The sequence below is a fragment of the Stegodyphus dumicola genome, chromosome 3 (genome assembly GCF_044657685.1).
Source record: "Stegodyphus dumicola isolate Sdum_Otavi_A_Nest chromosome 3, ASM4465768v1".
In the NCBI taxonomy this organism is placed as follows: Eukaryota; Metazoa; Arthropoda; class Arachnida; order Araneae; family Eresidae; genus Stegodyphus; species Stegodyphus dumicola.
Window position 1 is genome coordinate 66,030,874 of NC_140770.1, and position 72,089 is coordinate 66,102,962.

The 72,089-nt window shown below is 32.5% G+C and overlaps 2 protein-coding genes across 2 annotated transcripts; one reads left to right on the forward strand and one right to left on the reverse strand.

Moving 5' to 3' along the window:
• Positions 1-7,966: 7,966 nt before the first annotated feature.
• ND-13A (NADH dehydrogenase (ubiquinone) 13 kDa A subunit) lies at positions 7,967-16,370 on the reverse strand. The gene is made up of 4 exons (XM_035368216.2): positions 16,212-16,370; positions 16,003-16,056; positions 13,113-13,235; positions 7,967-8,123 (listed from the first exon to the last, which is right to left on the reverse strand). Exons 1-4 carry the CDS (start codon positions 16,341-16,343, stop codon positions 8,061-8,063), a joined length of 372 nt encoding a protein of 123 aa, XP_035224107.1. The 5' UTR covers positions 16,344-16,370; the 3' UTR covers positions 7,967-8,060.
• Positions 16,371-16,648: 278 nt separating this feature from the next.
• On the forward strand, positions 16,649-50,868 carry pit (probable ATP-dependent RNA helicase pitchoune). Its single transcript, XM_035368346.1, has 9 exons — positions 16,649-16,803; positions 20,984-21,133; positions 26,720-27,020; positions 31,913-32,027; positions 35,118-35,257; positions 37,360-37,521; positions 42,446-42,598; positions 45,670-45,840; positions 50,664-50,868. Exons 2-9 carry the CDS (start codon positions 20,994-20,996, stop codon positions 50,841-50,843), a joined length of 1,362 nt encoding a protein of 453 aa, XP_035224237.1. The 5' UTR covers positions 16,649-16,803; positions 20,984-20,993; the 3' UTR covers positions 50,844-50,868.
• Positions 50,869-72,089: the final 21,221 nt, after the last annotated feature.

Below are 72,089 nucleotides of genomic sequence, written 5' to 3' on the forward strand. Positions count from 1 at the left end.
GTGTGGTCCGAATTGAGTCCTTTTGATTGCCACTAAGTCACCAACTTTGTACGGCTGTGCTTGTCTTCTTTTGGCCACAATTCACGTCTTGACACTTGACATCCAGTATTATTAAAATTAATTCCACAGTCTTTAATAGAGCCCCACACTATTTACTCACTATTACGCAGTTTCAGTTCAGGTAAACCAGCATACATTCCTAGGAGTTTGATGAGGTTTTTGTTCGAAACATAGTTGATTATACATCGTAAAATAGTCCAGCACAGCAACAGTTATTCTTCAAAACCGGTAGTAATCCAGGAAAGCAGGTAAAACTACAGTTCATTTGAGTGCTGAAGTGCTATCCCACTTCTGAGAAAATTTTTGTGGGGATTTTAAACGATGAACAAATTAATTAACGAAAGACATTTTAATTAGACAAACGATTATTACATAAATTTAACATGTAAGAGAATTAAACAAGTAATGATTCGTCAAAGTTCTTTTTGAACAGAAGCAGCGTCTCTGCTCCCACGTCAATCGTCTATCATCTCAAAACGGTAATTCCCCTAATTTTTGCTTGGCGCCTTCGAAGCTCGTAGAGAGAATGACGTCACGGCATCTGGTTTTCATCACAGCTCCAAGCGATTGGCACTACATATATGTCATAGAAATATATATATATATCATAGAAAGTTCCTTTTTTGAAAATTCCTAAACCTCTTTTTTTGTCTTCTGGTTCTCAAAATCCAAAATCTTTTCTACAGTAAATATTGCTTTTATAAGTAGCATCTTAAATATAAGTTTAATCTTTAAGAAAAGAACAAACACAGAAATATAAATTAAATTTCTCAGTTTTTTATTATTACAGTTTTAGTTTCCAAAAAAGGAACTTTGAAATTCAGCAAAGTATTGAATATTCAGAAAAAAAAAAATTTTTTTTTTTTATTCGTATTATTATAATGTTATAATAATATTATAATGGCTAATGGCAGGAGGAAACAAATAGAGACTATTGAACCGCTTCCGACATGTTTTCTCTCAAAACTAGGAAGGAAGCTTACCAGTTATCCAAGGTCCGACTATACCTAATATATGCCATTTCCTACTGCAAATTTTAATGCTAAACCTTCAGCTTCTAACAAAGTTTTAAAGCTATTTGTAAGAAATCTATTCCAACTCTGATATTATCATTATCTCAAATGGAAAATTATCTAATTTCTTAATTCCTAACGTAATCATTTTAATAACATATGATAATTAACAATTGAGAAAAATATTTATATAACTGTTTTATATGCCAATAAGGCCTGTCATAACAAATTCTCACGTCTAAAAGAAAAAGAATGTTATAACGGGTGGCCATTATAACAAAAATTGTTTTAATACGCAATTGGAGGCTTTTGTACCGACCACTGTCGTTATAACGAGTGCCGACTGCACTGATATTTGCATCTCTTCCAAAATTAGGGAAAACGTTAAACATAAAAATTCAACTATTTAGACTGATACTGTACAACTGTTAAGTAAAGGTTTCTAGTTTGCAAGTTTCCCTAGAAAAGGAAAAGATCTAATAAGATGCTTTTCAAAAATCGAATATTCATGTTCACAAAATATTTGAATAGCTTTAAAAGCTTTCCATACGTAGTACAGCTTAGAAGAAATAAGCATAATGTCTTTAGCTTGGGTAATTTTCGTTAATATTTTGAAAATTTCATTTAATAATTAATTTGCTGCATGGTTAATGTTTGTCAAATCAAAAGTACCAAATTTGATTTGAGCTTAACATTAAACCATGCAGCGAATTAATGAAATTAATAAATGAAAATTTATTAATTTAATAAAATAATTTAATTAATGAAAAATTATATTACAGATTTTCTTAGAAAGAAATTTAAGTTCCATAAACAAATTGGAAACTTATGGAAATTTAAGTTCCATAAACAAATTGGAAAAAATAGTTAACTATTTTTTCCATAAATTATAATCCTAATACTCTTCTGAAATGTTAAGGCTTCTCGAGAATTTTCTTTAGTAAAATTCAATCACTATCCAGATTCTTAAATTAAAAGCATTTCCAAACAGCAAAATAACTTTCCCATTTTAAATACTCCATTTCAGAATTTATGCAAGTATTCTAAGAATTTCATGTTAAATCAAAATCAGGTAGCTATTTTTATGCCTTACAGTTTCTTTAATTAGTTTTTATGACGAGATAGTGTGATGCATTTTTAGAATTTAAAAAAGCTTTCACACATAATACAGTCAAAAGTCGTTAATTCGGACATCCATAATTCGGAATGATCTATAATCCGGACCTAAAAGCTAAAAACTTTCTGCGCATGCGCCGCGTTGACACATGCGCATAGGCGTTTACGCGTGCGCGTAAGACCTCTTACTACTGCGCATTTGCGTGTGCGCAAGCGCAGAATACGTTTTCGTGTGCGCGTTTTATGTGTAACGGACAGTGTAAGCTAAAATTATCTAATTATCTAATGTTGATGATTGCGTTGTTCCTTAATTTTCGAATTGGATCCGGCTTATTATTTTTTGCAGACTGTAAGAGCAATACTATAAAAGTAAACTTGAACTTTCGATTATGTCAAATAGAATTTTTGATTCTGGAGCTCCCAAAGGATCGTACAAAACGAAAGTATGTTTCGATGTCCATCAAACAAAAAGTGGAATTGCTGCAAAAAATGGATAAAGACATGAAGAATGTGACAGAGAGGTTAGTGAAAACGAAAAAATTTCGATTGACAAGTTAGTCAGTATTCTCGGCACAGCAATTAACAGGACTTGAAAAGCGGAACTTTGAAAGTGAACAAAAAATTATGTCTGTTTATAGAATTAAAGAGAAAGTATTATCACATAAAACGAAGCAACTTAAACAACTTGCATTTAAAGAAATGTTTAATAAAGTAAACAAATAAATATTAAGCTTTTTTTGTAAATTTTGATACCCTTTAGATCATAATTGTTCTTTATTTCATAAATTACGGTTTCATATTTTTAATTTTAGAATTTCTGCATGTCATCTTACGCGATTTAAACTGATGATCTATAATCCGGAAAAATCGATAATCCGGAATCGCCGAAGTCCCGAGAGTCCGGATTAACGACTTTTGACTGTAGCATTTTACTGAAGCATATCTAGGAAGACTGCCTATTTCACAAGTTAATTCAAATCCTTATGCGTATTCATTTTTTACGACACTGGGTTTTTAGATATTAAATGATAAACTACGTCTTTGTGAAGATAATATAAATTTTAAAGAAATCATATGAATACTATGGCCAAAATTCTTATCCTAACTAGAACTGTATTTAATTTAAAATCGCAAAAAATGACTACGTTCATACCTCATTCAAAATTTTACATTTTTTAATATTAATCAGATAAAGCATTGTTATTCTCTCATGATATAATTTTGACGTAGGAATTTTCCTGGAACAAGAAAAGTAGGGAGATGAGCAGTTGGTGTAATCTTTTAAAGCCTAAATGCATTTTAGGAAACGGGAACAATAAGTGGCTATTGTAATTTGAACTAAAAGATTTAGAACGCCATAAACATATACATGTAATAGAAAGCCTGGAAATGTTTTAAATGAAACAGCCCACAGGAGTAGAACTGCATTTGATAAACAGCGCTTAGTGAAAGGCGGAAAAGTTTATCGGTTGTGATATTGCTATTGAATTGAATTGAATTTTATGGTTTAAGTGGGAAAAACATAATAGTTAAGAAATAAAAGTAACACACAAAACGTTAAAAAAGTCCCCTTGGGGCGTAGATTCTTTTCTTTTTTTTTTTTTTTTCATAGGGGCCCATAAGCTCTACTTATGCCACTGAGTCTATGTTGGCTGATTTAGCCGAACCATGCATCCTCGAACTTGACTTTCTAAAGAAGTATGGTTTCTGTTTAGATGTCAAGAATAATGAATTGCGCACCTCTAATGAAGAAATACCGATATTGAGTAGATGAAGATAAAATACGCTGCTATAGGATAATCGCTCATGGATAATATTAATATCTCTCCCAGAACAGAATGCATAATCAGTAGTGCAGTAAAGACTTACGAGATTTTGCGTAGCGGGATTACTGATTTCCCGAAGGAAACTACAAGTTCGAAAGGACTCTTAATTGCAGCTGCCATCGTAGGGTTAGCAAAAGAAAATGTGCCTGCCAGAATTTTTAGTATATGTGTCAGACCTATTACTTTTATGAAAGGAAAGGAAACTGCTTCATGTCTTCCTGGGAAAAGTATCATGGGAAGTTCTGTCAAATGGAAGCAGAGTCCACTTGAATTAAAGGATTTAATTGAAAGTGCAGAATTGAATGCTGAACAAATTCAAGCTGCTAGTCATTTAATAGAAGAATTCAAATAAATATATCTTCTCGACCATGCCTAGTGATACTAGTCGCACAAATGCGGCATAAGGACGGATCGACACTGGAAGACATTCACCTATTAAGTAACATCCTCGGCGGCTTCCACTCGCAAAACAAGACAAAATTGGGAAGCTTCTGTAGGAGATGCAAGACAGTGATATTCTCCAGCCATCGTCTTAGTTTGGAAGACAGATTGGTCCACGCGATTTTGTGATATTAGAACTAAATGATATTAGAAGAACGAACAGACGACTAAATGATATTAGAAGAAAAACAGTTACTCTTTGCTTCAAGTTGACTACATGCTCTTCGAGTTGATGACACGCTAGCAGGGAGCAAATGATTTCCGCTTTGGATTTGAAGAGCTGCTACTGGGAAGTTGAAATGGACCTTTAATATCTTGAGAGTATTGCATTTACTACAATGACTTTGACAGTTTAAAGTAATGCCTTTTGGGCGGTGCAACACTCCAGTGACATTTAAACGTCTAATGGCGACAGTTCTGAAAGGATTCTCATACGAAGCATGCCTTGTATATCTCGAAGCGCTTAATTATTGTTGGACGCACTTTTGTAGAACATTTGAAAACATCCGAAAAGTACTACAGAAGCTCAGAAAACTTCAAAATGTTAACTATTTCGTAGAGAAGTTAGCTATCTTAGTCATACTATATCTGCCAAAAGTGTGGGCACAGTTCAGAGAAAATCACAGCTACTCGTGACTAGTGTCACCCTCAAGACGCTTATCAGCTAAGAAGCTTCCTCGGCCTCTCCACTTACTAAAGAAGCTATGTCAAAGGTTTCACTCAAATCACAAAGCTTTTGCACGCCATAACAGAAACAAAGCAGGCATTTTTACGGATTTCTGACCGTGAAGAGGCATTTCAAATCCTGAAGAATGCTTTGACTTCCTCTCCTGTGTTGGCTTATCCCCAATAGGAATGCAACTTTATTCTCGATACAGAAGCCAGTAATGAAGGAATTCAAGCTGTTCTTTGACAAGAAATTAATGGTCAGAAGTACGTCATTGTCTATTTTAGTAAAGTCTCTCTAAACCAGAAAAAAATTACTGTGTCACAGGAAAGAACTAGCCATCGCGAAGGCAGTAGAACATTTCCACTACTATCTCTAAGGCTGTTAATACCTGTTGCTTACAGCTCATGTGTCATTAAGCTGTCTACTTAAAAAAATTCTGAGGGTCAAGCGGCTAGATGTATACAGCGTCTGCAGGAATATAACATGGCAATTCGGCATTCCAAAGGAACTTCACACGGGAATCCTGACACGCTTTCAAGAAGCCTTTGTGCAGAAAAGTGCAAACATTGAAAGACGAATTAAAGTATGGTTTTGAAGTTTCAGTTGTCAGACCAATTAATACAGGCTTTTTAACATCAAAGACTAAGCCATGGTGTATGGAAGAACTGAAAAAAGTCCAAACGGAAGATGCTGAATTGAGGCCATTAATGGAAAAAAAGGAATGAGAAACTCAGCTTGCAAGAAATGGCACCCTTTATTCCGGCGACGAAAAGGTACTGGTATCTGTGAAATTTCCTCCACCTATGGGATGGAATTCTTCCGCAAATGAGAAGCTAACAAAGGAAAGAATTTCAAATGGCAACTTATTTAACCGAGATATCAAGTGCATAATAGTCCGTCAGAACTTCATAGCAGCCTTAGTGGAGGTAATTTTGGTGCAACGATGACATTCCACAAAGTTCATGAACGTTTCTTCCGGAACAAAGCCAAAGCAGATGTAGAAAAGTTGTGCAAGTCATCTGATGCATATGGAGTTCGAAAAGGCCCCCAAGCATGTACATGAGAAGATTACAACTCTACAGTGTGGAAGCATCATCAAAGAGGATTGCTTAAGGACTTTTACCTCGATCACAAGTACAACCTAGTTGTTATGGACTATTTTAGCAAATGGCACAAATAAAATAATGATACTTACATATAATCCTATAAACTGTGAAATTTGGCTACCATAGAACCATGAATGCTGGCAAAAATTCCTTTAAAGGTGTGCTTGTTGTTCCTGCAGAATTATAACAATCTTTATTTAATAAACAATCAGTATCTGATCCACTTTTTTTCATGCTTTGTAAAAATGCTTTTGTGGATTTCTATTACTTAGTTAGGTCTTCCAATTTTTAGCAGAAGGTTTATTTAAGAGAACAAACTTCCCAAAGGTTCTATTCCAGGATATTATTGTTTTGGTGCTCATATTAAAAACGTACATATTATGTTTTTTACTTAGTGTGCATATGATGGAACCATGTACATGAACACTCAGAAGTAACAACCATATCCACAACAGCTATATATGTAAAATGAACCAGAGTAATTTATGTGTGTGCATATTTATATATATGTATCATTTTAAATCTGGTCTGTAATTAAGAGTAAAATCAGTGCAACATGTTTAACTATTAATGTAAAATGTTTATGTATGTGCAACAATGTATGCATGTGTAAAACAAACATTATTGTAACGATATACTCTGTGTCTAAACCTAGGTGCACATAAAATGCACACGGTAATGTTTAATTATTAGTGCATAATATTCATGTAAAATCTACAGTGTGTGCATCAGTATACAATTATTGTATAACGTAAAATGTTTAACTATCAGTGTGCAGCATCCGAAAAATTTTCTATTAAGCTCTTGCTGCCGTACTTCGAGCATCAAAGAGTTTTCATGTTATACAACTGCAGATTCCGGACGATACCCGAATAGTCCTTAGTAAGACACCTGGGTGTTCACACCTGCTCTCATCTGTCACCTGCCTATAGTCAGCTAACCACACTGCATTTATTAATACACACTTTTCTTCTTGGAAGGATCACATAACTTTGAAAATAATCCACTGTTTGTGTTCTGTAGAAGATAGTTCCAAATTTTAATCATTTCTTTCAAAATGAAAGGAAAAACTATATCCTTATTCATAAAAAAACAAAAGATAGTTTATCGGAGAAGTGATCAAGTTCACATTAAACAAAAGCATAGATGTTATGAGTATGCTGTGACATCACGCTCATCCATAACTGGCACTAAATCATGTTGCTCGGCAAGTTTTATTTTTGCAGGGATAATATGTAAGTACCATAATAATAAGCACAAATTTACACTGAAGGTGCTTTTGTTTGTGTATATTAAATAAATTGTATACTAAGGTTTTAAATGAAACGTTTGTGTATACGGGTAGTCACCTGTTTTTCACTAAGGCTCTCATAACGTAAAAGCATCAAAAGATACATAGATTCAAAAATTTTTGGTCCTTGGATTTCATATCAGTCACTCCCAAAATCAATACAGTTTTACATAAATCTGCTGGTTGAGAGTTTTGGAACTATACTTGACTCGCTTTTCTACCTCACAAGCTATTTATAACTACGGAAAATCCTATAAAAAGAATTCAGTGTTAAAAATAATACTGTACTGATTTTAAAACTGATCACTTTTGATTAATTCCACAAGTAAATCTTTCAAATAAACTTTTGTATTTTAAAGTATTTCAGTCGCTAATTTTAACACATAATTGTTTAATGCTTCATGCATGTTTAGTGTTGTAAAATATACAAATATTAAAAACACTTCTGTAACTTCTAATAATATTATTTAATAATATAAGTTTTAATAATTATGCTTCCTACAATGTATAGTTCCTAGTTTTTGTATAATACACAGGTTAATGATGATGATCCAATTTAAATCTCAAGCCACAATAACCACAAGCTTGTGGTCCCTGATCCTGAAAAATAAATAACATTCAGTAAATCAAAGATAATACATTTTGTGCTTATTACAATGTCTTCATATTAAAATTGCATGTCACATATGTTCTAAAATGTACATGTATTTTAATGACCTGAATGATTTTAAATAACTGGATAAGCTTTGACACACAATTCAATGGCAACTTTTAGTAGCATGTTTGGCAACAAAAGTTAAAATATTGCTAAGTCAAAAAATAATAATTGAGAAAAAAAGCAATTATTTCCAATATATTACATGCACTGAATATGAATTAATAACAGGAAAGAATAATTATTTCTTCTGACAAGCTATTAATTTATATTCTATATCTGCGAGTGTTATATGCTCACTTTTTGGCTTAAGAGTTATTAGAAAAACATTTTAAATCCTATATCAAGGGAGAGATAAAGACTATAAGAAAACTTCTAAAAAAGTAAAGTAAAGCAGTCAATGTAGTTAAATGACATTATGTATCACCATAACCACCTTAGTAAAAATTGCCAAATTTTCAGTGTGCTCAATTCTGGCAACTATGTGCTTAAACATCCTTTAGTCAAACAGCATCATCATTTTTGGGTGAATGCTTTTCGTTGTATTCTAAGTTCTAAAGTTATGAAGTGATTCTGAAGTAAAATATATTAATATTTAATCAGCTATTCTAAGGTAATGTTCTTGAACTAATTTATTTTATAATATTTTTACACTTTCGTACTGAAAAATTCTTGAACAGGGAAGGAAGCTTCTATTTGTCAAAGTATACTTAATACAATGAAAATAAAACTGGTATTAATTCAGAAGTCAAAAAACAAAAATAAGCATTATATTTGCAAATATTTTCAAATTTTTCATGACAAGTTTCTATGGTTTTACCGAGCCATCAAGCTCAGCTGTCAAAGTGCAAATGAATAATATAAGATATAGTGATAAGATAAGAATGACTGGACAGGAGTTAAGCTGCTGGCACCATCTATTGAGGAAACAAGAAAACTAAAACAGAATTTCCTTAAAAGCTGAAAGTAAAGATGGATTGGAATTAGGGTCATTAACTAGAACAGAAAAAATTTTTTTAATGTGAAACACCTCTAGAAAATCTAATTCACCAATGGAAGATGTTTTTTGAATACCATATTTGATGGCATATAAGACGCACCCTTATTTAGAAGGCCACACACATGTAGATATAGAAAATGTTATGTGTGTCTAGACCTTTATCCGGGCTAAAAATAGCATTCAGTATTGAAAGTTAACCTGTGTCCTTCACGTATAAGATGCAGGTAACTTTTTTGAGACCAAATTTAGGAAAAAAAGTGCATCTTATATGCCGTCAAATACGGTAATTTTGGCTGCAGAAAAATTGAAAGTGCGATTTTCAAACCAACGATGCTCGGCAACAGAGGACTTTTGTGTTTCCTTTTTCCTAACATATGCCACATTTTCCTTAACACGAAATTTTAAGACTCTCTTAGTTTGACCAATGTCAATTAAACCACACTAGCAAGAAATCCTGTAAATACCTTACGAATTCATCATATCTGGAATGGGATCCTTGAGTATGGAACTCGAAATTTTATTGATAGGAGAATAAACGACCCAAAAGTTAAATTTCTGTAAAATATGTGCAATTTTAAGCTAACTGATGGAAAGAAAGGAACGGCAACAGAATTCTTATAATCTCCTAAACCAAGAGCGTGCATTTTGGTGTATTGAGATGAGAATTTTTTAATTGCCTGATTAATAAGGTTGGGTGAAAAGCCCCTGTCAATAGCTACTGCTTTTAAATAGTTTAGTTCTTGATCAAGAGCCAATTTAGAGGAGCAAACTTGAAGTTCACAGAAAACAAAATGAATAAAATGAAGCTAACTTTTGCTTAATCAGATGACATGATTTGAAGTGTGGTGGAAGGCAAACCGATGAAGGTGTATGGTAAACTGACATATCAGCCATGAGAAACCGTCTTAGTCCCATCTTGGCTGATAATCTATGTGCATTATTATGAATCAAAGTTATTTGAAACTTTAAATTCCCAGTATGATTCTGCTACATAGACAATACTTTGTTTGATGGTAATAAAGATGATTTAAATAAAGTTTTTTTAATAATGAATTCTATTGTTCCTGCTATTCAGTTCACTTTTGAACTTCAGATATACAATTCTCTTCCATTTCTCGGCATTTTAGTCACATGTAACACACCCAACTTCAGTACTACAGTTTACCATACACCTTCAACGGTTTGCCTTCCACACTTCAAATTATGTCATGTGACTAAACAAAAGTTAGCTTCATTTTATTCCTTTGTCTTCTATGCACTTCAGGTTTGCTTCCCAAATTGGCTCTTGATCAAGAACTAAATTATTTAAAAGCAGTAGCTATTGACAGGGGCTTTTCACCCAACACTAAAAGACAAACTCTTATTTTAGGAGATTACAAGAATTCTACTGTTATGCCTTCCTTCCCATCAATAAGTTTTAAAATAGCACGTATTTTACAGAAATTTAACTTTTGGGTCGTTTATTCTCCTATCAATAATATTCTGAGTTCCATACTCAAGGACCACATTCCGGATATGAATCCTGGGGTATTTACAGGAATTCTTGTCAGTGTGGATAAATTTACATTTGTCAAACTAAGAGAGCCTTAAAATTTCACATTAATGAACATGAGGCATATGTTAGGCAAAAGGAAACACAGAAGTTCGTTGTTGCCCAGCATTGTTGGTCAAAAATCACACTTTCCATTTTTCCACAGTCAAAATTATTCAAAAAACATCATCCATTGGTGAATTAGATTTTCTAGAAGCATTTCACGTTAAAAAAAATCTTTCTGTACTAGTTAACGACCCTAATTACAATCCATCTTTACCTTCAGCCTTTAAAGAAATTATGTTTTAATTTTCTTGTTTCATCAATAGATGGCACCAGTAGCTTAACTCCTGTCTAGCCATTCTTATCTTATTACCATACTTTATTTAATTCATTTGCACTTTGACAGCTGAGGGTGATAGTTTGTTAAAACCATCAAAACTAGTTCTGTAAAAATTTGCAAATATAAACGTTTATTTTTTGTTTGACTTCTAAATTACCATATATGCTCAGGTAATGTCTGCACTTTTTTACTAAAATTACACCACTAAAATGGAGGTACAGACATTACACGAGTCATTCAAATGTCACGCTTTTTCTCATGTGTAATTTTGGGTGTAAATTTCATTTCAAACAGCCAAGTTAAATTGTAAGTGGGGGAAAAAAAAAAGGCATAAGTAATAAAAGTATTAAATTTAAATTTGTTTAATAGCAACCTAAAATTTACAAACTTACTTTTTCCCATCCACAAACACAATACAAATTACCCCGTTTACGTTATCAACACTTGGCACGTATTAGTTCATACAGAAGCACAATATAGAGGCAGAAATTAACATTTGCAATTTTAATATTTACTTTTACACAAATTAAATAAAGCGTGTTCTTTTACTATCTTGCACACATTATTTTTTTAAAAAATTCTGTACTGACACACTGTATGAAAATCCATTCCGTTTCATCATTCTCCGTAACCAGCCTTCACTTACCTTAAATTGCAATGTAGGAATGTCTTCTTCTTGTGCCGCAGCAAGCGCTCTTATTTGGCACATTCGAACATAACGCAACTACATTTTTTTTTTTTTTTTAAAGTTCAGAAACTTACATTTCGAATTACGAAACGCACGTCTTGTTTTTTCGCTGCCGCCAGTTGATCATGCTGTGTGCTCCATATGCGCACACACTTTTCGTCCACCTTATATACTCTTGCTGCTGCTCTTTTTCCATTTTCCTGCACAAAATCTACGACTTTCAGTTTAAAAGCTGTATTTTCCCATTTCAAGCACGCTACTTGTTAACTACCACAAATTCCAAATGATACTATGAATGAAAAGAGAATATGCAAATGCTCCAAGATGGAAGGAGGGAAAAGTAATTTCATTACAAAACAGTATTTCCTGGAATCCAGCATGGTGAAAACCTGCTTGAACTGCCTTCATTTATTATCACGTCTGCCAAGTGGTTTGCTGGCGCCGATGTTATGACAATAACAGCAGCACCAAAATGCAAGTCTCTGTTTTCCATCCTGGCACCAACCAAAGGCAAAACAAATGCATATTCTTTCTTTAAAGATGTTTATTGACTAAAAGGAAAAAGGCAATGTTAAAAAATCTGTAAAGTTGGGGTGCGGACATTACATGAGTGCAGACATTACACGATCGTATATGGTAATATTTTTTTAGCATGTTATTTTATCTTAATTCTAAAATTTATAGTTAATGTATGTACTATTGTATGGATAAACTTAGTAATATATCAATTATTGATACAAAAATTAAACTACTAAACACTGGTTGAATCTTCATAAAATCCTGGAAATGTCACTGAAAGATGAGACAATTAAGATCAAATAAAATTTAACAAGAAAAATATGCTGGAAACTATTAGGGGTGGGAGAATGAAATTCACAAAATTTAAGCATCATTAAATTAATAAACTTCATTTATTGCTGAGAAACATTTTCCTAAATAAAAATTAAAATATTGGATATTCACTAATCTACCAGAAGTCGCTATAGTTCATGCATACAGAAGGGCAATAATATTATTGCATAAGTAAAGGCTTTTAACCAAGCATCTTTAATGCTTTTTGGAAAGACTGCAACATTAAGTGAACACCTGAGGAAATTCTATTCCTTACTGATTAAATTAATGTCTCTCTTTTTTTTAACATTTGCTTAATTAATTTATATGTACTGCTAGATTTTTAATGTTTAAAATCCTGATTATGTATTAATTAATTGCACTTTATTATGGTCTATCTCAATGACAAATTTTACACTTAATTTTAGGAGCTGAACCTTTCAAACATAATTGAAGTCTCAGTTTTTCGTGAAAAAGGCACATAAATACGAACATAAATTCAAAAATATTTTAAAAGAGATTTAAAAAACAGTGCTTTTACCAAATTTATATAAACTTTAGGATGTCCAAGAGCTCCTCCACCACCATCGCACCATACAATTCGCTCTTTTACAGGCTTTGGAGGAATGGAATTGATCAAATCAATGGCAAAATGAGGATTAACCTATCAAAAAAATTACTGCATAAGTAAAGAGCATAAGTATTTCATTTAATCATATTATACAGTACAGTACAGAGTCTGAAATTCACTATCTGGACCTCTAGACTGCCCATAAGGAATTATATTCCAAAAGTATAATTTTTCTTTAGTATCTGCTTAATGCATAAGCAGTAGACACTTCTTCATAACAAAGTATATAAAGGGTCCTGATTCTTAATTTCAAATCAACTCTACACAAAACATCTCCATGTTGGAGAAACACAATCATTAATTAGCTTAAAAATACACAAAAATAATTTGTTAGCTCTGTAGCCACGTTTTTGCTTTACATACATCTCAGACTGAAACATTTACCAAAGTTCATCACTAATTTTATACCTACAGAATAACTTGCACTCTAACGCAAATCTGGTAATCATTTTTTCTTACTTTTTGCTTTCATCACTACGTAACTATAAATTTATGGCTGCTTGAGAATGACTTACGCAGCGATATCCAACTTTTTTTTAGTATTAGTAACTGAATACCAGGCAACACGATAACCTTTTATGTTGACACTAAACTTGCGAACAATTACAGACTTCAGCCAACTATACTGTGAATTAGAGTTGACAATTAGAACTGTGAATTGGGTTGAGAGGAGAAATTTAACAGAAATTTCTTTCCATATGTAAAAGATTATATTTAGTAATATCTGAATCAAGAATAACTGATTAATTATTTAGATAAGCCTTAAACAAAGGCACAAAATAATGGTAATTATAATAACTAATATAATTCAAGCTTACGTTCTGCAGCATGTGATAGATGCAAGACAAAACTTAGCAGAACAACATGTTTAGTCATCAATCTTATGTTACCTTGTCTAGACATTAATCTTACGTTATTATATAATGAAGGCTAGCAATGCACACTGCTTAAAATCTGTAGTATAATTTTAAATGCAAAAATATCACTATCAGTTATGAAAAAAATTATAAAAAGGTTGCTCAGGATGACACGATTTGAAATGACAATTTAAGTGGGAATTCTCAACTCAGCAATTACAGAACTTGAACAATAAAATTTTGTAACTGAACAAGAAATTATGTGAAGTAACTTGCAAAAAATGGTTAATCAAGAAAAAGATAAATAATAGCCCCCCCTTTTTTTTTTGTAAATTTGGTTCCCTTATGATCATAAATACTTCATTTTTCCCCCTAAACAACTATTTCGTATTTTCTAATTTCTATGTATCATCTTACTGGATTTAAACCGATGATCTAAAATCCAGAATTGCCGAAGTCTCAATGAGTCTGAATCTCAGATTTTGTTCTGTACTCATTAGAGTAGATAATGCCAGATAATAGTGATAATAATAGTGATGACACTATTATCAGTGTTATAGTGTTGATAGTAATAATGATAATTGTGTAGACAATGATAATAGCGTAGACAACCTACTATATGTTTATTTAAAAGTGTCACAAAAGCAATTTTTCAGCCCTATTTGAACTCAGTTTGGCTAATCTTTGGAATATGGTATAATTTATGAGATAAAAGTTTACGGCTAATCTTTGGAATATGGTAACAGGTAGTTTGGCGACATTTTGGTAAGGCGATAAAGGTTACTACTTAGGACTTTAGCAGTGTACATGGATAAAGTCAAGAGTGTGCGCAATGCCATTTTTGTGCAATTCTGGGATTTTTTTTAAGTGAAAATAGGTCGACGTGTAGATGGATGATACCGACACCTTGTATGTGCAATTCTTAAAAACTTGGCAAGCAGTTTGCGATTCTGCACTTTCTCCCAATTTCGCACCTAATGTTCGTCATGGTTAAGCACTTTTGTTCCATAAAAGTTCTAGCATAAACGTAATTCAGACTGTTGGAAAAAAATGTTGAGTAAAAGAAAAAAAAAAACATGCCTTTACTTCGTAAAAACAAAATGGCGTCCAAACAAAAACTAGCAGGTTGCTGTAGCAGGGTTGGTCGCCAAATTTTCGCCAAGTTACCATAATCCAAAGATTAACCAAGTTTACAATTGGGTGCCCCTTGTTTATTGGAGATTCTTTTTTGACAATAAGATCGGCGCCAGAAAGTCACAATTTCAAGATGGCCGCTACACAAAACCAAAATAAGAAATCGAAGAATTGCATAAGATCTGTGTCCATGTACACATCGATCTGTTTTTAGTTAAAAAAACATCCTAGAATTGCACAAACTAGGCATTGTGCACTGCCTTAAATATGTCCATGTACACATCAATCTATTTTCATTTAAATAAAATCGGGAAGCTAAAACAAAGTTAAAACTATCGTGGTAACCAGAAGTGAGGTTTCATCGCCAAAATTTTTAAAAAAATGTCACCAATCGAAGGGGCACCCAATTCTACACTAAAGCCCATATGATTACCTTGTAAGATCATATTTATAGATTTTACCAGAAATGGAGTTAAAAGATCGTTTATCACAAAATAATAGGAGAGCCAGGAAACAGCAATGCCCAGTTCAAAATGATACTTATGCATTTTATGGTCAATCTAGTTATAAGTACATTGCTTCGATGGGTAAAAAAATTACTTTCACGAATTCTTCAAGAAAAACGTATTAAATAATATATACACCATGAAAAAAATTACTTAATTCATAATAAAATAAAAAAATAGACATATTTTAATTATTTAAAGAGATAAATAAATTCTTTCCTAAGCTCAAATTTTCCTACACTCGTGCAGAAATATTCTGGTTTATAATAAATAAAGGACATGCAGCAAATACAAGGAAGTTACCTGTTTCTCTCTATCAAGGAAACGGACCATTCTTATATCCTCTTCATCAAATTTCTGTAAAGTAAAATTTGAAAATGTATTCAGAAAAGTTTAAAGTTAAACATGTACCATGAACTTTAAAATTTCAGCAATAAAATGATATATTGCGAATATCGAGATCAGTAGTAAAATATATATATATATATAATTTCTCAAAATTCGACAAATACCTGTCCAGTGTGAGTAATTTTATCATCTTTTGGCTTCGATATTACAAGTTTATTTGAAAGAGGATGAGAAAAACATTTAAAATTTGGTAAAGGTCGTAGCAAAACAAAACCTTTCGACAAGGACGTCGCCATGTTTTTTGTTTACATGCTACGGTTATCATCAGCCGGAAATTTACAGATTCCCTCAAGACACTTCAAATGCACCACATTAATTGATCTTATTACTTTACAAACTCTTAAAAAACTATACCTTTATAAAATTTAAATTACTTCTAATTTAAAATTATATTTAATGTAATTTAATAATATTGGTTAATTTATTAACTATAACTGACCCCAAGAAAAAGTAAAAATTTGTCTGTCTGTCTGTAACTTCTTTTATTTCCATACAAACCACTTTTTGATCTGAATTTTAATAATGATATGAAATTATTTTTCCTCTGGAACCGAACTGTCCTTTTGTCTTGATTTTTCGCCCAGCCAGCAGAAAAACTTAGTGGATGCAAAACGACAATTACCTCACCGTCTTCAACGTGGTGTTTGTGTTGTTTGTGGTGTATTGGAATACTTTTTTTTACTGAAAGGTTTTCTAGTAAGTAAATAATACATTTAAAAGGTCTTCATCATGAAACAATCATGTATTTATTTCATGTGTGTTTTGTTAATAATAGGTAAAAAATGTATGTGCAGTTAATTATAATAATATGCACTCCCTTGTCAAAACAGAATGCTTAAACAGAAGTATAAAAATGTGTGAGCGTTTATTTTTGCTGTTTCATTATCCAAGTATCAAATGGGAAAATTCTAAACGGTTTCTAAACCATTAGTTTCTTGTTAAATTTCACTTAATATTATAAATATCTGCTTTATAGTTAATTTTAGTTTTTTTAGTAATGAGGCACTGAAGTATTCAGATTCTGGAAGTGTGCCTAAATGAATTTTGAAGGAATATAAACATGCCGAGGATATTTTGAAAATTTTTCTTAAGGAGAAAAATGAATAAATAATTACTGCCTAATGAAATAATTTTATAAATCTTATATTGTAACAAGTTCATAATCCTACTAATAGAATTCCATATCTTTAGTAATTCATCCATATCATTATTCAGGAATTCTCAGCCTGCACATTTTTAATAATGGTGGTAATTCATTTTCATAGGATGCAACTGTATTATTAAATAATGAGTACATAAAATTTTCAAAAGTCAATTAAATATAGTTCAACACATTTTTATTGTATTTGCATATTTGAATTTATTTCTATTTTTGAGCTTTCTGTTTGAAAACATTTTAAATAATAAGAACATAAATACTTTGGATAAGTAAATAGGTCATATATTAATTTAATAAAACTATGAAAAAAATTCATAATATGTACAACAAACAACATGGACCATTTAACGAATTTAAAACCTCTGAAAAGTTAATTTTTTACAATATTCTTGCATTAAATCATTATAGTTTTAAAGCCTTTTTCTGCTTTAAATTAAAATACACTGATAATATAATCGAGACTACAGTGTAAAACTATTTATGTTTTATTCCTTATGAAGTAAAATTTGAATGAATTAGTTACAAGTAGACTTCAAATAATATACGTCTTGATTATTAAATGAAAAATTGACTTACAATAAACACTTCTGAGAATTATGTGCAATAGGCAATTTGTTTTTTTTTTTTTTTTTTTCCCATCCTGGTTGATTTTGTATAAAATATACGAATTATGATTCTTTTATGTGACCTTTTATTTCAGTGACATTGTATTGGGTCATATAAAAAGTCTCTGTGGTTTTTTGCCACTAGATGATGTTGATGCCTATGTATCCGGCAACACCCTCCCCATTGTCTCAAACAAACGTGCTTAAAAGGTGACATTCATCTTCTATTGTATGTGAAAATAGTTTTCTAATTAATTGCTCGTGTAAAACATATTGATTTGATAATGAGTGAAATATCTGAAGAAGTATGCTATGTGATGCTTTTTCACTATAAAAAAGGTAAGAACGCTGCAAAAACATGCCAAAAAATTTGTGATGTCTACGGTGAGAATGCTGTGAGTGAATGAAGGACCCAGGAGTGGTTTGCTTGATTCCGTTCAGGAAATTTTGCTCTCAAAGATGCACCTCGCTCTGTTCAACTAGTCACTGCAAAAGTTGCTGAAATTTTTGCAATTGGTGGAGCAAGACCAGCACGCAAGCTGTCAGAAACAGCAGAGGCACTAAACATCAACCACATGACAGTTTGGAATCATTTGAAACGAACGATGAGGCTACAAAAAGAAGCTTGATGTTTGCGTGCCGCATGAATTAATGCAAAAAAAATTATTGAATGACTTACCATCAGTGAAATGCTCCTGAAACACAATAAAATCGAACCATTTTTTAAGCGAATTATTACAGGCAATGAAAAAGGGCACAATACGAGAATATGAAATTCAAGCGATCATGGTCAAAGGCTGGTGACCCCCTTCCCCCACACACAAACAATTTCAAAGCCTGGATTGTCGCCAAATCAGGTTATACAGTCAAAAGTCATTAATTCGGACACCCATAATTCGGAATGATCTATAATCCGGATCTCAAAGCTAAAAACTTTCTGCGCATGCGCCGCGTTGACACATGCGCATAGGCGTTTACGCGTGCGCATAAGACCTAATACGACTGCACATATGAGTGTGCGCAAGCGCAGAATACATTTTCGCGTGCGCGTTTTATGTATAACGACGGTATAAGCTAAAATTATCTAATTATCGATTTCAGTTAATGTTGATGATTGCATTGTTCCTTAATTTTCGAATTGGATCCGGCTTATTATTTTTTGCAGACTGTAAGAGCAATACTATAAAAGTAAACTTGAACTTTCGATTATGTCAAATAGAATTTCCGATTCTGGAGCTCCCAAAGGATCGTACAAAACGAAAGTATGTTTCGATGTTCATCAAACAAAAAGTGGAATTGCTGCAAAAAAATAGATAAAGACATGAAGAATGTGACAAAGAGGTTAGTGAAAACGAAAAAATTTCGGTTGACAAGTTAGTAGGTATTCTCGGCACAGCAATTAACGGGACTTGAACAGCGGAACTTTGTAACTGAACAAGAAATTATGTCTGTTTATAGAATTAAAGAGAAAGTATTATCACATAAAACGAAGCAACTTACATTGAAAGAAATGTTTAATAAAATAAACAAATAAATATTAAGCTTTTTTTTTTTTTTTGTAAATTTTGATACCCTTTAGATAATAATTGTTCTGTATTTCATAAATTACGGTTTCATATTTTTAATTTTAGAATTTCTGCATGCCATCTTACGAGATTTAAACTGATGATCTATAATTCGGAAAAATCGATAATCCGGAATCGCCGAAGTCCCGACGAGTCCGGATTAACGACTTTTGACTGTATTGATTTTGGTGGTATTGGAAAGGAAATTTTCATTATGAGCTGCTACAACCTGGCAAAATCATCAGTTCGGCCCTATACTGTGCACAACTTGACCATCTGAACAAAGCAATCCAGAAAGAGTAACCAGAATTAGCCAACAGAGTTGTGTTCTATCATGGCAATGCGCGGTCACCCACATCTTTGATGACTCAGAACAAATTCATGGAACTTGGTTGGGTAGTTTTGATGCATCCACCATATAGCCTGGACCTTACTCTAACTACCACTTGTCTCTGCAAAACTCTCTTGATGGTAAAAAAAATTAGCCGACTAAAGCACTGCTAAAAATCACTTGGCCAAGCTTTTTGGCGATAAACTACAGAAGTTCTATACTGATGAAATTATGAAGCTATCCGGAAAATGGCAAAATTTCATAGATGATATGGTCAATATGTACTTGATTAAAATTGATTTTCAATAAAGAAAATTTGGTACTTTTCCGTTTTGCCGGCGCAGGCAATAAAGTCGCCAATAATGGTATAACCGATGCCAAACGGAATATCCTCGCTGGTAATCTTTTACGTCTCAATGTCAAAACAAGTCGTAGCCATTTCTTATCAAATTTATTGTTTCTTTCAATACTGTCATACAATTACGTAGAATATTTACAAAGATAATTAAATTTTATGCCCTTCGCGGTAGTTAAGTCAAATAGAATACAATCACACTGCTCACCCGAAGGCAAAAATATAGAAAAGGCAAAGGCTTAAATTCATCCATTCTAATGAGAATACACTAGCATAGTAAAGCACTACGGTTTTACATAATTTCTGAGTAAGCTATTGTTACGAATTGAAATAATTCTTGCATTTAAACTTGAATTCCAAATTAAGATTTAACTTTAAATTAATGTAGATGATTAGATTTTTGTAGCGTAGTTACGTAAGATGAGATCACTCGGAGTCACGTGATATCAACCGACAAATCAGGATGTTGAACCATGAAAGCATATTAAATTCTTAAATTAATGTCTTTTACAAATTTATTGTCTTTATTTATTGGCTTTTCACAAAATTTAAAACAATAATAAAATGTTTGGGTCTTCAAAACAAAAAAAAATTCTTAGAACTAACATTTTTAACGTGTATACTGTGTGTTGTCGCCAATAAAGCCTGCTTGGCGAGATTTGTGCCGGCGAAACGGAAAAGTACCAAAAATTTTTGTTCAAAAATGTACCAAAAACCACAGAGACTTTTTATATGGTCCAATATAATAAATTTTTTGCATTAGTTTTCTTTATAATATTTTAATACTTTGTTTCTACTTTAACTGATTAATTATGTACTAATGTTATGTAAATTTTTAAAAACATTGTGTGTTCGTTAAAGGTGGTAAGTCATGGAAAGTTTGAGTGACACATCATTTAGTTCACTTCAAGAGAAAGTGTCGGAGCATACTCTAAAAGCAGTTGCTGACATGGGGTTTGATAAAATGACAGAAATTCAAGCTAGAACCATTCCACAGCTTTTAGATGGAAGGTAATATATAAATTAAAAGTTATCAAGATTAATTTTATTCATTTTAAAATAGATGCATGCAGTATTGATATATTTATAAAAATATGAATGATGAAAAATTATATAGGCAGCCTTGGTTGATATGTTGATGATCCTTTGGGTGGAGTAACTTTGTATGTTGTTGTAGACACAGAAGATAAAAGCTTTTAAATAGGGGAGGAATCCTTGTTTTTTCCCCCTTAAAAATAATAGCATCATTTCATATTCAGTGCTTCTGTGACAATGTATATTACGTTTTGATTAAACTGAAAAACCACTAGTAGAAAATTAGACAAGCTACTTACATGCATAGATCTCCATTACAAAGTTGCTTTATAACTTGCTGTATCTGATGCAAAATACTAATGTTGCTTAATTTCTATTGTGTAAGAGTTTTTGAAGTAAATTTTTTACAACAGCTGCCAGTATTATATACTAAACTGAAACTGAACGATTTATGAAAAATCCTCTTTGAAAGATTGCACCAATGTTGTTTGCAGTTGTGAAGCAAGAATATTTCCCACAAATTGTACTTCGTAAATCTATATTTAAAATCTGTAATTGTTAAGAATAAAGGCGTCACAAAATTTTAGGTACTTGCATATCATAATCGACCTTGAAATTTGGGGTATTGTTCTGTAGTCAGAACCAAATTCAGAAATGTGCATATATGCGTGTATGTATGGATGTATATATTCATGTATGCATGCATATATGTAAGTATGTATGTGTGTATACATACATTTCCGAATCCGGTCTCGATAACAGAAGAGTACTGAGTTAGCTACCATTGAATCATGAAATTTGAGAAAATCTCACTAGTGTTTCGTACAGAAACCTGAGCAGCGCTTCTATCTTCAGTTCTCACAATAAAACAATTGTCATTCTCTCTGCACAATCCACCAAGCTGCTGTGGAAATATTTGATCTCCTTCATATCTGTACTTTGTAAAAAAGCTTTCATTGGTTTCTACTATTTTGTTAAGCCGTCCGATTTTGTCAGAACATCTATTTAGAATATTATGAGTGTGAACTTTCCACTGGTAATTTCCCAATTTGTTACTGTTTTGTTGGTCTCATCCAGTTGTTCTTTTCCCCATTCATTGGGTGTTAATTTCTTGAGCAGCTGTAATCAGCTAGGCTTAAACAATGGAAGTTTGTTATTGAATAAGAAATTATGTCGATCTATAAACTTCTTCAGTATTAGGTATTAGAAAGTGTTAGCACAAAAATTACCACTACACAAAGCCAAAATAACAAGTCGAAGAATTGCATGTACTCGGTATTCATGTACACATTGAGCTATTTTCACTTAAGGAAAATCAGAGAATTGCACAAACGTTGCATTGTTTACTCCCTTGACTTTGTTCATATACTCATCGATTTATTTTCACTTAAAAAGTCAAAGGAGCAGCCAATTCTGCATTAAAACCAAACAAAAAATATATAATCTCAATAAACTACATTTTAAATCAAATAATGAAATAACACAAAAAAGGAAATTCATCTCAGCAATACACAAAGGAAATATTCACTTACCTTATTTAAAAATTTCTGTGTCTTCAGTCAAACAAAATTCTTTAACAGCATCCAAAAACTTTCTAAAATTATGTGAACTATAATCTGTATCCTGGCGTCGCCACATAAATTCACAAAAATATCCTCCGTAGTGCAGGTATCCTCCGACTATACGCATTTCCTTCGTACAAACAGGATACTTATAATGGCTACTAAGTAAATTTTGATGTACACACGAGTCAATTAATGCTTTATTCCCTTTCGTCTCAAATCGTACCAAAATTCAAATTAATTGGATACATTCAGCCATTTTAAAGTGTAAACCTCAAAGTAATCAACATACTTCCTAATCAACATCTAACATACAAACACGCTTGCAATTCTTTTTCCATCATTTAAATTCACTGCAATTGCACAACAAATTACGTCATAATAGTGTTTCCATAGCATTCAACTACTACTCGGGTTACGATAAATGAAACAGCAACTTCTCGATAATCCAAGGGGCGCCCTTAAATATACTCTAACCAGCTTTTTTTGTAAATTTTGATACCCTTAATAAATGCTTCATCATTATATATTCTTCATTTTTATAATTTATATATCTCATCTGACTGGATTTAAATGTATATAAAATCTAGAATCACCAAAGTCTCGATGAGTTTGAATCTAAGACTTTGTACTGTAATAATTAAAACAGAATACTTTTTATTTATAAAATTTGGTACATAGCATTTTTACCCAGTTGTAAAAGTCAGCTCCGTTGAGTCATGACAGCTGGCAGTAATCCTGCTCCAGCTGTGCCAACCATTCCTGTGTATTTAATAAACAATCACTATTAAACCCACATTGTTTTTGCACTTCGTTAAAAGGCAGTCATCAATTTCTATTATTTTGTTAAGCATTCTGATTTTATCAGATCTGCTTAGAGTGCTGTGAGACAAACTTCAGGTAACTGTTCCAGTTTATTATTATTTCATCAGCCAATCTTCTGTTTGATGTTCTTTAGAAGGCACACCCCAAATTTTAGTATTTAAAAAAAAATACAGCCATAACAGTTGATTTATATATTTTTTCGTAAATTTCGTTTATTGAGAATCAATCTATATTGTATCAAATGAAAGGACAGATGATATGAATGTGTTGTTACATCACACTTATACAGGGTGAAAAAGTGAATCTGAAAGAGTGGGCAGAATTTTATGGGATAATTGAATGTAGCTATACAAGCAATATTCGTCATAAAAAGTTTGGGCGAAACACAAATAATGAACCACCAGGTAGCATTGTAAATGGTATAAAAGGATCGTTCTTGCACCCAACGGCATTTTCTACTATGGATTGCCGAGAGGATGTCTGGTATTATGAACCACGAAATTTCCAGGGGGAGGGATTGGTTGAAGTGGTTTGTCAATTTCTCCGTAAATTTCACACCAAATTTTACAAAATTATTTTGGCATAACTAGAATCGTAGAATCGAAATATGAGGAAAAATAAGTATGTTATTTGAGAAAAAGTTTCATTTTTGTGTTAAAATACCTATGTTAGAACAATGCTTTATATAAATCTAATATATATCCTAAGTCGCACTTTCAACACATGAAAAATGCAATTTGAATTTCGTCAATTGGCTCAGTTGAACGGAAACCAGTTTTCCCTGCAGTGTACATCAATTGCATTCCTGTAAATAAAATGTTTTCTGAAGCATCTCCTGTCATTCTTGTGTTAATTCTTTAAATGTGATAGTGGAAAACTACCATTTAACTTCTCACAGCTTATGTTCCAACCATACATTGTAATGAATATTGCTTATATAGCTGTGTTCTATGACCCTTTGAAGTTTTGCCCACTTCTTCAGATTCACCCTGTATAATTGGCACTAAATTGCACTGCTTGGTGACAGTCTCACAGTTGACAAGATGAAATGTAAAAATCTGATATTTATATCTAGATTCAAGTCTGTTTAAGTTCTGTTTTCATTAACTAAATATATGATCTGTGTGGGATTTTTATTTGTGTTATAAATATGACTCCTTTTTTTCCTTAGAATATGTTCCATGAAAGAATCCATCTTTTTAGGATCACCTAATGAATACTTTTACTGTAATGTACTCCAGTATGTTAAGAAAAGAATTTTGAATTAAATATTCATCCAAAAAAGGGGTTGCTTGCACTTCAAATAATATGCATATTTAATAATCTAATTTTTACCTTACCTTATTTCTAGAACAGCTTTTGCTGTATAAAGTGTGTGATGTGGGCACTACACTTCTTCCTTGTATGACCTATTAAATTATACACATTTTTTGTTGCATTTTATTTAAACTTATATCCTTGAATTTCATTAGAGATACATTTCTCTTTCAATTAATTCAATTATCACTTGGCAGGAATGCAAAAATGCAAAAAAACTCAAAACATCTTCATTTAAAATTGCAAAGTAAAAGAAAAACCCCAAAACCAATTACAGTTAAAAAAACAATATTTACAGTTAAGATGTTCTACACAATTTGGCAAGTGAGCAGGAAGACATTTTTTGGTACATAAATTGAAAGTTTATTTTTGGTCTCACTCAGCAAAAAGACACTGAAGTTGGCACAAACTTACTTAATTTACTGTTTTACTAAGAGTTTCAAATGTAAACAAATGGCATCTTCATTATACTTAGCACCTCTTAAAACTTTTAAACTGTTGATAATTTTACAACTGTTGCATGCAGATTAAGTAAAGGCATAAAAACCTTAACTGGAACAAAAGAACAACATAATTCATTCACTTTTAAGGGGGAAAATACACATTTCATCAGCATATGAGAATAAAAGAAAGGGGCTCGCCAATCCAGGTGACAGGGTGGATATATATATATATATATATCTGATGATGTAAATGAACTAAAACTCAGACAGCCAATAATAATTTTATAGCAGTATTAATTATCGAATCAAAATGCATTGAGAAACAAAATTAACTCAGGCTTAATTAAGATTTCACCCTGAACATAACACACTTGCTCGCTACACTTCAGCCTAGCTGGACTGCTGTCTGCTGCTTAGTTTTCAAAAATGTAAACCTCTTGAAATAGGCAAAAATAATGTGCCAAGTTGTTTGGAGCTGCAATATGTTTACTGAAAATAAAATGAAGATTTAATGTGCCTCGGCTGCAAGTCTTCTATTCATTATGTATCAACATTTCTACGCCATCAAAATTCCTGCTGTTTATTACATCTACGTTTGTTTCTGTTACATGTCTGTCTTTGAGTGTCATCTTTCTAACTATGCAGTAAAGCCTCTTCCAAGTTATAATGCAGAGAACCATCGTCAATCCATTGCAACTTTCTTTCTCGCCAAGTTATCTGATTATATATATGTAAATAACTATATATGTTTGGTGTGACCAATTACAAATAAAAACAGATTTGTGCAACTACATGTTATAGAATACACAAAATTTCAACATTCTAAGGTTACTTGTTTTTGAGTTATGCTAGATACATACATATGTACATATATGCGGATGTCATGAAAAAAATCTTTTGTGATTCCATTTTGGGGGAAAAAAAAAAAAAAGAGTTCTTTATTCTGTCTCTGCATACAGATATCATGCAGAAACATTGTTCAAATGGATTTGAGATTTGTCAAAATAGATATTTTACTACCATTACAATCCATTTTGGAAAGAGTCCTTTATTGTGTCCATATGTACAGATGTCATGCAAAAAACATTGTTCAGATGGATTCCATATTGGTCAAAATGGATATTTTCGTACCATTACAATCCATTTTGGAAAAAAGAGTCCTTTATTCGGTCCATACTTGCAGGTGTCATACAAAAACATCATTCAAATGGATTCGAGATTGGTCAAATTGGATATTTTCATTGAAATATGATACCAAGTTTTTTTTTTTTTTGCGATTACAATACTTTCTTTACTTCGTACAAGGAAGTAAAAATGCAAAGTAAAAGCTTTTAATTATTATGAATACATTAATGAAATGTACTCATTTTATTATTGGATAACTTGGATATACATTATTTATTTTAATATTATAGGGATGCTGTTGTGTCTGCTAAGACAGGCAGTGGAAAAACTTTGGCGTTCCTCATTCCAGCTGTTGAACTAATGTACAAGTTGAAGTTTTCTGCAAGAAATGGAACTGGAGTTTTAGTAATCTCTCCAACTCGTGAACTGTCTATGCAAACATTTGGAGTTGTGAAAGAACTTTTAAAATACCATTCCCATACACATGGCTTGGTAATGGGTGGTGCGAGTAGACAGACTGAAGCTCAGAAGCTTGCAACAGGTGTTAATATACTTATTGCTACTCCTGGAAGACTTCTTGATCATCTGCAAGTATGTTTACACATGAAAATTAAATTATTTACATATTTAGTGTTTAAGTTTAAAATTTTCCATTTTGTAATAGCTCAAAAGTATATTTCTAATCTGTTACAAAAATATGAGTTTATAACTACCATGATTTAGAATTTGACTGTTGTAGTGAAGAAGGGATTAAATAGTGTTAAGAATTTTTTATGTAGATAGATGATTGCAGTGAAATTGCTGTATTTTTACGTGTAATGTAACACAAAAAAAAGTAAGAATACAGGGGCAAGTACATTGAGTAAATGGCTACCTCGGTAATTTGACAAGCTATCACCAAACTGACAACAGTTTTGGCAGCCATTTGATGACATTTTGGTCCGGTCCCTGCATCACTATATAGGTATTGTAATTGATCACTATATTAGTTGCAACTGTAATTCGACCCTCATCTTGCTTTGCAGTAATTTCGAGAAGCAGAAAGTACTAGAAATAACTTCTTGGTCAATTGAAAACTGTATAGGACCAGAGAGAACATCTGCTCTGTTAAGTTAGTTGCTTAGTTATTGTCATTGCAAATTGTTAGTTCAGCATGAAATGAGGTATATCCAAGTTAGCTTTCTCTTTAGATGCGCTTTTCATTGTGTAGTGTTTAACGTTCTTAGTAGTTTGAAGTGTAATTACTGATTGTACTCTGTGATATTGTGAACACCTGTCCAAGAATTTCTATGGAAAATTCCAGAACTTGAATTGTTTCTTTTGATAAAAATTAATTTTATTAACCCATCATCTGACCTACATGCATTCAATATATCACGAACCCATAGGCACACCATATAATTCACTTGAGCACTGTTATTTACATTTATTTAAACGGTATAAAATTTAAGACAATTACTAAAACATTTTATTTTATTTTATTTTTATTTTATTTTATTTATTATTATTTTGGATTTTCAAATGAAAATCCAGTTTTGTTGATAATTTAGTTAGAATATCATGATATTTGAATGTGAAATCTTGTATGAATTGGACAAAATAAATGTTTAGAAGAAATAAATTATTCTTAAAATAAGTAGAATGTCTCGCAGATATTTGAAAGTATGTAAGTTCATTATCCATTGCAGTTCTGCCAAATTCTAGATAAGAAATAAGGGATCTTATATTGTCTAAGATCGTCTTAAGTAGTCAAAATGTGTTATACAATAATGTGAAGTTAAAAAAAGATATTGAAATAATAAGACAAAAAATAAGCAGAAGACGAGGACATTACTTATTTTATATTTAAATATATTCCTTTTGCATTTACATGAATATGAGCCAGTTTCCCTTAGAACGCCCTCCATGAAGGCATTCCTTCCTTTAGGCAGATAGCCGTCATGTGCTTTGCTGTATTCTAATAACTTAACCGTAACTGAAGCTTTTTGCACTGATTCAGCAAGTAGCATAATCTAAAGCTTTGCAATGACCTATGCAGTCTTTTTGTGAAATTTGTTGCCTGAAGATTTGATGTCAAAGTTTTTTACATGTCCTTAACATCATTAAAGAAGCCTTATTTCAGTAATAACTTTAATTTTGGAAGTGAAAAATAGTTACAGGATGATAAATCTGGGAGAGTGAATCTGGGTGATTTAATATGCATGTTTTTGAGCAAAACTTTATGTACAAGGGTAAGTTGAAAAATAAGTTTCCCCTGTCGACTGTGGTCAGAGTTGTGTATGAAAGTCAAAAAATAGAATGAGACATTAAAGATATGACATACCTTTATTTTTCCACATAGGTACCAAGTACATTGAAACATTTGTCATATCGCTTGATAAGCTTCAAAAAGCCCTCCAGGAAAAAATCAGGGCTTTGCATATGGAAGAAGCATTGAACGGCTTGTTTCACTTCAGTATTGCTTCCAAAGCGCCTTCCCCCGAGATTTTTCTTCAAAGCCAGAAACAGATGGAAGTCGCTTGGTGCGAGATCAGGACTGTATGGCGGATGGTGTAGGCGCTCCCAGCCAAGAGTTGCAATATGGTTTTGCTTTGCCGTCGCCGAATGTGGTCTGGCAATCAACAGCAGAAGGGCAGATGTGAGAAGGCCAGGCCGCTTTTTCCGAATTGCCTCTTTCAATTTCGACAGGGTGTCACAGTAGCGCGTAGCATTGATGGTTCCAACCTCCAAAAAGTCCAGCAACAAAACTCCTTGGGCGTCCCAGAAAACTGTGAGAAGCACTTTACCTGCAGAGGGAGTTGTCTTGAACTTCTTTCGGACAGGTGATAACGGATGTTTCCACTCCATAGATGCGGTCTTCGATTCTAACGTGAAATGGTGGACCCACGTTTCATCCCCCATCACAATCCGAAACAGAAAGTCATTGCCATCTTCATGGTAATGCACGAGATGTTCCAGGCTGACCCCCCCATGCATTGTTCCTTTTGTGTCGAGGTCAATTGTTGGGGCACCCATCGTGCTGACACTTTTCTGTATCGAAGAATGTCATGGATGATGTTTTGAGCTCGCTCATGTGAGATTCCAAGTTCTTCCGCTACTTCAACGATGGTGATACGCCGGTTCGCTCTAATCATGTCATCCACCTTCCTGACATTTGCATCTGTAGTGGCCGTGCGCGTCTGTCCAGCTCTCGGTATGTCCTCCACTTGCTGACGTCCATCACTGAATGTGCTACACCATCTCCACACCATTTGCTTCGACATCACACCTGGCCCATAGACTTCCACGAGGCGGTTATGAATTTCTGTTCCTGATACTCCACGTGCCCATTCATAGCGGATAACCGCTCTCACTTCCTCCTTTGACCACGAATTCAAAACGCACCTTCTCTCCATACCTACCTGGGCTCAAATGAGAGGCTGGTCTCCGCTTTGCGCAGGCACTGCAACAGTGCCATCTGCTTGATTTGCAGTGATCTCTACCCAATGGTGTATCGGTGACTTGCGTGTTTTCCTGCTGTGTCGCTTTTCGCCCATAACCGTTCAACGCTTCTTCCATATGCAAAGCGTGAATTTTTCTTGGAGGACTTTTTGAAGCTTATCAAGCGATATGACAAATGTCTCAACGTACTCGTACGAGAATAATAAAATAAAGGTATGTCATATCTTTAATGTCTCATTCTATTTTTTGACTTTCACACACAACTCTGACCACAGTCGACAGGGGAAACTTATTTTTCAACTTATCCTCATTACTATTGCCCAATGAACCAATACATTACGAACAAGAATTTGATTGCTAGATGATAGCTTCTTGGATCAGACTTTGAGAATCTTCTTCTATAATAATTATATGTGCTAATAAAGTACATGAATAAAAGTTAATTTAACATTTTGCCTCTTGAAACGAATTTGTGTAAAAATATATTTCAGGTGCCCCTGAGCAAAAATTGGCGATTGGCCAGCAAGGTACAATTTCAAGATGGCCACTACACAAAACCAAAGTAATAAGTCAAAGAATTGCACAAACTCAGTGCCCATGTACACACAGATCTATTTTCACTAAAAAAAAAAAAAAAAAAAAAAAAAAAATCAGGAAATTGTTAAAACTAAGCATTGTGCTCTACCATAACTTTGTCCATGTACACATCAATCTGTTTTCACTTCAAAAAAATCAGGAGAATTATAACTTCATATAATGTTAAAATGAAGTTACTCATCACCAAAATTGAACAAAATTTGTAGCCAATTGAAGCTCAATAAACTGCATTTAAATCACACAGTGAAATAACATAAATAAGGAAATACATGCATATACGCACTACAAAAAGGAAATATTGACTTACCATATTTAGAACTTTCTCTGTCTTCAGTCTGTGGCACACAAAATTTCTTAACAGCATCCAAAAATTTTCTAAAATTATTTGAACTAGAATATGCATACTGCCGTCACCACATAAATTCACAGAAATAAGAGTCAAAACTTTCCTCCGTAGTGCTGGACTGACTGTGTGATTTCTTGCATGAATCTTTCTTATGACAAATTCATTCAAAGCCATCTGAATGATCTTTACATTCAACCACACACATTTCCTTCGTACAAACAGGACACTTATAATGATTACTAAGTAAACCTTCATTTACGCACCAGTCAATTAACACTTTTCTTTCGTTTTCATTCCAAATCGTACAGAAACTTCAGATTAATCTCATCACATGCAGCCATTTTACGGTCTAAAGCACAAAATAAGAAACATACTTCCTAACTGACATCCAACGCAGAAATAAGCCCTTACGAATATTTTCCCATCAGTCAAATTCACTGCAGTCACACAACCAATCATGTTATATTAGGGTTCCCATAACATTCAATTACTCAGGTTACCATAAATGAAACAACAATTTGGCAATGATTTAAGGGGCACCTTAAAATTTAGATTAATCCGAATTTGTGATGGATGATTTTTTTATCTCGTCTGTTCTGAACAGAACTTGAATATCCAGACATTCAAATTTTCTTCTTATTCTGTTTATCATCAATCATTTCCACATGCCTTTTAAATTGTGCATGTCACTTGAATATCAGGGGTATGAGGTAGACAATTATTTTTGTACACCCATAAGTTCAATTGTCTCGATAGTATCTTTTTTGAGTTTAAAAATGCAAGTCTGTGTTTGATCTGTGTTACATATGTAACAATGTTCTTTCACTAACTGAGTGAAATAGTATTGTAATTCCTATTGCATGGAATATTTCCAGTTTAAAAATAAAGTTTGGACATTTGGTTGACATTCATTGCTTCAACAATGGTACTTTTATTTTGGATGCATAAAATTAAATCTCATTATTTGATTGTCAGATGATGTATTGGTGCATCAGTTTAATATCTAATACGAGTGATGCTTAATTTTCCTTACTAAAGTCTTAAGTTGATTTTTGTTAACTGTAATCTCTGTAATGCATAATTATACTTTTACTTACAGAATACGCAACAGTTTTTATATAAAAACTTACAGTGTTTAATCATTGATGAAGCTGACAGAATCTTAGACATAGGATTTGAGGAGGAAATGAAAAATATCATCCGTATTTTGCCAAGTATGTTTACTTCCATGCAATTTTAAATTGTTTTGTGTCATATAAAACTTTGAAAAATGTCATATATATCAAACATCAGAGAAATTTTGTTTTGTATTTAATTATAAACATGTTTACTATTTAAACAATGTATTAATCTATGGGTTGCCTTTGTCATGGTAGGTTTTTGAATTAACCTTAATCATTACTATATAGAAATTTTAATACATTTAGACTTTGTGTGTTGTTGTAAGAAATTATACTGCATTATCAGCAGAGGGATATATTCAAAAATATTTATATTATTTAACAAAATCTGATTTTTTATAAAATGTATATATTGGTAACAATTGGTAGTGTCAAGATGCATTCTGAAATGAATGTTCACATCATTTAATGCTATTCTTAGACGAGGTCATTGTATCTTTAAACAGCATACTGGCATCCAGCAATGCTGAATTTCATTAGATTGCTGTATAATATTCTTCTGTTCTTCTTTATAAAACTAAAACTGGTGTTTGGAATCTACAGAATCTAATCATAATTGAAGTTTCATCTCTATTAGGGAGGAATTTTATATTGGTGAATGTTTTCAATATGTATGATTAGCAATATAAAAATTAGACAATTTAAAATCCTCAGTATTAATTTCATATGCCAAGAAAATTTAAGACAACTAATACTGATAAATCTTTTGTCACATGATACAAAATAGCCACTACAGAATGCTAAAAGATTGCCAAGTGCAGGAAAATTGATTTTAATTATTAGGTTGTCTTTTTCCAGATAATAATGACAGACGGTACTGATTCTTGAGGTATAAAATGCAAAATCTAAGACTTTTTGTGTGCAGAAGGAAGAAGTTATGTGTTTAAAAAATAAAACTATTAAAAAAAATGTCTTTTTTAAATAGCTGGTGTTCCTAAAAAATGTATGTCACTGATTAAGAGAAAAATGAAACTGCCATCTCGCTATTTTGAGAATTGATACAGTATTCAATTTGTTATACTTCAGTAAACCTCTCTCTTCCTGAATTGTGATACTCATGAACAGACAGAATATTCTGCATTTTATATATTTGGCAACTTCTATTAAAAGGTAGTTATGCTGATGTGGAAATACTGTAAGTGGAAACCCAATTCTTAAAAGGCTTAGTTTCTTATAATATGCATAAATTTGGATTTCATAAGTGTCTGCATCTTTTGCACTCACTAAAAGTTACTTCTGTGCTTTAGTCTACAAATTTGCAACTGAACTGCAACTATGAAACATATAATGTACCTGGATTCTATGATTGGCGGCATAAGGTTTGTGTCATTTTTCTCATCTTTAATGTAAATTTGGACCAGTTGCCTTTATAAAGTCTGTCATAAAGCTATCCCTTACTTACAGTAGATGGTCCTTTTGTGCTTTGTTGTAATGAATCTAATTTATAATATTATGTTTGCATCAAAGCCTATACATGCAAAATTAAGAAAAAGTTATTGTTAATTGTTTAGTCATTTACTGGAATAGTATGATAAAGTAATACATTCGATGCATTGTTTTTAATCAAATAATCTGTTTAATTTCTCGAGTAAAAAATTCTAGTTATATTTGTTATTGTAACAAGTCTGATTTTTGTGAATAAAAATTATTTATAAGGAATATAGAATTGTTTTGAAAGATAAATTTTTGTCCTTTGCATCATTTATTATCTTGTCACCAGTTTAAAAAAGAACAAATTGTTAAAAAATTAATATACAGAAATTATTCAGTTATGTTTAAAAAACTTTTATCAGAACAAAAAAAAAAAAAAAAAAAAGTTCTGATAAAAGTTTTTTTCCTGAACTGTTAACTTTTCCTTATTGTTTCTTGTATGAGATAGAATCTCAAATTTTGCTCGTAAATAAAAATTTTATAAGGAAAAGTGTGTGCCATGTAAATATTCTTAAATTCAAAAACAGTTCAAAAATAAATTAAAGCTGTAAAGGTGATTATAATACAATCTTCTTATTTATATAAATGTTTATTCCATGTTATGATGAATCCCAAATTCTCATAATTACACTAAAACCACAGTATAGAAATCGGTTAAATCCTGAAGTTGACATATTAATTCAGTTTAAAGCGCAATTTGTTTAATCAGGTTGCATGATAGAATTATAGTAAGAGGAAAACATAAATTACACTGATGGTTGCCACATTTGACAACATCCATTCCTCTGGATAAAATAATTACATTTTAAATAAGGAAATTAGTAAAATTGAATGATTGAAAAAATAAATAAAACATTTAAAATCTTTCACATTTTATATTATGCCCAAAGGGTCCCCTCCCCATTTACACACACATGCATGTTTCGAGAGTATCTGGGCAATGCCTCTTTGGGCTAAAAATATTTAAAAACAGCTTATCTTTAGAATTTTCCATAGCCAGTCTCATGTGCTGGTGATAAATATATTTTATTCCATACAGTGATGTCACTGCTTGATTTCAGATCGTTGAGTTTTTAATAAAAAAATCGATTAAAGTTTTACAGAATATGAAATAGATAATGAAGCAAATTCAAATTTCATGTATCCAAGTACCAGTATTCGGGTGGAGAACTACATTATTCAGAATTTGATGGCTGTAGGTACCGTTGTTTTTTCAATGGCGAAAAGTATACATACATTCATGCAGATTCTTTATTAATTAACTTCTTTAAATATAATATAGGGTAGTAATATTTGCTGTCAACAACTTGAAAAGTCATTTGATGCAGAATGCCATTTTGAAACTCTAAATAAACTCCTCTAAAAAGGTAGGGTGTTTTGTACTTTGAAATAATTTTTCAAGATTCCAATTACACAAGCCAAAGTAAGATGTTTTCCAGTTTTCTTTATTTAATATTTTTCCAAATAAATTAAAATCAAGTCTGAACTGACTTTTAAGAAATATGCATCAAATTTGAAAATATATATGGCATTCTTTTTTTCTGGTTTTATAGAAGTGAGGTCCATATATAATGTGAAAAAAAATGAAATAAATGTCATGTACATTTGTAGATATTAATTAAATAGTTGTCTTTTTATTAATAACAAGCATTTGCTTCATTTTAAATTTAACAAGATTTTTCCCCCCCACAGAAAGTAGACAAACATTGTTGTTCAGTGCTACTCTTACAAAGAAAACAGAAGATTTAGTAAGAGTTGCCTTAAGGAATCAACCCTTATATATTGGAGTTGAAGATCAGGAAGAAAAAGCTACTGTTGAAGGTCTTAAACAGGTATGACATGAAGGGGGATTAACTTCTGATCAAATCAATGGATGTGTGTGGGGAAAAGTTATTTTTTTAACTCATCATGCTTCATTTAAAACGAAAGTTACAATGATATTTATATATTCCGGAAATTATGTTATCTGGAAAATGAATATATGAAAACTGTTGTGGGATTTTATGTTGTTATTTAAAATAATACTGATGTGTAGCTTTTATTGCTTACTCTAAATCAGATTTAGACTAGGTTTAATTTATTGAAAATAAGCTTTAGTCCTTATCCATCCAAGTGTTTGACAGGATGGTTGGCATGACATAGTTTATTCCCTGTTCAGATTTTAGTTTACAGATGATATAGGTATATTGCACAAGTGTGCAAAAGATCTTTAAGGTGACCTGGAAAAAAAAATCTAGTGGCAAAAAAATCAGGTGATTGCAGATGCCAGCTATGAAATGCTAAACCCTGCCAAATCTGGCATCCAGGTAACTGGGTATTCAGGAAGTCGCAAATCTGGTTTGCAAAATGTGGCAGTGCTTGTCCTGTTGAAAAAAATGGTACTTGGAGGAAGCTGAAGCATGTTAAAAATTCCATCATGCCAAGATAAATTGCTCAGATCACTCTGCTTCGTGAAGAAGAATGGATGTATGATCCTTCCTTCATTATGCCACATCATGCATTTACTTTTCATGTGCCATAGTCAGTTTCACAAATCACATATTGCTTTCCATGATTCATCTGGCAACTGTGTGTGAACTTTCCAGTAATGTAAAATGAATCTATCTGAGAAATAGCTGCATCAGTGGCCAAGTGATTATGACTGCTGAATATTTTAAGGTCATTCTGGATTCAGTTCAAGAAGAATAAGCTGTCTACATAGTTAGTTTTCATGGTTTCACACGTTTATATAGAGAATAGGAGTTTGTTTCTCTTTGAAAGTCATTCTTGAAGATTTCCCGTTTGACTGATAGCCATTGTATGCTTTGCTATAGCTTAATAACCTAACCTAACTTCACCTGAGAAATTTGAAATTGTTAGGAGTTCTTCATCTTATTCCATTTTCAATAACATGAATTCAGCAAATGATTGTTTTTTCTGTTTGTCACTGATTTAGATATACTGGTATATCTGAATCTTGTAAGCCAGTGGTTAGCTTCCCTGGGCCACATGAGATGACATATTTTGGGCCATACAAATTATTTCTAATGCCAGTGATAGCTCATGATCTCAAATAAGTGAATCACACAGTTGCGTAGGTTTCATTGAAAATTCTCAGGTTTGACCACTGAAAGAAATCTATAGGCTGTGTTATAGGAAATGTTATAGGCTTTCAACATACATTACATTTTGCATTACATTTGTACATTACATTTTGCATACTGGAACAGGAAATTAGAAGTTTGTCACTTGTTTTTTCTAATGGATTTTCTTGGGCAACTCAGGAAAGTAATGCCAATTCTTTTCACATTGCCATCAGATATAGTATTTTTTTAGTTCTTAAAGAAGATTAAGTTATTTGAATATGGCAAAACACACTTAAGATAATCTGCCCAAGGGGAAATATGCCTTGGTGAAGTACTGGAAACTGGCCCATATTCACATTTCCCATGGGGAAAACCATGAAAATCAACCATGCAGCCAGCCTGTTTGCCTGGGATCAAAACCAAGTTGATTTCCCAGTATTCAACAGTTTTAACCACTCAGTCATTGGCAAAGTGATTCTTAAAGAAAGATGAAGTCCTAAGGCATCTCTCCTACCAGTGGCCGACTGGATAAGATTGGGAAGTTCGACCATGAGTTCTATTCCAGGTGAACAGGCTGATTGCATTTTTTATTTTTATCGTTTTTTACCACATGTAACATGAATATGAGCCGGTTTTCTTGTAAAAGATCTCCACAAAATCTTCCCTCCATTTAGGCAGGTAGCCCTCATGTGCTTTTCTGGATTCAAATAAATTAACCTAACCTAAAATTTGTAACCATTATTTAATTAAGATAAGCAATGAAATGCTACTTAAAAATTTTCATTCTCAAAGTATAGTCCATTTAAGAATTTTATATATTTATTATGCAAATGTTTATATTTTCTATACAAAACTTTATTCTTTTTTAGGGTTATGTTGTGTGCCCATCTGAAAAGAGGTTTCTTCTTCTCTTTACATTTTTGAAAAAGAACCGTAAGAAGAAAGTAATGGTTTTTTTCAGTTCTTGTATGTCTGTAAAATACCACAATGAACTTTTCAACTACATCGACTTACCTGTCAGTTGTATACATGTAAGTTATGTTGATACTTTTATTTTTAATTATACTTTTTAGTAAAATGTAGTGCCATTATGAATTACTATTCTTGGTATTAAACAATTATACTCTTTTTCTTGACTTGAGTGAAAACATTGTCAAAATTAATATTGTATATATTTTCCAAGGTTTCAGTAATTAATGCACATATCTTTTTTAATTTACTGCCTTTAACAGCTCCTTCGTATTGTATTTTATCTTTGATTTTACTATTAAAGTAATTGGTCTTTTGTTCCTCATGTATAATAATGTAATCATAAAATAATATGAATAGTTTTCAAAGAATTTAGTGAATAATTTACTTATCTTTCAATTTATCTTAATAAATTAAAATTTTCTGTGTTTAAATTTCATGATTTTCCTTCTTGTATTAAATGTAAATTAATTTCTTTGATTCATAAAAATAAATGGTATGGGGGTATGTTCCTTCGGTATTAAATTCCTCGTTCTCTAGGTTCTTCTCATCATTTTTCAGCTTTAAATAAAATTTTGATCATTAAAAGTGATTAAAACTACAGTATCATGGTAACTAAGCATGGCTTTGAGTAGTAAATAAGAACATGACCTTAGTAAAGTGAAAAATTATATCACTTAAATAAATTTAAAAATTAAAGAAAGATTAGAATAATTTAACACTTCTGGAGTATGCAAACATAGGTATAATTAGTTGATCTTAATACAGCTACACAAGTGTTTAAATTACTGAATAATTAAACTAGTTAAGCTATATAGGAAATATTTATCCATTAAAGTCATACTTTTTTTTTTTGTGTGTGTGTGTGTGTGTGTGTGTATCATTGCCTTGTTTCCACAGCATCTGGTGTCACTGGTTTGCTTTTTTCCAGGCAGTAATCGTCTTTATAACTATCACTCATGTAATGACCATTACTAACATTTTCATGTAATCAGTAGTTTGTATGTATAGTTTGGTTTGCTTCTTTCCAGGCAGTAATTGTCTTTATAACCATCACTTATGGGAGGAGTACCGTATTTGACGGCATATAAGGCCCCGTTGAGACGAGTGCGTAAAGGGCATAAGTGGTTAAAGCCGAGCTCCGTTGCCAAGGCAACCAGTCTCTGCTACGTCACAAAATCTGGTTTAGTGCTCGTGGCATAGGGTTCAACGTTTTCAATTTTACAGCGAGTTTGGGATAAGCGTCGACCAATCAGAGCAAAGGTAAAACGAAGCGGCTTTCTTTCAGCAATTTCGCTGTCACATCGAAGGCGACGTTTTTTTAATATGGAGTACATCGTATCCGAATGAAATAATGAGTGCTCCCAAGAAATCTACGATGATGACATGCATTTTTTAATGCATTTCTTAATGAGCTTTTCCATTTATATTGAAAAATATGGATTTAACTCGTAAAGCGAAAGTTAAGCTCAGGATTATGGACGCTGTGTATGATCCTGTAGATGATTGATCCCATCCAATATTTTTCATTTTATTATGAAAATTCTTTAAAAAAATGCATGTTTGCAAAAATTTTATTTTTTCTATGCAAATTATTATTATTGCTTTCTTTCTGTTTATAATTACTATCGTTTTTCCTGTTTAATCCTTTTTGTATTTAAGAATAAATTTATTGAAAAAGCTGGAAATATTGTATTGCTATTTGCTTCAAATGCTGATTTTCTTTCCAAACAAACTTCATGAATTAATTTTACTAAAACATCAAATCAATATCAAGAATTTGCTGTTTTTTTTAACAGTAAAAATATTACTTAAAAAAAAAATTCACTTATTTAAGGATAGTCACAATAGTCAATTCAATGGTGTAAGCTTTGTATAAGTAATAAAAGATTAATCTTTTGAGAAAATGCTCTTACGAATTCCAAGAAGGAAAAAATGTAGTGAAATATCCTTAAAACAACAGTCAACAGTCTAGACAGTTTTGTCTTCTGTTGAAGTTCTGTTCTGTTTTTTAATTACATTCTCCATGAAAGGAATTTACTTTTAATGAAACTGAATAGCACACATAGTTCATAACATGGACTAAATTTAATGAATAGTATTTGTTATTATTATCCACTCTTTATTACCATCATTTGAATGGAATATTGATCATTTAAATTCATGCTGTTTTTCTGGTAGAAATTCCTAGATAAGGTATGAATGTTTATAATTTTGTTGTATTTGTAGACTTGGGTACTAAAATTTGTCAATGTGAAATTACTTTTGAGATTTGGTCGTAAATAGAAATGACAGCATATGTTGAAATAAAATTCAGGGGTGCGGCTTATACATGCAAATTATTAGAAATAAATGTATACAAACAGCTGGCAACACAGCAAAATGGTATTTAATGATTGAGCATAAAATACATTGTTAGGTGAATGTTTCCTAGTATTGTACTAGTTGTGGTTGCTGGTCATTGTGACCAGTTGTGGGATACTAGTACTAGTGATAATTGATACTGATAGTGCAGCCAATTACTATAGTGATCGACAGTGACAGTGAATAAGGAGTGCTAAGCACACATGTTTCACTGTCACAGAAACATGTTCCTTTTGATTGAAAATTAAAAAATAATAATAATAATAATGTATGGTAAGTACTGTTTTTAGCTTAACTGCTTTCACACCTGCAAAATGGAAAAATTACAGTCAAAAGTCGTTAATCCGGACTCGTCGGGACTTCGGCGATTCCGGATTATAGATAATCAGTTTAAATCTGGTAAGATGGCATGCAGAAATTACAAAATTAAAAATATGAAAGCGTAATTTATGAAATAAAGAACAATTATGATCTAAAGGGTATCAAAATTTACAAAAAGAAAAAGCTTAATATTTATTTGTTTACTTTATTAAACATTTCCTTCAATGTAAATTGCTTCGTTTTATGTGATAATACTTTCTCTTTAATTATATTAAACAGACATAATTTCTTGTTTAGTTACAAAGTTCCGCTGTTCAAGTCCTATAATTGCTGTGTTGAGAATACCGACTAATTTGTCTATCGAAATGTTTTCGTTTTCAATAACCTCTGGGTCACTTTCTCACTATCCGAAGGGGGAACTTGATTTAAATCATATCAAAGACGAGATGAAATACTACACTTAGTACAGAATTATAAACCAAATAAAATAAAAACATCTGCCCTGAAGATAGTGCTGCAGCGTGAAATTGATAAACAGATTTCGGATTTCAAAACATACTTTCGCTTTGTAGATACAAATTACATATTAGTAAATATATATCGGAAATTCTATTTGACATAATCTTTCTAATCTATCATAATCTAATAATGACGTTTCTGCTCCCCCCCTCTGCCACAGAGCATCGTGAAATTGATAAACAGATTTCGGATTTCAAAACATACTTTCGCTTTGTAGTAAATATATATCGGAAATTCTATTTGACATAATTGAAAGTTCAAGCTTACTTTTATAAAATTGCTCTAACAGTCTGCAAAAAATAATAAGCCGGATCCAATTCGAAGATTAAGGAACAACGCAATCTGCAACATTAACTGAATTAGATAACTTTAGCTTAGCGTATAACTCCGTTACACATTAAACGCGCATGCGCACAAACATATTCGCAGCCGTAAGGGTCTTACGCGCTCTCGTAAACGCCTGTGCGCATGCGTGAATGCGACGCATGCGCAGAAAGTTTGTAGCTTTGAGGTCCGGATTATAGATCATTCCGGATTATGGGTGTCCGAATTAACGACTTTTGACTGTACTAACATTTTCATCTCTTCAGTAGTATGTGTCCCACCTCCAGCCTATTTAAACTGCAGTGGGTTTCATGTTAGCCTGTTTAAACTGCAGTGGGTTTCATGTTAGCCTGTTTAAACTGCAGTGGGTTTCATGTTTCATTTACAAATAAATTAATAAGTAGTTATTCTGTTTCTTCAAGAAAGAGATATTTTTCACAAAGAGTGGTTTTATTTGAATTATCACACCCATGAAATAAAAACGCAACTTGAAGGCCACAAGCCCTCTCCCACATTTATTTACGCAATGAGATAGAAGTTAATGTGTACTGAGTTTGAAAAGTACAGCTTCCTTCAAATGAGTCATAACACAATGATTGATTAGAATAACTGCAAGAGCAAAATGTGTTCATTTCTTTGTTATCTCCCAAAATTAATGAAAGCTTAAGCAATCTTCTGTTATTGGGACCAGATTCAGAAATGTATGTATGTATGCACATGTATATGCATTTATATACCCTTTATTTGTGTGTATACACATACATACGTACATACAGAATATACACATGCATACATGAGCACGTATATTTATAAATACATGCACATATTGTTAAATATAAGTTTATGACTATGTATCCGATCGCCAATAGATGGCGGTAGTTTTTGTTTGTAAAAAAGAAACTGTGACGTCATAATTATGTATATGTATTAAATCGTCTTTGGTGTTCGTCAATAAACGTTGTGTGAAATAACTTTACTTTACTTTAAATTCGATCCAGTCTGATTTATTAGAGACTTACATATATATTGTTTTTATATACATAAAAACAATACATAAATACATACAGTATATACATAAATACATACAGTTCTGATAATAGAAGAGTATGAAGCTTATTCTTAAAATAATAATAATGTAGGTTGTATTTTTTTGGGGAGGGGAGGATTATGTTGTGAAATTAGAAAATGTTTCCTTGCTGTTGTTCCCTAGCATTCCATGGTATCTGGTAGCTAGCCAGACACTTGAGGAAAGCCATATGCCAAAAAGTAATCAGCATGGCACCAAAAATATAGTGTGGTATAGCGCTAATGGCAAAATACTGGATTTGGATTACGATTAAAAGAAACACTAAAATTGATTGAAGTTAAATAATTTTCAAATTGAAATAATTAAAAAAAAATAGCTATCCATTAGTGTGAATTTATGTACTGAAAAATGTTTATTATTTTTTAAAACAGGGAAAGCAAAAGCAAAATAAAAGAACTGTAACTTTCTTCCAATTTTGCAAAGCAAAGTCTGGTATTTTGCTATGTACAGATGTTGCAGCTCGTGGTTTAGATATACCACAAGTGGATTGGATTGTACAGTATGATCCACCAGATGATCCTAAGGTAAGAAAAACCATATTTAGAAATATTTTTTTGAACTAAAAAGATTAAATAAAAGTGTTGATAAAAATTTTATATGAAAGCATAATTCTCAGATGATTAAATTAAAATCCTTTTCATTTAAAGAATAAAGGCATAATGTTTAAATAACTTTTATTAAAAATATTATAATTATCTGCAGTTTGGAAGATTTTTGCATGTAATGAGTGTTAAACACTTCTCAAAAAGAAATTTTGTTGTAAAACTCTAAAGAAATGTATTGGTAAAATCATATACTATTAGATTTAATTGATTTTGTTATAGATAGCTATTTTAATTACCAGCCCATCTTATTTCATTTTCCTTATTGCGAAATTGAAAGGAAAAATTATAAAAGTACCATAGCAATTAAAATCCAACATTCACTAAAATAACCAGCATATATTTTCTAATCTTATATTTTTATGCTTTAAATTCTGTCCTTAAGCTGCTATTGGGTAATATGAGCAATTTAATATAATAATTTCATCAAGTAATCCCATGACTATTATCATTTTTGAAGAAATTAAAAAAGTAGGTAATTAAAAATAAGTAAGGCACTAATTTAATCAACTGTAATATATTCCTCATCTAAATCAGTAACATTCTTTAAATGCTGCAGCAGGTTCCCCCCCCCCCATTTTTGAAGCTAAGATTGCTTTGTGAATCGTTGATATTTTTTAATATTCAAAACTCCTTTACCATACATTTCCTCCAAATTTTTACATCATTTGCTGCACTGTTACCTTCTGAAACATGACATGTTTGGTATGTTTATGTGTTGATTGCCATTTTCACAAGGGACTATTAAAGCAACAAATTAATATCCACATGCTTACAAGCCAGAATTTATATGAATGAAGTTGTCTTTACTTTACAGTATTTTTACATTTGTGAAAATTCACTTATTTAAACTTGTTAAAACATTTTCTAAAATGTACCTGTCTTGAAAACACTATTGTCTGCAAACACACTGTCTGCCAGACCTGGTAGTTAGCTCCTTGATTTACACACTAAATGAAACGAAAAGATGTAAATTGAAATCTGCAGAAAAACAAATTAATCTAAATGAAAATGGTAATCAAATCTCCAAATCAATATAAAGAAAAAAATCGAAGTAACTCAAAACTGTGTTTAATCGCCTGTTTCTTACAACGAGTTATTCTTACTTCCTGACAAACTATTTATTTTGAAAATTGTTAACATTTTGTGCACCATAAGATCTTTAATTTATTTTTGCATATTAGTATAACAAATAGGGGGAATTAAATGACTAAATACTCTTAAAATTGCTCACCTCTATTTTATTTTTACTTCCTTGTGCGATGTAAAAAGAAGTATTGTAATCGCGAAAAGCTTCAGGCAGCACATTTTAACGAAAATATCCGTTTTGACCACTTTTGAATGCAATTTAACGATGTTTTTGTGTGATATCTGTATGTAAGGACAGAATAAAATACTCTTTTCCTTCAAAAAAATTATAAAACTGCTTTAAAATCAATTCTGAAGATAATTTTTTGTGGCGTCTGTTCGAACGTATGTACGTACGTGTGTAGGTACGTATCTCACATAACTCAAAAATGAGTAGCCTCAGAACGTTGCAATTTTGTATATAGGACTGCTATAACATGTAGATGTGCACCTCATATTTTGGTTTCAATCGGCCGCGCCAAACGTATATAAATATATTTATAAATATATCCACTCTGTTACCTGGCTCGGTGATCTCAGTTTCTTTACTCTTATATGTTTGTAAATTGTACATTTTTTGCTTAAAAAAATGATTGATTTATGTTGTTTTTATCTTCCGGTTAAGAGTTTTATGCCTTTAGTAAATCTGTATGCAATATTTTTAGAATTATCAACAATTTTAAAATTGTTTAAGTGCAGCTAAGCCTAATTTGATGGCGGAAAATGCTCTTGTTTACATTTGAAACAGCTGAGTAGCAGATTTGTTGCCAATCTAGAGAAACTTAGCTTTGCAACAACAAAGATACACCTTCATTTATTATTTAAATCATGCTTAATCCTTTCTGGAATTTTTTCGAGGAAATAAGCGTTTTAAGATTTACTTCGTAATTTTTAATACAGATATTTTGAGTTTTTATGTATTTTTGCCTTGTTGCGAAGTGAAAACTGAATTAATTGAATGAGAAATAATCGATCGTCTGTAAAAAACTGTTTCTTTTTTGTTTTGTTTGCTAAATTTCTTTTATACATAGTTCTAGCTTTATTATAGTGTTTAAATAGAACATGTGGCAACGATTAGATAATTCTTTGTATCATATAAATTTTGTGCATTCTGAAATATAATACTGTTAAGTAAACCTAGCGCCAGAGTGTTTTATGCGCTGTCGGCGAAGTAGGTTTAATTCAATCTAATAAGTTTAAATAAAATGCAAGAAAAAATGCGTACAATTTAATATTCCGTACAAGGAAGTCATGTGGCATACACATCAGATTTTTTTAATTACATATCTAGTTCGTGATTTATTCTAAACATTAGTACCATCAGTATACTAAATAAATAAATTAATATGTTTAAGTTGCAAAGAATCAGTTTTATCCTGCCTGTAACGAGCATGTTATGTTTTTATTTTATTGCTACTGTGCTTTTTTATAAAAATTAATGTACTGAAATTAGCTTTTACAAAAGAATTTCATATTTTCTTATTTTGGATTTCTAAAGACTTTTACCCTTTTGCAAGAAATCGTGATTTGCATTCCCCCCCCCTAAAGGAAGAACACTGCATGTAATAAAAAATATTTTCGAATGACTTTACATATTAATAGATGCATATTTTTAATATTGTTGAGTCCCCCCCTCAATTTATTGTTTAAATTTGAAGATTTTAAAAATACATTGCAAATTTGAAGGTTTGTAAAATACATATCAATAATGAGATATTCAAATATCTTATATATGTAGCAAAAAGGCAAAAAATATACAGATAAAAATCTGCTCCTAGTAGTATATCTTAGGGTTTGGCAATGAGGTTGTTGCATGCATAATAAGTATTAGTTTTCCCTTATTGTAAATGTTTTAATTTTCATAGGAATACATCCATCGTGTGGGTAGAACAGCTCGTGGTGAAAATCGAAATGGTCATGCACTGCTTATTCTGCGCCCTGAAGAGTTAGGATTTCTTAGGTATTTGAAACATGCTCGAGTACCACTGCAAGAGTATGACTTTTCTTGGAACAAAGTTGCAAATGTACAAAATCAGGTTAGTTTTGCTCATCTAAAATGCATGTACTTATTTCCTATTGGAAATAAAATTTTCATGTCAACCAAACAATTTTTGCCAAGATGAATATACCAAGTAATCCTGAAGTAACAAAAAAAAAAAAAAAAATTCCGTGACTGAAAAAGTGTCGACCATAGCACAATGTAGTTTTTTTTTTTAAAGGAGTTTTTATATTATTATTTTATTTTATTTTATTTATTTGAAAGATTTTGTTATTAGAATAGTTACGTTTTTCATTGATAGATCATACTTCAGCTATGTCAGGAGTTTATACAATGGCATATCACAGTTCGCAGTGCAGCTAGGACTAAAAATTGCATCTAACAGTTGTGGTTTATGAAAATGGTTTTTCAGGTATAGCATGACATGCTGCCATAATATCAAAGATATTTCATGTTCTTGTTGCATGATGACAAATTTCTTTCAGTGTGAGCAATAACATCAGCCAAGTTCTGTGCACTTTTAGCTTTAAGTAGCCCCTTAACCAAATTTTGGTAATTTGGTGGCTATTTATATAGAAAAAATGACTCAGGATGTGATTATTATGAAATTTTGATCATAGTAGGTATGGGCAAGACCTATGTGGAGGTATTCTTCCCTGCATGCTATACTCTGAATTGCTTGCCTCTTATGGAAATATTTTGTCTCTTAAGAGCACTGCATAATGCTGGGTAGTGATAGATATCATTTGAAATGTACAACTGTGAACTTCCTCAGGGGGAAAGAGTAGGAGCCTGCAATGAATAACAAAGAACCTGTGCCGTGCTATCATTGGTTGATGCCAATGTGTGTATTATTGGTTGATGCCAATGTATGTGAATTCTTCCTTGTCCAAATGTAGCAGTTGTCTGCATTTATACCTCCATTAAGCAAAGAAATGGTCTTATCAGTCCACATTATTTTCCATTTGTTGAAAAGTCTAGTTTGCAATTCACAATGTGCCTCGAAATCATTTGGTTTCAGTTCATGTAGTTGGTGGATTTTTGTCAGGCTATGATTTAAGCATGATCCTAAGTGATCATCATGCAGTTCCATATAAAGTTCCATCTTTTATCTATTGATAAAAGATGTAATTATTCTGGCAATAAAAGTTTCCATTATTATTTTTTTTAAATCTTCTATGCATTTTTTTAATGGCATTGTGCTAATGTTTAAACATCTTGAATAATTGACTTTTTACTCTTTTTGTTACTTTGGGGTTGCAAGGTATTTATGTATCTAATTTAGTTAGAGATAGATATTTAGAAGAATAAAATTTAGTAAAGTTTTATTAGTTTCTATATTTAGTAAATTATTGTCTGTTACTGTCTTCAAGAACTGTTGAAAAGAATGTTATGTAGGATGCTTATTGTATCAGTGGAAGGCAGTTTGTAAAATATTGTTATATCAAGAACTATATTAGAGTTGGCAATATTAAGCACTCTGTCATTGTCTCTGTTCATAAAACGTTAAATATTTCCACTGAAAAGCTTGTGTAGGTATAATGCTAACATATACCCAGTTTATATAAAATGCAAAATATTGTATTATAATGTAATTTTGCACATGGATAGCTTCTCAAACAAGCTTTTAATCAGTATAAAGTTTTTTTTTTTTTTTTTTTTTTTTTTTTTTTTTTTTTTTTTTAAAGATTAATTTGTTTCTAAACTTGAACACCTAAGACTAATTAAAACTCTCCTAGATCTCACCTAAACTCAAACACCTAAGACTTGTGTGGTTATAAATTAGGGAATTCATTAACGCGAACAAAACAGGTGCACTCTGTAGTGAAAGTGTGCATTGACTCCTTTGGTATATTCAAGACACCTGCCAAAGGAACCACTTATAATAATTCAGTAATTCACAGCATGAATAATAATTGATATAAATTAACACTTTAAAACTCTCCTAGATGCTGTGTTATAGCAGTTTAACATTTAATTTGTGATCAGTACCAGGAGGCTTTGAACTTGCCCTTAATTAATTACCAGCGATCTGCTAGTGGAAAGTGACATTCTAGATTTGTTGAATCTAAAGCATAACATGTTTCTGCTACATCAAAACATTTTAACTACAAATTAAATTATAAAGCAAATGCATAAATTTGTACTTGTCTTTATTGCAAAAGAGGAAGCAGTAGTATATGCTGAATATCTGATTGAATTGCATTCATTTTCCAGATTAAAGTTATACAAAAATATATCCTGATTTGCCTTGAATTTATGTGCCATTGCTATATAAAGAAATAATTAAAATAGTGAGGAAGTTAACACTAGTAAGTTATATTCCTGAAAATATATACTGATATTCAGAAAAATCCCATCAGGGAATATAAGAAAAATGTTCATGCTGTATTATATTTCTTATTCTAAAATTATTAATATTATATATGAAGTTTACAATGTTGTAGCCTATTTTAATGAAATTTTAAAAATATTTAATGACTTTGAGTAATGTATTAAAATTACTTTAATGTACCAAAAAGTAAAAGAAATTTTTAAAAATATACCGTATTTACGCGAATCTAATGCGCATCGTTTTTGGCCAAATGTAGTATTCAAAATTGGGGTGCGCATTAGATTCGAGTGCAAAGTTCGCCGATGACGTCAACCAAATTTCTCGACTACATTTACCGATACATTTATCGTTGACACATTATTGCATAGAGGATACAAACTGCAGAGTACGTAGTCACGAAATGGAGGGCAAACAGAGAAGAATGTCATATGACGCTACTTTCAAACATAAAGTAATTCTTTATGCTGAAAAAAATGGCAATAGAAAGGCAGGGAGAGAGTTCAAAGTAGCTGAGAGCAATGTTCGCTTGTGGCGGCAACAGAAATTGGCACTGTTTGCAACTAAAGCTAGTAGAAAGAAATTCACTGGCCCTCACAAAGGAAGACACCCTAAAATTGAAGAAAAAGTTTTGGAATTTGTACGCGAAAGGAGGAAGAATGGACAACCTGTGACTAGTGACACCATAAGAAATAAAGCAAAAGAGGAGGCTGAAGTTCTTGGAATACCGAAACAAGAGTTTAAGGCTAGCCGTGGATGTGTGGATCAGTTTATGAAGCGGATGGGTTTATCTCTAAGACGCCGTACAACAATATGCCAAAAGCTTCCTGCAGATTTTGAGGGAAAACTACTAACATTTCAGCGGTATGTCATCACACTTCGGAAGGAAAAGAATTTTTCAATGGGGCAAATTGGCAACACTGACGAGACGGCAATTTGGTTTGATATGCCTCGTAACTACACCATTACGGAGAAGGGGACTAAGGAAGGTATCATCAAAACTTCGGGATGTGAAAAACAACGCGTAACAGTGATGCTGGCAATAACAGCAGATGGGTGCAAACTTCCTCCTTTCTTAATCCTCAAACGGAAAACATGCCCTAAAACCCCTAAGAATGAAAAGCTGTTCCCAGATGATGTCCTGATTCTAAACCAAGAGAAGGGGTGGATGACGGAATCATTAATGCTTGATTGGCTCCGAAATGTATGGAAACGCCGTCCCGGTGGGCTCTCTAATCCACCATCAATGCTTTGTCTGAACACATTTCGTGGTCATCTCACCGACGACGTAAAAAAGAAGATGCACAGCCTAGGCAGTGATCTTGTTATCATTCCTGGAGGGATGACGTCTGTGTTACAACCCCTGGACGTTAGTATAAATAAACTTTTTTAAGGGGTACGTTCAGGCAGAGTACGAAAAATGGTTTTGTGAGCCAAACCGTGTATTGACCCCGACAGGAAAAATTAAGCGTGCTGCACCGCACATTGTTGCACACTGGGTTTCTACTGCCTGGAAAAGCATCGAAGCACCAATGATTGTGAAATCTTTCAAGAAATGCTGCATTTCAAATGCATTGAATGGCAGTGACGATGACGTGCTCTGGAAGGCCGAGGATGAGGATGACGATGATGAGGAAAGAAGAAATGAATCTGCGTCTGACGAAGAGAGCTGTGAGGATTCCAGTGATGAAAACATTAGTGAATAAAGACATATACTATTAATCACTGATTGTAGAAACTGTTAGCTAGATAGAAATGTTACGATTTATTTCATGTTCATATTTTACGATAGATACCGTATATACGGTAGTGCTAATTAACAATGATTGTTTCACATGACAATAGCCCGCTAATAGGTTAATTCTATGTTCTGCTGCTTTATGTATATATCCATGGTTGCATAAAATATGGTATCTAAATTTAAATAAAATTATCATACCATTAATTGATAGTTTATATACAAATCCATTGTTGTATAAAATAAGATTCAATAAATTCCTCATATCATTGATGCGCATTACATTCGCCGACAAACAATTTTTTTATTATTTAAAGTTTTAAAATGGGGATGCGCATTAGATTCGCATAAATACGGTAATTCTGAGTAATGGATTAAAATTATTATTATTAAAAAGTACCAAAAAGTAAATATTATGGCTACATGCAGTAGAAATTTTCTACAGAAAATTTATAATGACTGATCTGATGGAGTGTGTTATGAGAAAATGTAATATTTCTGCATATTAATTAGCTAGTATTTTATTGGGAAAATTGAAGCACACATAATGTTGATGTATACAGTAAAATAATGATAACAATAATTGCATGTATTATATTAGACAGTTTCAGTTGAAACAGCAGTGTGCATTAAGTAGCTGAACTTAATTAAATCAAATAATATTTGAGATATTTTTTCTTTCTGAAGTTAGAAAAAATAATTATTACATTTATTATTCTTGGTAAATATTGAAAAAAAATTGCATTTAAAAGTTTTTAATGAATTATTATAAATTGTACTTTATTTCTAGCTGGAAAAACTTGTTACAAAGAATTATTACCTACAAGTATCTGCAAGGGAAGCATTCAAGAATTACATTCGTTCATATAAATCTCATCATATGAAGAAAGTATTTAATGTGGAAACATTGGATCTTGCTGCAGTTGCAAAATCTTTTGGTTTTCCTGTACCTCCGTTTGTCAGTTTTTAAATAAAGATATATGTATATATTTTAAGCTTTTTGTGTTACCAGCTAGTCTGTACATATTATTACAGTTTTACATATTTTTATAAAACCACTGCCACAGTAATATATACATATTTGTGAAAAATTTGTTTAATTGTTAAAATTTTTTTAGTAAAAATTTATGCTATTAAATAGTAATATATTTTTAGTAGGATTATATTAGTAGGAACTTATATAATTATAGGTTTAGGAATATTCATAATTTGTTTTCTAAATTTAGGGGAGGGGATAAAAGATTCTTTCCCTCTATATTTGTCTCTTTATATATGCATGTATGAGCTTAAGTGATAATAATAATAATGATACCTCTTTATATCTTATAGGGGCTTTTATAATGCTTATGATAAGAGATGTGCAAAGCAGATGACATAGGAAATTTGAATAATCTTTTAAAAAATGTATATTCATGTACATAATATTTTTTTAACATTTATTTCTTAGAAGATCAATATAATTATATAAACTCAGTTCGTGCAAACTATTTCTGGTTTCAAAATATAAAAGTCATAAGAAAGATAAGCATTAACCCCTTCGCGCCGACTGTCACGTATACGTGCCAGCAACGAACACACTTATCTACCGGCCGACACACAGGCGTGCCAGAGTATTGTTGCGTTTTCTACCGAATGTCACGTATTTGTGCCACTACCTTGGAACGTTTTTCAAACTATAATTTCTGCCACAAGATGGCACTGTATGTCCATATGGTTTTAGATACATGTAGATTAGACCTTCTCGAAATGAGAGAAGCATGACTCACATACACGTGTTTTTGATTATATAAACAAACGGGGAACTAAATGTTTCCAAATGGCGTGATTTATGACGTCTCTTTAAATCGCACTTTATTCGCACGTGGTAGTTTTATATGCGCTAAAGCGTTGAGTATTTCGGTTTACAGTTCAGTTTTTAGAAAATAATTAGATCTTGTTAGACGTGAATTCTTTCTGTTTTTACCGTTTCAATGTCGAAGCGTCGAAAATGTTTAACAGAGCATGAAATAGCAGAAATGATGCAAAATATTTCAGATATTGATTCTGAAATTCTGATATTGATTCTGAAAGATTAACTGAAAGACATTTTCCAAAACTTTGTTCAGAAGAGACTGATAAGAAAATGAGACGACGATGCTTCGTTTGTTCACATTCCTGGAAAAATCCTCCAAAACGGCAAATGAGTTATTACGAGTTCAAGGAATGTAACGTAGGACTGTGTGTAGATCCCTGTTTTAAAATTTTTCTTACGAAAAGAGAATTTTAAGTAATATATTTAGTTTTCAGATGTATAATGTTAAAAGTCATAAAATGGTGAGTAATTAAAATAAAATGTGTAAAATATGCATTTAAACAAGAAATAAGGTAATTAAAGTATATATATAAAAATATTTATAAAGCATAAGCCGTTTAAATACTCTATAGAGCATTATTAAACAATGCGTTGATACTTCGGAGATTTCATGGATTTAGGCTTAGTAGCAAAAAAGCCCCCGGCCCTGGAGAGATGCTTGCGGAAGACACTGCCGGCCTCCGCGATAAGCGTGCGTTTTTGCTACCCGGCTCGAAGGGGTTAACACTTTTTATTACTAATAATAAGAAAATGAATACATAAATGTTATCTGTATTAGTCACTGTAAAATTTGATTGCTTGACTTATAATTAAAATAAATATTTACTAGCAAATTACTTAGTATACTTGATTTTTACTCTTGGATTATACTAATCTGTCTTCTAGCTGTTAAGGAAGTAAATTCTTGAATTATTTTAGCAAGGTTAGATTATTCTCAATTAAGAACAAAGGTAAACTGATAGGCCTTTCCTGTCCCATACTACTGTACAAATAATTTTTTATTAATTTCAGTTTTGAGAATGATTATTCAGCCTTAGCTACAGTTACCAGAACTGTTAAGTATATGATGCATGCTGTGTTCAGGAAACTCAGGAAAACTTGATGAAACTGTGATTTGTAATCAGAAATTCTGCTTATTCTCTGACTCTAGTATTTTTATAGTTAGGTGAATAATTATTCCTCTTGAAAAGGGAAAACGTAAATATTGTTAACAAGGTTTAATTTTTTTATTTTTCAAAATAAAATTTGTTATATATAAAAATTCAGTTGCTCAAGGAACCACGGTGCTGTCCTAGTAGCCCCAGTGGTAGTTGTGCCTCTGTCCCTCATCTTTTATACATAAGAACCAAACCTTTCTCTGCTTAGAATTGTAAAATAAGTAATAGTTTATAATTTTATTAAATTTTTCAAACTGTTTGTGCTACTTCTGTGTTTATCAACATATGTAATGTAATACAAAATTTGCTATATGTGTATTTTATTTTATTCCCATTGTCATATATTTATTAAGAAATATGCATAGTTTTAACATTTATGTTTCCAGTAAGCTATTTGTTATGTTGCATTTGCAAATGCAATGAAATCTTTCTCTCTGAAGCAGAAAACTCAGTCATATAACATAGAAATATATTAAAAATTAGCATATAAAATTTTAATTGAAGAATCAAAGTGAAGTTATTTTCATTTGTTTGTCTGATATAAAAAAATTGAGGAAATAGTATATAGTTAATATATATACATAGTATATAGTTGAGACTATATTTAAAAATACCCTTCATTCATAAACCCTAAGATAACAGACCACCCATTATTCCAGATGATCTTCTGTGAAGGTGTTTGTCTTAGAGGAGTACTGTTGAGTACTGTATTCATTGTCTTGCGAGAAATACTGATCACTCTTCGAGATAGTTGCTTGAAAATGTTTCTCTGCATTTACAATTTTGATGGTATGTATTTCAGTGTGAGCAATAACATCAGCCAAGCTCTGTGCACTTTTAGCTTTAAGTAGCCTCTTAACCAAATTTTGGTAATTTGGTGGCTATTTATATAGAAAAAGTGACTCAGGATTTGATTATTATGAAATGTTGATCATAGTAGGTATGGGCAAGACATATGTGGAGGTATTCTTCCCTGCATGCTATACTCTGAATTGCTTGTCTCTAATGCAAGGAGGGAAATATTTTGTCTTTTAAGAGCACTGCATAAGGCTGGGTAGTGGTAGATATCATTTGAAATGTACAACTGTGAACTTCCTCAGGGGGAAAAAATAGGAGCCTGCAATGAATGACAAAGCAAAGAAAACTGTGCCGTGCTATCAATATGATGCCAATATGTGTATTATTGGTTGATGCCAATGTATGTGAATTCTTTCTTGTCCAAATGTAGCAGTTGTCTGCATTTATACCTCCATTAAGCAAAGAAATGGCCTAAAGTCTAGTTTGCAATTCACGATGTGCCTCGAAATCATTTGGTTTCAATTCATGTAGTTGGTGGATTTAATGGCCAAAGGTGCATGAAAGCCAATCTGGGAAAAAAATAATTTATACGGGCGTGAAGATCTGTTGGAATATCAAACCGATTAATATCAACCTTTTAAAATAAACTAATGTCTGAATGTGAAAATTTATTTTATTGATTTTTTGTAATAATTGAATATCTTTTCAATGCCTTTACCATTAAAATATATACCCTCCCCCTCTCATTAATAAAATTTTTACTTTTATATGTAAAGTATATAAAATTCAACTCTTCAATTCAGGACTTTAAAATGCTTGAAATGAATTTTGTTTAAATATGGCCTTATTTGTCTTGTATGTGAGCAATTTTTTGACTTGTTGGCATTTTTCCAGTCTCGGTAAATGATCAACTTGCTTTTAAAAAACACACTAGAAAGCTTAGCCCTGAATTTTGTTTCAGCAGTTTAATATGCTAGCTGCATGAGAGTTTTGTGGTTTTCCTCTTGTAAAAAGTAGATGCAGGTCAGTTTTCCTCAGATTTGGTTGTTTGAATATGGCAAAACATTTTATGTCTGCCTAAAGGAATGAATGCTTTTTTGAATGACTAAGGGAAACTGCCTTGTATATATGTAACACAGGGAGAAGATCACAAAAACTAACCTTGCAACCAGCACTTTCGCCTGGGATCACACAATAAGTATTCAGCAGTTGTAACCACTCAGCCATTAGCGAGGCTCCAGTTTTCTTTGCTTGTATCTTAAGTGTGATAGTCGAACAATCCATTCCTTAACTGTGTTTTTTTTTTTTTTTTTTCCCCATAAATGCTGTCATTAAAATTGAAAAAATTTTGTGACAGATTAAGTTTACTCAATGGATATGGTTATTCTGGTCTGAAATAAAGTAATTCTTATATATTTTACTCTCATAACAAATACTTTAGATAGGGTTTTGTATGGATCTGAGGATCTCTTTTTAGGATATGAGGTTCTTAGGAAACAATTTTGGCCCTTAATTTTATTCATTTGCATTTCTGTCTCTCTCTTTTTTTTTTTTTTTTTTTTTTTTTTTTAGTTTGCCATTTTAAGTGTGAATTAACATCTTGGAGGAATATGTTTTGATGATTCATTGACAACTATGTATTTGCTGAGTTATCATTTGAATACTTTCTTACTTTTTAATATAAGTGTGGATATTTGAGTTTTTGGCCACAAGGCACTGCCTTGATTGAAACATAAACATTTCAAAATTATTCTTTATTCACAAATAAAGGGTTAATAAAATATTATATCCTAAACAACTTTTTTCTTTTTAGAATTTCTAAATTTGATGACTTATCAGCATTTTGCAAATTTCAAGATCAATTTATATACAAAATTTTTTATTCAGAAATTTGCAAATTTTTCAGATAATTCTTTTAAAACATAACAGTATTGCTAAATATCATTAAAACAATGATAAACATTAAAGTTAAAAATACAGTTAACAGTTAAGAAATAACACTAGAACAAAACTTTATTTTCTCGTGTCATATTTTTAAGTAACATTACTTTCCATTTTTCTGACTTGGGAATATTTTGATTCTGAAAAATAAACAATAAATGTTACACAGTATACTAGTTTCCAGAAACTCTTCTTAGAAAAAGCTACTGTAATTATTTTAAAATTAATTTCATGTGTCTTCTGTATTTTTTATTATCAAAAGTATTCAAATATGTATCAATTTTCTCTTAAAATTTAACTCTATGTTTTTTTTTTTTTTTTTTTTTTTTTTTTTTTTTAATCTTGTTGCGTTTTGTTTTTATAGAGTTGGTTGTAATAATTGTTTCCTCCTAACTTAGAATCTGCATCGTTTTTTAAAAATAGTTAAATATTTTTTTTATAATAGTTTTTCATAATATAGGAATATCATTGTTTTTTTAATGAAACCTTTTTGTAGTGCATTAAATAAAAAGTCGTACATATTTTACAGATGGTTTCAAATTTATTGGAAATTTAAAATTGTTATTTTCCTGTCTAAGAATGTGCAATGATTTTATTTTACTTGACCAAAAAGATTAAGATATCTCAGCACTTAAGGTAAAAGCATGTTTTTAGTTTGAAGATTCGAGTTGTCAGGTCAGTCTGACAGGTAATCTAGGGCCGGGCTTCAAACTAGCAGCTAATAAAATAAACGAATGTTCAGCCTTTGCATATACTGCCAACCATAGGTAATAAATAGCATTTTGCAATATCAATTTGTTCACTCTATCAAGCTGCAGATGGCGCCACTAAACAAAGTCACAGGACAAAAATGCCTGTATTTTAGATGATTTTATTGATAACAAAATTTAATTATTAGAAAAATTCTAGTTTTTTTTTTTAATAATATCTCATCCAATTAAACTTTGATGGTCTATGAAAGTTTTGTAGAATGGAATTATAATTTCTTCATATGCTCAGTTTAGGTATACTTTTTAATTCCTAGCAAAACTTCCGTACATTTCTTCAGAAAATTATATTTTTTCAGTTTTCTTAAAACTGATCATTATTAAATTTAAATTAAGAATATGCAGTAGTGCACATTCCAGTATAAGTGTCAGTAATTACCGTATTTGATGGCATATAAGACACACCCTTATTTAAAAGGCCACACACAAGGAAAAAAAGTTTCAATAGCTCGCGCTAGAGCGTGGTACCACAATAACTTAAAATATGGTTTCTTTTAGCTTTCACGTTTCGTAAAAGCCAAATATGCAATCATTGAATACAATTACCAAACATATTTTTATTAAGGAAAATTAACAAACAGAAAGCTATTTTGAACATGATATGTAAATTTCAATAATGAATAAATGAATGAACGGCAAGCAATCAAACATAATACAAAATAAAGCAGAAACAACAAAAAACACAGATTCAAGGAAAATGTTGCCCATCATGAAATTAGACTTTAATCACTTTCAAAACCATAAAAATCCTTTTCACTATCATCATCATCAAAAACGAGAATATCGTCATCACTACTGTTTCCATCATTGCAAGTATTACCTTCTTCGAATAATGCATCATCTTCTGTTCCGTCAGGAGCATTACTGAGTCCGCACTTTTTAAAGGACTTAACAATTACTTCAGCCTTTACATCCTCCCAAGATCTTTTTACTCACTTGCAACACTTGTGAAATAGAGGGCCGCTTCATTCTACCTGAGGGCATGATGTTGCTCTCCTATCCACTTGTTCCATCGTTCTCACACTTTTTCCTTAAATGGCTTATTCACCGATACATCTAAAGGGTGCAATTGGCTAGTCAGTCCACCAGGAGTGACAACTATCTGGGTTTTTATTTCCCTCACCTTATTCTCTATGGTTTCAGTTCTATGGCCACTAAACTGATCCAAAACCAAAAGAGAGGGTTTTCTTAAGAGCCCACCAGGTCGCCTCGCCCATACGTTCTGTAACCACAGTTTCATTCCAGCTTCATCCATCCAGCCTTTCGGATCAACATGAACAGTTACACCCATTGGAAGTTTTTCTTTTGAATATGAAAAACGGCGGTAGTTTTGTGCCATCAGCACAACATGTTAGAACTATCGTAAATCGGGTTTTTTTCATGACCTGTGGTTTTTATGGTTATTGATTTAGACCCTTTAATACTGACAGTCTTGTTGGATGGTACATCAAATGTGAGTGGAATTTCATCCATATTTCCTATTTGACTGAGCTCAAAAGAAGTTTTCTTGCGTGTGTTTATAACAAACCTATGAAATGCTAGTATTTTTTCTCTCATAATCTGCTGGCATTTTCTGTGCAATAGTTGTTTTTGTGCGCATTGATAAGCCTTGCCTTTTCATGAACCTGTAACACCAACCCTCAGACCCTGAAAAGTTCTGATTTCCATGTTTTTCTGCAAATCCTTTTGCCTCATTGATTATCATTTTGGTTGAAACATTTATATCATATTTCCTCTTATCTATCACCCACATTTTTACGTCATTTTCAAGTTCAGTCCTAGATGGAGCTGGGCATCGAAGGTTATGTTTTTGTTTTTTAGCAGTTTTCAGTTGATTTTTCTGCAGTCGCCAAGTGCGTATCATTTTTTCGGTAGGTGGTGGACAGAAATGCCTTGCTGCTGCTCTGTTTCCATGCACTTTGGCGTAGTTTATACTGAATTGTATAGCTTAATCTCTTGTTTCCTGTAGTTATATTTTCCAGGGTACTTTTTTGAAACAAATAGTTTTAAGCACCGATACCGACACGTTTATACAGAGTAGCATCGATACCGACACGTGTGTCAGCTGAGTCAAAGAAAATCTACGTAAAGAAAGAAAGGCTCCATAGACGTAATGTGACTGTCGAACCTGTTCGAACTTCGACATCTCAAGCTTTGGTGCTTTTTGGCAACAGATATTTCACGCATGCGCAAAATAATTATGGGAGATGTAGAAAATGTTATGTGTGTTTAGACCTTTATACGGGCTAAAAATAGCATTCAGTATTAAAAGTTAACCTGTGTCCTTCACGTATAAGACGCAGGTAACTTTTTTGAGACCAAATTTAGGAAAAAAAGTGCGTCTTATATGCCATCAAATACAGTGTTTAAATAGAAATAATAATGGTACTAGAATAAATAGAAAGCATTTTATGATTGACATATATCTGCCTTTCTTGAACTGTCCCATTTTTTTTATCAAATTTGTTATTTTAAATTCCCACTGCAGATTTCAATTTACTATCGCTACTTTTTAATGAAAAGAATGTGATTCATTAGTTGCAGAGAGAACATGTTTTCCCATCAAAGATTCAAAACTTGAGACTTGTTAATGAGATTATATACAAATATAAATGTACATATCAAATATTTTAAATTCATTTTGCAGAAGAGGCAGTTTGGTTATGTTAATTGTAACAGTAAATAATGTGCTAACAAAATTTTCGTTATTTTTCTGTTAACTTCTTTTTATAGTTTTTACCATCAGCAGGGTAAATGTTGTTGAATATGCTAACCATCAGTATAATTTAAATTTCTCTTTTATGTTAATTCTTTTTTTTTTAATATGATAAAGGAATAATTATCTTTTAAACTTAATTTATAGAATTGTTTCTTTTTAAGTATTAAAATTTTGTTGTATTTTTAAAGCTGTAATAGCCAATTGATTTGCCTATTGTCAAATCTTTTATTTATTCTTGCCCTGATTTTTAATGTCAAAATATTTCTAAGCCATGCACTTTTGTCTGTAGAACTTCTGAAGTGAAATTTTGATTCAAAACCGAAATGAAAAATGAATTAAGAAACAAAATTTAATAATGGGCTACATTGAAAACTTCAACCAGGTCTTGCATGGAAAACTTCTAAAATATGTAATAAAAGATTCACAGATAAGGCTGAGCAATATTTCTTTACCGAGTTTCCACAAATCGTAATGTTCTACTACTACTGGAAGTTTCGTAAAGATGGTTAAGTGACATTTTAATTTATATTAGTTGTTCTAGTAGTTATCTTTTTTCAATCTGTTTAGATATATATGATAATAATTGTGTTTATTTTTTATGTTTATATGCAGATATGAGGATAATTCTTTTAGCTGAATGTAATAAACCTACATATGATTTTATTAAGCATTTTCTTCCTTTTTTTTTTTTTTTTCATGTGTATGAGAGAGAAAAATAAACTTGAGGAAAATATTTTATCAGGATTAATTTTTCCTTATACAGTTACCAGATTTTTTTTAATATGATTGTTAACTTTCTGAAAGAGTAAATGTTTTTATTATGAATATGACAGTTGTTATGTTTTCTTATGACAGTTTTCTTAGACATGAATGTTTCAAAGATTCTGCATTCCTGATTGTTCATTCAACATGGATGCATGCTGAGAATTAATGTCCAGAGCTTTAGCCCGAATGGTTATGTCTCGAAACTGGATTTTGCGTCATCCACTATAAGCGGCGAATCACTTTTCAAGTTATTGCCATTAAGTATTATCACTCTGTGTTACTTTTAAAGAATTAAATAAAGAAGTTTGCATGTATGTCCGTATGTTCGTCACACTGTGAAAAAATAACAGTACTCAGCATCATCTAATTTTAAATAACTTAGCCTCCACCCGAGCATGTGCACCTGGAAGGCCGAATATGAATTTTTGATTAACTCAACATCTGAAAGCAACCAGTGGTAATACTGTACGGAATAAAACATCTTTATCTCCATCACCCGAGACTTCTCTCGGAAATTCTAAAGAAGATGTTTTTAAATCTTTTATGATTTTGCTTTTGAGTTCAGTTATGTGTGAGAAAAATGTGAAGAACATGATATTTCATTAATAAATTTAACAAACAAAATTTTAATAATAAAAAGACAGAAAGAGAGTTTTGCAAGCCATCTTGCGAAGAAAACTGATTATTGATATGATGAACTGAAAAAATATAAAAATATATGCCAGCACTTAACACCACATTGGAAATTTGCTGCTATGCTGCTTTTAAAATTTTTGCAATTTTGTTGTTGAATTTTATACAGCATAAGTGCAAAGACAATGATGCATAGTAACTAAGCTAAAAAGGAGAAAAGAAATGGGTTAGCAGGAGTAAATACAACAGGATCCTTTTAGACTGCGAGAGCATAAAAAAATCTTAATAAAACCTTTTCAGCTATCGTTAAAATCTGAAACCCCTCCTTTTTTAAGACTTAATAGAACAAGATATAGTTTTGTTAAAAGGATAGATGTGAACTCACTGCGATAATAAAAGGAGAAATGACATCTGAACCAAGGCTATTCATTTAAAATTGACCTCTGGTGTGACATTTTTTGAATTCCGCATTACATTACATAGGAATTGCTGCGTATATAAAAATGAAAATAGCCAAGGAAAATATAATTGTGGAACGAAAGGTTCAAAGTTGTTTATTTATAATGGATGCAAAGAAGTTGAAAGATTTAATTTCTAAAAAAGTAATAAGATGGAGATTGAAGCAAGATATGAAGCACTAAAAATAAAAATAGGAAAAATTAATGCTCTAAACCAGGTGTTCTTAACCGGTGGTACGCAAAGAAGTATTTTTAACTATTAAATTCAAAAATTAAAACTCCAGCATCCTGATTGATTTTTTTCTCTAACACTTGTAAATTTATGAGATCTGAGCTTTGTTCAAGAGTGGTGGTGGTGGTACTAAAGGTTTTTAATTTTGTTTAGATGGTATACATTAATCAAAAGGTTGAGAACTGTACTTGCAAGAAAATTTAAATGTGGTAGTAGAGAAAAAAAACCATTGAAACAGAGCTATCAACATGCAGTGAGTATGAACTTAGATTTCTAACAATTAATGGATTAGTTTCTAGTTGCGAAGTAAAGAATACACAAATTCTATCTCATGTAATATTAAAGTATACTGAAGAAGCAAAACATTATGACCATCTACTCAATAACGTATTTGCGTGACCTTTGGCCTGCAAAGAACAGCTGCAATTCACCTTGGCATCGATGCCACAAGTTCTTGGTAGATGACTGGAGGCAGGTTGTACGAGATGTCTAAGCAGCAGTCAAATTTGAGATATTCCAACATGATGGTGTTTGAGCTCTAAGCTGCCGCTCCGTGACATCCCAAATGGGCTCTATTCGGCTAAGATTCGTTGAGTTAGGTGACTGGGACATTAACTGAAATTCATTCTTATGCTTCTCGAACTACTCCAACACTGCCTTGTGACATGGGGCATTGTCCTGCTGGAAGATTCAATTTCCAGTTGGGAAGACATGACATGTAAAGGTGATACTCGGGCCCGCGCCAACAATAGGTGCAAGGTCGTGCTGAGCATGACGGCGGTGCCGAGTCGAAAAGGTTATGGCCAATCATTAAAACAAACTGTTCATCTTGCTTCCTGTCTGAACCAAAAAATTCTTTTCTTATTTGAATGCTCCTCATGGGTCAACTCAGGTAAAACCTGAGAAGCTACTGATTAGGATCTGTACCAAGGCATTCTCGGCCACGGTTGTTTTAAAGTCGGTCTTCGCAGGACTGGAGTCATCGCTAGCAATGGCTGTTTCAGGCTTGGCAGGGACCATATGGTGTTCTCGTCCGTTCAACTGGTTGTGGTTGAGCTATATAGTCAGATATTCATGGATGTCCGGGACGAAACACCCCAGTCAGTGGTGAAGTTAGTGAATTCAGCAAGCCTTTAAACTGCTGAGGTTTCCAGTGGGCACCTGGAACCTCAAAACTACATATTCGTATCCTTCCTTGGTTTCCCCCCCTGGGGACATCTGAAGCCGATGTCTGTATACCATGACGTAGTGTTAGCAAGCTGGATTGGTGACCCGGTCTGTCTGCCAGTGTTTAAGTGACTTCGTTCTGCTCTCCGGGTTTGGGACTTCTGTAGATTGAAGGTGTTCTTACCACCCCTCCAGAACAGGGACGTGGAATGCGAGTTGCTGAGTATTCCTGCCGACTCAGCTTAGTTCGTCGGCTCGACCGATAGGTAAGCGGCTCCTTGGATCGCCTCTAGGGGTTGGGGTGTATAACTGTGTTAAGGCAGCCTCGAGATTGCCAGATTTGAGTGCCTCTTCCTCTTGGAACACTGTCTTATTTGACCGAAAGTTAAAACCAGGGCAGGAGTTCATCTCTGGTGATCTCTTCTGTCTTATTTGAACGTGAAAATACGTAATGCCAATGTGTATGTAAGGGTAAACACATTCGACAAATTGCTTAATCCTTATTTTGTGTCTATTGTTGCAATAGTAGTAATTTGTTGCAACATTTATCTTTTTTGTGATTGCTTGTTTTTATTGCTTCTTTTACATAAAAAATCTGATGTGTACACCACATGACTTCCTTGTATGGAATATTAAATTATATGCATTTTTTCTTGCATTTCATTTAAACTTATTGGATTTAATTAAATCTACTTCGCCGACAGCGCATAAACCACAATAGAATAAATGCATTCTTTAAAATTCACTCTATTTGTTTACCATAGCGACACTCTGGCGCTAAATTCACTTAATAGTATTATATTTCGTTCACATTATAACTCAGAATACACAAAATTAATATCATTTAAAGAATTATCTAATCGTATTCAAATACTATAAAGCTAGAATGATGTATAAAAGAAATTAAGCAAACAAAACAAAAAAGAAACAGTTTTTCACAGACGATTGAGTATTTCTCATTCAATGAATTCAGTTCTCACTTCGCAACAAGGCAAAAGTACATAAAAACTCAAAATATCTGTATTAAAAATTACTAATTATTAAAAATTACGAAGTAAATCTTAAACACTTATTTCCTCGAAAAAATTCCAGAAAGGATTAAGCATGATTTAATTTGCAATAATAAATGAAGGCGTTATCTTTGTTGTTGCGAAGCTAAGTTTCTCTAGATTGGCAACAAATTCACTACTCTGCTGTTTCAAATGTAAACAAGAAATGGCCGCCATAAAAAAAATTATTAGGCTTAGCGGCACTTGAACAACTTGTTGTTGATTGTAAATTGTTGATAATTCTAAAAATATTGCATACAGATTTACGAAAGGCATAAAAACCTTAACTGGAAGATAAGGACAACATAATTCAATCATTTTTAAAGCAAAAGATGTACAATTTACAAACATATAAGAGTAAAGAAACTGAGATTACTGAGCCGGGTAACAGAGTGGATATATTTATATACGTTTGGCGCGGCCGATTGAAACCGAAATACGAGGTGCACATCTACATGTTATAGTAGTCTTATATACAAACTATCAACGTTCTGAGGCTACTCGTTTTTGAGTTATGCAAGATACGTACGAACGTTCGTACAGACACCACGAAAAATTCTCTTCAGAATTCATTGGAGGAAAAGAGTTTTGTTCTGTTCTTACGTACAGATATCACGCAAAAACATCGTTAAATTGCATTCGAAAGCGGTCTAAATGGATATTTTCTTTGAAATATGCTGCCTGAAACTTTTCGCGATTACAATACTTCCTTTTTACATCGTACAAGGAAGTGAAAAGGTAAGTGCAAATACATATTACGGCGCCAATTATGCTTGGTGTGGGCCTGGTGCTACTGATCCACAGTTATGTTCAGATAGTCCGCAGCTTTCGTGATCTATTCTACCACAACTAAGGTTTCCAGAGCCGCCCATGAAAACGTCCCCTAGAGCATATTACTGCCACCACTAGCCTGTGTATGACCTACTGTACGGGGGGAGCAACTGTTTGTTGGAAGACGGCATACCTTGATACGACCATCGACATGATGAATGAGGAATTGTGATTCATCCGACCAGGCAGCAATCTTTCACTTATGCATGGTCTAGTCTCTATATTTCGAGGCCCACTCTAGGCGTAGTATACAATGGCGTTTGGTTAACAGAGACACACGAGTGGGACGTCTGCTGCATAATCCCATATCCGACAGTTTCCGCTGAACTGTGTGTTCCGAAACACTTGAATCTGCATCGTATTTGGGCTGTCAGCTGAGCCACTATCTAGTGCCAGTTTTGCTGTACCAAGCGACAGGTCTCCGAAGTCTTGTTTTTGATGACGCGTGGGCGTCTAACACCTTGGCGTGTAGTGCTGGTTTCACCGTCATTTATTCAATTTGCATAAATAGTAATAACAGTAGATCGTGAACAATTATCCAGCCAGAGTCGTAGCTAGGGTTTTCAGCGCCCAGGGACAACTGAAGGTTTTGCCCCCCTACTGCTTGCCAAGGATGGAAAACATTTAATTCTAAAATGTAACATCAGTTTGGCGCCCCTTGGATTCTGCGCCCGGAGACAGATGCCCCCTTGCCCCCTCTAGCTACGCCCCTGGATCCAGCATACAGTTTCAGAGATACTCATTCCGAGTCTTCGGGCCATTACGATCTGCCCTGTATCAAATTCTCTTAGAAAAGCAGCCTTTCCCCATCACTCGCAAAAGTAAGTGTAAGAATGATTCCTTACCTTCTCCAGCAGCAGTTAAATACCATTTTCACTTAATCATGCATCCTCCACGTCATCTATAATTCATTGAAAAATCTGGGGATGGTCATAGTATTTTGACTTGTCAGTGTATGTATGAGATCATTCAAAGTAGAATTACTACAATTTCACTGGGCCTTAAAAAACTGGATTGGTTTTGGGGTACAGTTTCCTAAAATCCATAAAGATAATTCTATACTACTAGAAAATAAATCTGAATGTTTAAGGGAAGCTTATAAAGCCTGGCTCTCCATCACAAAGGATAATCAAAAGCTTTTGACAAATACTACTTAAAAGCAATCGATGTTCTTAAATCCAGATTTGGAAAGATGATAGAATATTATGTGCATGAGCTTTTATATCTAGTTCTACAAAAGGGAAAAATATTCCCAGTTGCACAGCTGTATAACAAATTAGAAGTATAGCTGCGTGCATTATATTCGTTGGGTTACTGAAGAAATGGATTCTACAGTGTTATTTCCTTTAGTCGAATCTCATTTCCAGAACATATTTTTAAGATGTGGGAAAGAATCAGTTTTTACAATTACTAAAGAGACATCAACAAAAAAAGAAGAAAATCCTGACTGCCGAATGAATTGTTAGAATTTTTAAAAATAGAAGGAGAAGAATGATTAAAATTAAGGTACAGTTGTTTTTAAGCTAATAAATCAAATAACAGGGCAGTGCATAAAATTAAAAATAAAATAATGGGTAATGTCTTTCTCTTGCCACGTTTCTTTAAAATCATCTTTCTCTTGCCACGTTAAAATCATCTTTCTCTTGCCACGTTTAGATCGTCAAATTTTTACTCCATCGTCATTTTAATTTTGCTTAAGGGTTAAAAATCTGTCGAAACAATGGCATTTTCCATTTGGCAACGAAGTATATTTTTTAATTATCAATGGTGCATTACATACATGCTAAGGGTATGATTTACTGTAGTTTAATTTACTTATTTATTTTTACCATTGTGGTGTTTTGTCCAAAAAAAAAAATGAAGAAATACCCGTTTATTGAAAAAACTATTAGTGATTCCGATGTACGGAGCAATACATGTTCTTCAAAATTTTCAATAAGCCATGGTGGACGTACAGATATTAAACTTCATATAAATGGTAATAAACATAAAATGTCAATCTGCTACTGCATCTAGCTCGTGATTAAAGAATTTCTTCACACAGGGAAAAATGGATGATAAGGAAAAAGAATTAGCTGCAGTAGAAGGTACTTTTCCATACCATACTATTTGCTACAACTGTAGCTTAGGTTTATGGACTGTACGTGAAAGCTGTCGTAAGTAGTATTTGACCTTAAATTTACATGTGCGCGAACCAAGGCTGAATCAATAGTACTGAAAATGTTTTCATGCCTTACTTTTTAAGAGCTTTCCACAAGGATTTGGAAAAATGTTCATTTGTTTCCAATCTTAACTGATGCATTCAATCAGAAGGAAATAAAATTTTTCCAATACTTGCTAGATTTATAGATCCGAGGTACGGACTTAAGAAAAAAAAATTAGAATTTAAATGCTAAATTATTGGTGAAATATGCGATATTTTCAGCAACTATTTAACTACCTGTCAAGAGGAAAATAATTTTAAAAAAGATATTAGTCTTTGTGCCGATAACACGGATTCTAACTGTCGAGGAGCTGATAGACACGTAGAGAAAATAATAATGTTTTTGTTAAAGTAAAACGAAATCTTAACCATTGGAGTTGGATGTGCAGCGCATATTGTCCATAACATTACAAGAACATCAGCTGATGTTTTGCCAGTTCGTATAGAATTATTGATGAATTTATGATTGATTGATTAATTGGTTTTGATTATTTTAGATATGTTTTAAATCTTTTACTGTTAGAGTAAAAACATTGAAAAATTTCTGCAACTTTGTAGAAACCGATTTTTTAGTGATACTAAGGTATTCCAAACAAATTGGTTAGCTCTACTTCCCACCATTGAAAGTGTACTCCAAATGTTTAACCACTGAAGGCTTACTTTCAATCTCGTAGAAAAGTGTCCCATTCTTATTTAAAAATTCTTTGGAAATCCAGTGACTCAACTTGTGATGTTTGTCTACATTTTATTAACACTCAGGCTTCAGTCTTTCATAAAGTTGTTACAACAACTGAAGATCAAACTACTTCTGTATTTGATGCAAATTGCTTCAACGGATGGTGAGAAAGCTTCAGTATTGAGCTAGAGGATAACTTTATTCCAATAAATGTTAAAATGAACTCTAGAAAAACTTGAAGAGAATGGAGATGTGTCACAATACGAAGTTATTGAGTTTCGGAAACTATTGCATCATTTTATCAGACTGCTCTTACTTATTTGCAGAAATGTACGAAAAAAAAAATTTTTTTTTTCAGGAGATGGAAAGGTAACAGCTGGATCATATTAAATGAAATTCTTTCTTGGAGTCAAGTTGAAACAGCCTTTTTGTTAATTAATAAAATGATAATAAATCATAAATTATTAAAAATTGATAAATACATGAGGAATATGTTTACCTTAAACAATATATCACGTAAGAAAAAAAATTGGAATGGCCAAAAAATAAAATGTGCCCAGTTTAGAGGTGGATGGAAATAACTGCATAATTTAATAAGAACTAGATCCCTTGGTCAAATGTTTTCGAATTGCCAGTTTTTCTTTTGTCTTCCTGGCACTAATGCTGCAACTGAGCGAGTATTTAGAATTACTAACATTTTTTAGATTAGTGATAAAACGCAACTTAAAGTGGACACTTTGAAGGCTATGCTAATTAGCAAAATTAATTTTTATGAAAATTGCACGGACTTGTATATAAGATCAGAAAAGTAATAGATGTGCTAAGAAATATTCATGCTTCAAAGAAATATAAGGCAACTTCATCAAAATAATTTAGAAGGGTTACAAATTTATTATTTTGTTTAAAAAATGAATGTGGTTTGATTTATTCTTTATTTATTAAAAAATATTAGATATCACTATTAAAAAATTTTAAAAATTATATTTTTATTTATACACACTCTTTTGCAAAAAATTCGAAGCACCATGAAGGAAGTGGTTGTTTTTGATGAAATTGAATATGTGTATAGTTCATACACAGATAATAAAATGATTAAAAAATCAAGGTCCATAGTACCTGTTCACGGCTCGTAATCACCCATTTAGTGTTCAAATTAGTAGTTGGTCGAACCACCCTCAAGGAAATGCATTCTTGAATTCATTTAGGCAAGGAGGAGAGGTTCCTAATGTCATCCTATGACACATTCTGCCAAGCATTCATCAGTTGTCTCTCCAGATCTGCGATATTTTGTGCTGCCCGAATCTGGCTGCCTACTATGCTCCAGACATGCTCGATTGGTGAAAGGTCTGTTGACCTTTCTGGCCAAGGAAGAGTATCAACCGCACAGAGTCAGTTCAGAGATATGCGAGCGGTATGTGGCCTGGCATTATCTTGTTGGAAAATGGCCCCAGGATGGTATCAACATATCGTTGAGCTGTCAAAGATGTACGGAGGATGACTAAAGATGACCTGCTGTCATAAGAAATAGCGCCCCATGCCATCACACCAAGGGTTATGGTTGCACGCCTTTATAAAACAAAGGCTGATTGGGACCTCTGGCCCCCGTCCTCTCCAGACACGAACACGGTGGTCATCTGCATCAAGAGTGAAGCGGGATTAATCGCTGAACACTATACGATGACAGTCTCATGGCACCCGTGATGATCGCCTGTGACACCACTCCAAACGACTTCGCCGATGTTATGGGGTCAAAGGCAAACGTCTTAAAGGCCTCTGTGAGCGTAACCCCGCCTCAGAACAAGCGCCGTGGGATAGTGGGCGGTAGTGCGTTGAATAGTCGACAATGATACCGTTGGGGCGGTTCAAGACTGGCGAACAGTTATCCTATCTTGTCTCGCATTTGTCCTCTTTGGTCTTCCAGAGCCTTCTTTTCGTCGGCAATTTCCTTGTAGCAACCATTGCTGCCAACATCTTCGCACAGCAGTGTCTGTACGCTGCAAGTGGCGGCCTATTACTCGGTATGACCACCCAGCTTCACGCAACCCTACAATGCGACTACGTTCGAAGTCGTTTAGGTGTCTGTAAGGTCTTCGATATCGTCGTAATGGCATCTTTAATTGCTTCTTTACGGAATTACAATGGCAGCAATAAAAAAAGATAAATTTTCCGCCTCTGTTACTGGTTTTATACTTTGCAAATTGCGCACTCGAAATGCGCGCTATGATCGCAATTCGTGTTCATTTGCCTTGCAAAAATCATTTGCATGTTCGATCAAGATGTTTTTGCGTACTAAATCTCGTCACGGTCGCAAAAGTCCTTCTTGGTACTTCGATTTTTTTGCAAAAGTGTTGACCTATATACTACCTCTACACAATAAAAATAATAATAAAAAAAAATATTTGTGAAAAAATTACACGTATATAGCGTCTCGAATGTCGAACTTCGAAATCTGGTCACCTTAAATAATGTGATTACAAATGCCCTTTGGGCTCAGTTAGTGGAGCAGCGAATTTTAAGAAATATAGCAATTTGCAGCCGCATGTTTTTAAAAATATAGCAAGTATCAGCAATACGTTTTGAAAAGTTTAGCATCTTTTAGCAGCAAAGAGAAAAATTGAAGCATATTCATTAGAAATTTTTGTAATGTTTTTAAGGGTATCTAACCACCTACTAACTACTTTTGCTAATTGCTCAGCCTTAGACATTACTTCTACAGATCGGTTCTACAGATCTTTGTTTAATATGACTGCGGACCCAAGATACAATTTACTAAAATTCAAAAGATAATTTTACTTTTTCACTGGTGGTGAGCATAACTTATAGGTTTACGATCCTTTAATTTAAACTGCATCACTTTCCTTAAAATCCGCATAACCGAGTGAATGACGAAAAGGTTAACATAGTCTTAATCATTGGCAAAAATGAAATGTTACATATTTGCTACACAAGTCAAAAATTGATATTTTGTGATTTTTTTAAAAATATACAGGGCGATAATATTTGGTGGCAACAATTGTTGCTAAGAAATATTATCACCCTGTATTATATTTAAAGAAATTAAATAATGAAGAATGTGCATGAATGTATGCATGTATCTCGCATTATGAAAAAAACTGTACGTCGAGCCATCAGATTTTGAATAACATACTCCTCCACCCGAACAGGAACACCCGGAAGCCCGAATTTTGAATTTCGAATTTGTTTTATTATCTGTTTCATATTTCGTAAAACTTTAATGAATTTTTGATTAACAAATTCAACGAACAGAGGCAACGGTGTACGACAAAAAACATTCCTGAGAGAGCGAGACTGTGTATCGGAAATTCTAAAGATATGATGTTTTTAAATATTTTGAGATTTTGTTGTTGAATGAAATTTAATGTGACGTAAGCGCCAAGAACGTGAAATTTAATAAAGTAAACACACAAAGTGTTAATAATAAAAAGACAAAAAAAGTTATGTAAAGCCATCTTAGTAAGAAAACTGAACACTGATATAATGAACTGAGAAAAGACTGAAAAGAACATAAAAATGTATGCCTACACTTAACTCTGCATCAGGAATTTAAATGTAAACTGCTATACTGCCTTTAAAATTTTTGCAATTTTGCTGTTGAAATGAGTATCGCGTAAGTGCGAAGAAAACTTAATAATAAAGCTAAAAAGACAAAGGAAAAAAAAAGGGGGGTTAGTAGGAATGAGTGTAACAGTAGACTGGTAAACTGCGAGCTCAGCGTAAGAAAACCTGAGCAAACCTTTCTGAATGACCGTTAAAATCTGAAACCTTTCAGATTTTTATTTATTTATTATTTATTTAAAAGCTTTAAAATGAAAGATACCTTCTTTGTCATATGTAAAGAATTCAACCTAATCTTCCTAAAGGCAATTTCTGTATTTGTCACACCCATTTCTACAGCAAGCTCTCAAACTGACTGGTACAGCCAGTGGTTTATTGCTGTCATCTAAAAGAGTATGAAATTGTTTAATATGCTAAATTCTTTTTCAATTTTTATCATGCATGTGTTTCTCAAATAGTTAAAGTTTTCACCTACTAATTTAGATGCTGTTTTTGTGGGATTTAACACGTTAAGCATCAGTTTGCATGTTAATTTTGTGTTTGTACCAAATATTCAACATATAAGGAATAATTTTCTTTTGTTAAAACGCTTGAGTATTACCATATGTCGAGATCAAATAGAGTAGTAGACTGTTGGACTGAATTTCTTCAATATTAAAAGACCTTCTTAACGAAATTATGAATCATCCACCGATCATGCAAGCTCAGATCTCGATTAATGCGTGAATTCCAGTGAATCGACTTTCCTTTTCTTAACCATTAAATTCCTCCCTGCCTAAAGCGACTTGCTCTTCTGTTTGACCTTTGCCGTACGTTTCAAGGCCACTGCAAGCATTTTAAATCCTTGTTTTATATGACACGGTAGTGGCGTGCTGTGGTTTTCGCCAAACAGTAGCCTGGCTAGAAGTAGTGACGTAACTAGAAGGGGGGGGTTGTCGGTCATATGGATCTCCGGAGCAGAAATATTAATTGAGATTTATTATAGAAAACTTCACTATGATTATCTATCTAAGCGGCGGACTAGCTCGTATTCATGTTACGAAAAGGGTATTGTCTCGTATTCACGTCATAGCATGCATAAATACAATTGTACATATCCTACGTTACACATAAGGTAAACCATATATAAGGCAGCCGGAAACCACATATAAGGCAGCCAGCCCCTTGTTTAGAATTTGATACGAAGTCGAACTATCAGTATTCAGTCATCTTATCCAGTCGGTCATCGGGTGAGGTGAAGAATCACGAATTGCTGATCTGTGATACGAAACTGAATTGAGGAGAAAATTGTATTTACACTTGACAGAGCATCCAAAGAAATTACAGACTTCAGTAGCTTCAATTTCTTGCTATGGATTCTTACTCCATCGAAACTTTTGAATGGAAAATATG

Coding starts and splice junctions, on each gene's coding strand:
- ND-13A (XM_035368216.2), bottom strand. CDS start 16,343: ATGGCGACGTCCTTGTCGAAAGGTTTTGTTTTGCTACGACCTTTACCA. Junction 16,057..16,211: donor AAATTACTCACACTGGACAG/GTATTTGTCGAA, acceptor TTTACTTTACAG/AAATTTGATGAAGAGGATAT. Junction 13,236..16,002: donor TCCTTGATAGAGAGAAACAG/GTAACTTCCTTG, acceptor TTTTTTTGATAG/GTTAATCCTCATTTTGCCAT.
- pit (XM_035368346.1), top strand. CDS start 20,994: ATGGAAAGTTTGAGTGACACATCATTTAGTTCACTTCAAGAGAAAGTG. Junction 21,134..26,719: donor CCACAGCTTTTAGATGGAAG/GTAATATATAAA, acceptor TTAATATTATAG/GGATGCTGTTGTGTCTGCTA. Junction 45,841..50,663: donor TTGCAAATGTACAAAATCAG/GTTAGTTTTGCT, acceptor CTTTATTTCTAG/CTGGAAAAACTTGTTACAAA.